The following is a 72089-nucleotide window of genomic DNA, read 5'->3' on the forward strand; positions in this document are numbered from 1 at the left end:
TCTTTGTTAACTTGTGATTTAGTGTGCCAATGCAATAATAAAGTATATTATGACTTCCAGACATGTAAATTTAAATTCAGCAAAGTTGATAAAACAGCAATAAATGGTTGGTTTTTGTCCCAAATTGGTAGAACTTGGTTTACCCTAAATCATGCTGAGTATATTGAGACTGATCGATCATAGGATTCAGCAAGACATTTTGCTAATGAAGTTGGAAATATGTACCAAAATGTGTACCAAAATCACTGCTCGACAAGAAACCTAGCACTGCTGCTTTTTAAACACTTGCAATAAAGTAAGGCTATTACTATCTTTCACCATGGAAAAAGTGCTTGCGGGTAACTGAAATGTCCATTACTAAACATGACATGGGCAGGTTAGAGAATTTTACACATTGTATCCAACTGACCTTCAGGGCATTAGTTACTAAATCAAGAGTTGGGCCAACCGCAAGGAGCCTCTTTTGGCAAGAAGAGCTTGGTTAACCCTGCATGGTGCACATTATTGTGAGGAGGTATCTTGAAAGCCACCCTATTTTATAATGCATAATTAAAGTTTGCACCTCTTGGAATCAATGTAATTAAGCACTCTTAGCAGATGTGTAGTTAGCCAAAGAAAGGAAAAAAACATCTACATACCTCTGTCATTGGTAATTTATTGCTTATGTTTAGATGCAGTATAATAAAATCTACTTTAAAGTACTAAGAAATATCAAAACATTTATAACCAATAACATTTCTATATAATTGGGACATTATGATATCTTTTAAGCGGCATACATATTGAAATGAAATTAAATATTATGGTAAAAGAGCATGTTTTTTCTTACCTGTGTCACTGGGATATGATGTAATATGTAAGTGGGCATTGTGCAAGCAATCACTTGAAAGGGAGTTTGCAAAAGTCAAATAACCAACTTAATTTTATGAGCTTCAAAACAATGTTATATATATAAGTTAATTAAGCTCAGCTTGTGTCTTCTATTTCTTGAAGTAATTTATCATTCAGAATTCATTTGTTCACGATATGATGCGTGTTGGTGAAATGTATGCAGTAATCTGAGTGAAGTTTAAAGAAATCATAGTAACACACTTTCATCTTTGAACAAATATTCATGAGCCCGAGGTGTCTGGAATCCACAAACCTCATTGCAGAATGTGGCTCTGTGCTTCAGACTGGGTAAATGTTTCACTTGTTTCAGAGCTGGGGCTGTGAAGGGAAAACCGACTGATTATTCAGCATACGGTTAACAGAAACAAGAGCCAAAGAAAGCTTGAAATGCTAGTCTTATACCCGCTTTATAAATACAAAAACATACCTAGTATTGCTGAGGGAGAGATCTTATAGGAAGCAAACGAGTGACATGGTTATAGGAAGATGTTGGTACAAAGAACATGTTATAATTAGGGGATCTTATAATAGCAGCCACTCCTATGTGTATGATATATGTTATTTCCACACACATCATGTATTCTAGGTTAGTAGTGGATAATAAAGATAAAAAAGGCAATTAATTTCTTTTAAAAAAATAAATAATAATAATAATTTTTCCTTTCTATATTTCAACCCCAGGCCCACAAATCCCTTTATCAAGAATAGTTAGCAAAATATCTACATTAGCAGACAGCTGTCTGCTATATACAGCAATCTTTATAGATGCAGAGATCCATTACTGATGTGGTGCATGTGGTTCACATATACTTTTGCAAATGGCGCATGTATGTAGGTAGTGTGTATCGTGCATTGTAAACCCAAAACCAGTTTAACCCACCAAATAACGACACGGAGACCGAAATTGGATAAAGCAGGCCACAGCACAATTTTATTATAAAACCATAAAACACTGTGTTGGCCCAAAACACCATAAACCAATAAGAATAATATACAATAACCGATAAATAATAAATACAAATATACAAATATACATAACACATTACCGTAACATATTCAAAACATAACCAACACAGGAACCGAATTAACCCCGTCCTTGCCGGCCTCTCACACTGCACAATCCAGACCACAGGTACTCACCTCCCCCCTCGTCCAAACAAAATTGACAGCTACCTTTCGCTGCCCCACCACCAATGCTAACCACCAGCCGTCCAACAAGCTCGGTGGGCACGTCCAATAAAACACCAGAGGTTAGGGGAGGATTGAGCCTTCCATTACACCAGCATCCAAACTCCATCACTTACCAAAACCAGACCGGCAAGGACACACAAACCGCCAGCTGTGACAAAAGAAAGAAAGGTAGTACACAAGAAATAGGGAGGGAGGGTGGGAAGCAGGTAAGACTGTTGGCCGTGCCTGTAAAAAAGGACAGTGACCGGGGTCACCCAGAGGGCACCTTATATCACCTAGGGTCTCCCACCCCTCAATTAACATACCCCAATCAAAACACGGACATGCCCTGAGCATGCACTAACCCACACACATACATGCTCCCTGTCCATTTAGCTACGCTGATTCCCAGGGGCCTTGTATGTAGGTAGTGTGTATCGTGCATTGTAAACCCAAAACCAGTTTAACCCACCAAATAACGACACGGAGACCGAAATTGGATAAAGCAGGCCACAGCACAATTTTATTATAAAACCATAAAACACTGTGTTGGCCCAAAACACCATAAACCAATAAGAATAATATACAATAACCGATAAATAATAAATACAAATATACAAATATACATAACACATTACCGTAACATATTCAAAACATAACCAACACAGGAACCGAATTAACCCCGTCCTTGCCGGCCTCTCACACTGCACAATCCAGACCACAGGTACTCACCTCCCCCCTCGTCCAAACAAAATTGACAGCTACCTTTCGCTGCCCCACCACCAATGCTAACCACCAGCCGTCCAACAAGCTCGGTGGGCACGTCCAATAAAACACCAGAGGTTAGGGGAGGATTGAGCCTTCCATTACACCAGCATCCAAACTCCATCACTTACCAAAACCAGACCGGCAAGGACACACAAACCGCCACTAACCCCGCTGTTTAACCCCTTAAATCAGCGGGGGCCCCCACCAACACACGCCATGGCCTGACTGATAGCCTCCTGCAGAGCCAAATTGAAAAGATCCAAACCGATGTCATTCAAATGAACGCCATCACTCCGAAACAAATTAGCCGCGTCCCTCTCAAACACCCTATGCCGAACCGTCACGCCATTAACGCTAGCCACAAACTTGGAAATCCAACGATTAAACTTAACCCGCGACCGCTCCAGGGCCCGCTGGTTAGTCACCACCCGCCAAAAATTCCGAGACACCACCTCGGACCATACCAAGCGGACATCAGGAAACAAAACAAGAACCCTAGCAAGGTCCCGAAGAACCGTGTCACCCAGAGACCTGACCGGGACTACCCCAAGATCATTCGCCCCGAGGTGAATCACCAGGACAGAGGGAGGACCCAATAACCGAGACAACCGGACCAGCTCAGGGAGGAGATGAACCCACCGCATCCCCCGCTTCCCGAACCACCGCACCTCAACCGCAAGAGGAGAGAACCCCAACTGCTCCCCGTTCGGGCGGACTGCCGCCCGCCTCCTGGCCCAGAAGATGAAGGAATGTCCAACGAGCCAGACTTGAGGGAGAACCACACCTACAAAAAACAGAGAACATTAAACAGGCATATCCAAACGAACATACGACCTAAAACGACCCGATCGCCAGCGCCCAATACGTTGCACAGAGGAATCAGGCAAACCAACCCGGGTAGCCTCCGTGGCTGCACCAATCCGAAAGGAATGACCCCCAAAAGACCCGGCAGGAACACCCAAGACCGACAGCGACTTCCGAAAAACGCTGACAAACTGGAAATGGGATAAAAACGACCCGTCCTGATGCACCAACAGCGGACCCCCCACCGCCGGGCGAACCAAGAGAAACTCGTGAACTGACGACACCGGGCAAATAGGTGAGCCCGCAATGGCACCCAAACGAACACAAGACCCCCGACCCAGGACATCCGTTTTGGAGCGCCGAATGCGAAAGCACAGACCACCATCCCCCAAATCCACATCCTCCGCCAAAACACCGCCAGGCACACGCTTACTAGGGCTAACCAACTCCCCTATCCGCATAGCCCCGAAAAAGGCTAAGCTAAAAGCCGCCCTAAACAACCGAACCTCGAAGTCTGAAACACAAACAGAACCCAACACCCCACACAACCGAACCAGCAACGCAGCCGAAACCGGCCGCCGAGTATCCCTCGCAACAACCCCCTTGCGCCATCCCCTCAAGGCCTGGCGAACAAGGAAATCCTTGGTAAAATCGACGATGCCCATCAACTTACACAAAAAACTAAGACCCGACAGGCGAGCAGAAGCCGCGGACGGGGACACCCCGGTCGAGTCCCACTGACACAGGAGGGAAAGCAAGCCACGAACCCGAGCAGCGTGAGTCGGGAAACCCCCACAGCCATCCTCAAAGGCCGCCCACTCGTCCCACACCTTACCATACCTCCCCCAGGTGGACCTGGAAACCGAATTGCGAATCCACTCCGTCACTCGTCCAACCCAAGGGACCACAGGTCCACTGGACACGGGACCCCGTCGTCGTCCGCGAACGGTGCCGTAGCTCGAAACTCCGCCCACTGAAAGCGAGAAAGAGCATCAGCCGTCACGTTGTTGACACCGGGTATATGCACTGCCCTACAGGTCACATTCAGACCCAAACACCGCAACACCAGCCGACGCAAAAGGCGAACCACCGGAGGAGAGGAAGCCGTCAAAGTATTGATAGCCTGAACAACCCCCAAGTTGTCGCAATGAAACAGAACCCGCCGATCACGGAGAACATCACCCCATACCTCTACCGCCACCAAAATGGGAAAAAGCTCCAGGAACGCCAAGTTCCGGGTGAGCCCCGACTCCCTCCAGGAGACCGGCCATCTCTCAGCACACCAGTGCCCCCCCAGGATAGCCCCGAAACCCACCGACCCAGCCGCATCCGTGTAAAGATGCAACTGGGAATTAGAAACCTGGGGTGTCTGCCAATACGACCGACCATTGTAGGTATCCAAAAAGGAACCCCAGACAGCCAAGTCGTCCCGCAGCGGACGAGTGAGCCGAATAAAATGGCGGGGCCGGACAACACCCGCCGTCGCCGCAGCCAGCCGCCGGCTAAAAACCCGACCCATCGGCAAAATGCGACAAGCGAAGTTCAACTTCCCCAACAGCGATTGCAACTGACAAAGCTGAATCTTCCTCATCCCCCGCACCCTGGCAACAAACCCCTTCAGGTCAACCAGCTTATCAACAGGCAAGCGGCACTCCATCGCCACAGAATCGATCTCGATTCCAAGGAAACTCAGACAGGTCGAGGGACCCTCCGTCTTGTCGGCCGCAAGAGGAACTCCAAAACGACACATCACGGCCTGCACGGTGTGAAGGAGACGAAGACAATCCCCCGAATCCCCCGCCCCGATACACAAAAAATCGTCCAGATAATGCAGGATAGAAGCCAAACCCGCCTCCTCCCGAACAACCCACTCCAAAAACGTGCTAAAACATTCAAAATAGGAGCAAGATATAGAACAACCCATCGGGAGGCACATATCAACGTAAAAACAACCCTCAAACTGACAACCCAACAAATGATGGCAGGCCGGGTGAACCGGGAGAAGGCGAAACGCCGCCTCAATATCTGTCTTTGCCAACAGGGCCCCACGACCCGCCGACCGCACCATGTCAACCGCCTTATCAAATGACGCGTAAACAACCCGAACCATGTCAGCCGAAATGCCGTCATTAACCGAACTACCACGGGGGTACGATAAGTGATGAATCAAACGAAACTTACCAGGATCCTTCTTAGGAACCACCCCGAGCGGGGACACCCGCAAATTTGCCAAAGGCTGCACGGCGAAAGGGCCCGCCATGCGCCCTAACTCAACCTCCTTACGCAACTTGTCCCTAACAACATCAGGAAATTCCGCAACAGAGCGCAAATTCCGAAAATTAACCGAACCAGGGGCATCCACAAAGGGAATCCAAAACCCCTCCGAAAACCCCCGCAACAAAATGTCAGCAGCCCGCCGGTCCCTATATTGGCTTAGCCACGGGCGCATCGCGGCGACGTCCACTGGTGTCGTCGCCCTTCGATCCCACATCTGTGCGCTCACCCCCCTTTGCCCGCTTGAAGCAGCGGGAATGGGGATGGGCTCCGCCACAGCCGGAGCACTCATGCTTGAACCGACAGGACGCACCAAACTTGCACTGCCCGTCGTTGAACTGGTAACAGCACCCCGGCCGCCGCTGACCGGCCGGAGAGGGCGTGGCACCAGATACCCCCCGGCCCCCCCAAGAAACGACGAGAAACCACCCTGGTGCGTGGCCGGCCGAGTCATAATGGCCAGCCACAGACCAATGTCCATCTGATCCCAACCGATAGACGGCCGGACCGCCAAGCGTTGGCGGAACTGCTCATCGTACCGCCACCAGCCCAGACCCCCATAAGTCCGACACGCACTCCAGATGAGATCTTGATACGCAAAAAGTGCCGAACATTTCTCAGGGCACTTTTCGCCTATCACACTAGCCAAAATAGAAAAGGCGCGAATCCAATTCCCAAAGGTCTTTGGAATCCGCCGATACCGATACTTCTCTTTTTCCTTCTCCTTTTCCTTATCCTTCTCCTCCGCCGCAGGGGGAGGTGCCTCCTCCAGCGGCAGAAGGGAGAAAATCTCCAAAAACTCCCCTTTCCAGATCTTGTCTTTAACCTCCTGTTTCAAATGCAGGCCAAGCGGGCCAGACCAACACATGTAGGCCGCCCCGCGAGCCACGTCCGCCACCCCTAAAGCTGCATCCACAACTGGCACCGAGCCAATCACCGCAGCAGCCCCGCCAGCCGGCGGGGCCACCGCCACCGGAACCCCGGGTGCCACCGGGCCAGACGTCCCGGCATCAGCAGACCCCGCCACAGCAGGCACAGAAAAGGAAACCGAACCTAAAGACCCCGCGCCACCACCAGGTTGCTCCCACACGGACCTAACCTGACTATCCAGCCCCGACCCCGATGGACCAGCACCCCTGTCGCGCTCCCACGCATCCAAAAAACCCCGCAGACCTGACAGAAAAGCACCCATAGAAGAGCCCGAGCGACCCTCCACCCCGGCTCCCAAGAGGCCCACAGAATGAGAAGGCAACTCACCACCAAGCGACCGGCAGACCTCCTGCGGCGCCGTAGCCGAAGCCGTATTGCTAGAAGGTCCCTGAAGTCCCGGTCCCAGCAGCGGCGAAGCATCCTGCAGCAGCCCACCAGACACAGCCTGTGAAGAGGAAGGGGGTGAGAGCATAGGTCCTGGAACAGTACCTGCAGTACCAGAAACCGCCACCAGGGGGCCGAAACTTGGCAAGCCACCAGCAGGCGCCGTAATGAAAGGGGGGAGGGGGGTAGCGAAAGCCTCCTCATCAGAGGAGCCGTACTGCAGCCTGGAAGACCCCACCATCCCCCCACCCTGAGGAGGTAAGCGGGCCGAGGGCCCTGGAGAGAGGGCCGGGTCGTCCCCGGAGGACCCCCCTGCCTCCTCCGAGACATCCCCCCCAGCAGGTCCCCCAGCCGCCCCCCGTGCAGCCCCGCCGGGCCTACTCACCCCCCCCGCGGCTTGCCTGACCCCTGATGGGGCTGCCGCAACCGCCCGCGACGTCCTCTTCGGGCGGGCAGCGGAAACGCCGCCCGCCGCTTCCCGCGCTCCCGCGCGGCCTCCAGCCGGCTCCACCGATCGGCCGCGGCCACCGGAGCGGCCGCGGCGAAGTGCCGCATCCCGCGGCACCTGTGCAGGCGCCGGGGCCTCCGTTGCCGGCCCCGGCAAGGGAGCAGCAGGCCTCGCGAGCCGTGAGGCAGCCTCGCGAGACCGCCGCGAGGACGCACGCCGCCGCCATCGCGGGGACGACGGCGGCGAAGACGGCCGCCCGCCCCGAGGAGACGCCTCCCGGGGCGCGCGCGGCCCGGGATCCGGACTCCTGCTCCGGTACCGAGCCCCCCCACCCGACACGGGGCTCAGCCGAGCAGGAGGGCGGGCGCGCCGGCGACCCGAAACGCGCCCGCGAGACGGTGCCTCCGCGGCCCCACCAGACCCGGCAGGCACCACAGGCACCGCAGCCTGGGGAAGCAGGTGAGCAAACTGCTCACGCAGCGCCCTACCACCGTCCTGGTCCGCACCAGCCCTGAGAGCAGCGAGGATCGCCTCCACGTCCATACTCCAGGCCGTCACACCGAAGCTCAAGCAGGTAAGACTGTTGGCCGTGCCTGTAAAAAAGGACAGTGACCGGGGTCACCCAGAGGGCACCTTATATCACCTAGGGTCTCCCACCCCTCAATTAACATACCCCAATCAAAACACGGACATGCCCTGAGCATGCACTAACCCACACACATACATGCTCCCTGTCCATTTAGCTACGCTGATTCCCAGGGGCCTGCTTGGTAGTTTTCTGCATCCCTATCAGTCTCTGCCCTATTCTATTTTCGTTTTTTCTTGCTATATCCGCTTCTCATAATTGGCTCAGGTGCCTCATGTCTTTCTACACTTCCCTACACTAGCAAAGAATATTCTTAGTTTTCTGTGGCCTGGTTTGCAGGAACATTCTGTAATCTGCAATATTGTCAGGAAGAGGAGGAGCAGAACATGTCAAGGGCACTTCCATAGCTGCTTTGCCTACGAGATCAATGGTGTTAGTGATACTGAACAGGAATCGGTAGCAGGGTCGGACTGGCCCACCGAGATACCGGGAAATTTCCTGGTGGGCCGGGCGGGATTGAAAGCGGCAGCCGGGCCGCCTTCTTCTGCTGCCGGTGCCTAATGATGTTAAAGGGGCCGACGTGCCACGTCCCATGTCTTAAAAGGGGTAGGACAAAGATCTGAGGCATGGCCATTGGGCGGCACGGTGCGTGCACACCGGCCCCTTCAACTTCATGAATGCCGGCCTCCAACCGCTGCCCTCACAGGACACCATGGAGTCAGAAGCAGTGGTAAGTCAGGGGGGGTGTTAAATGGGGGGCATAAGGCTTTTCTGGAGGCAGAATGCCCCATGATTTTAACCCCTTTATGCCACTCTGCCTCTAAAAATGCCTTTTAACCACCTATATGCCACTCTGCCTCCACTCTGCCTTTAGAAATGCCGTTTAACCCCCTATATGCCACTCTGCCTCCATGATGTGCCTTTTAACCCCCTATATGCCACTATGTCCCATAATATGCCCCTGGCATATAGGGGTATAAGGCATTTCTGGAGGCATATAGGGGGTTAAAATGCATATCATGGGGTAGAGTGGCATATAGAGGGTTAAAAGGCATATCATGGGGCAGAGTGGCATATAGGGGGGGTATAAGGCATTTCTGGAGGCAGAGTGGCAAGCCTGGGGGCAGATGTTCATAACTGGGGGAGGGGCAGGTTGGCAAATAAAAGGAAATGAAAACCAAAAAATATTTTTCTCAATTATACCTTTTCTTAAATATGAAAAAAAAGTTTACATGAATTAATAAAGAATAAAAGTTTCTCACAAGAATATCGTGAAAAATTATGTGATCGCTGTTCATCTAAAAATGTTTGCAGTAGCAAATGTTTTGATTAATTTATGTCTAATGTATTTAATTAATTAGGGCCTTTTAACACTTTTGCTTTCTGGTATTTTAATACAAATAATGTGATAAAAAGAACGTTTTATAGTTATTTGTATGGCAAATAGTGTGACTCGGGTATGTATAAGGGGTGCGTGTGGGTATAAGAGCTTGACCGCGAGATAAACTATATGGGGCTGGTCTCCAAATGTTTCCAGGGCTGCTTTTCATTCCCAGTCCGGCCCTGATCAGTAGAGGTCAAGTCTGTGTCATACTGGTGCAAAGCCAGGGGAAGATCATCCTTTTTGGCAATCAGAATCCCCCAGTGGGCCACTGCACAATGGGCTGGATCTCTGATCTCCCCAAACACCTCCATCGCATGCAGATCTTTGGTATGAGCAGTCAGTATATTACTCATATTGAGTAGTAACAATTATTACAGGTTCAATACAAGCCAGTTTTAGACCTTTTAATCATGAATCTTCCCAAGAAAATAAGTGTTTTTTATCTTTGTGTGAAACTGCAGGACAGATGATGTATCAGATGATATTCTGCCAGACAATCTGTGTGTGTCCTGCAATTATTTGGCCTACGCTGGAGCCTGAGAGAGATTAATGTTGGAGATGCCCCAGTGCACACAGATAAGAGTCCTGCTTACACTGAGCTACTATGTACAGCAAGGAATGATGCCTGGATCACTAAGTTTCAAGGCAGGGACAAACCTTTTCTGTTCTTTAATGATTCCCCAGAATGTTGACTGGTGCATGCTGGGTAAAATACAAAGACTGATTTTACTGTAGGTCTAATCATCCAAAGTTTAGGACATCCAAATTCCTATGAGCTACTTGTTACCCAAGTATAGTACCAGGTTTGTATTAAAAAGTAAATAAGAATGGAAATTTCCCTGGAATGCTTTAAAAAATGTAATCAGCTTTTTGTAACATTATCATCTACTGTATTTGAAAGGTCCAAAATGTATATACCTGCCAACAATCTCAAATTTCCAAGGATATTCCCGACAACTGGACTGATGTCGCAGATGTCGCCGGTCCCAGCAAATGTAGTTCTTACCGGCATGGCTGGCAGCATTCACATGCTCATTGCCAGCTATGGAAAAGGATAGAATCCAGGTGGGGATTCTATGGGTGAATAACTTGTTTTCATCCTGGTGTTACCTACATAATTTGGAGCCTAAAAGTCATTAAGTACTAGAACTCACAGCTGGCCACACATACCTGCACTCATTTTCAGGGATCAGAAATAAGAGAACATGCATTCATTAGTTTATCTACTCCTACCAGATGTCCCCATATAATAGATAAACTTGGTGGAGTTCATAATGCATAGTTAGTGACGTTAAATTTTGCATCTGACCGTTTGTACCTACAACCCTCTGTTTAGTGAATACATTCAGGCTGCCGGCTGTAAAATGAAACACAACGATGCATGCAAAATGAACTCCAATGTACATTTGACATGAAAGTGGAGCTGGAATGTTCCTTTAACAGCTAGTGCAAAATACTATACAGGCATACCTGGCTTTAAGGACATTCACTTTAAGGACACATGCAGGTAGGCACAACCATTCCCTTACCTGAGAACGCACTCATAGCATAATGCCAGCACGTCAAATCAACATTTGCATATCTTTTGAGCTTTCAAAAAAAGTATTCTGCAGAATTGCATTTGCCTGTTTCCCCATCCACCCGCTCCTAGGCCTGCAGGAGCATACGTGGGAGCTTCTGCGCTCCGGCTACCCGGGGCCTGCCCTTGCAGGACAGAGTCAAGACTGCCCGCTGACGTCTTCTCCGGGAGTGTGGGACTGCATGGGGAAACTAGTATGCCCCCTTAAAAAAACAATAAGGAAGTCCACAGTGAGCAAGAATTATTTCATTTTATGCAATAAGTGACATGTTACAAGAATGACTAAGATATTTTGAAGTGGGAAATATCTGATAAGGTTCTGAGGTTATTTACTCTTCTATTTCCTCATCTTCTCGATGACAACCTTGAAAACGAGATTGCATTTGTATGAGTAATACAGGTTGTACTGGATATAAGAAACCTGGTAGGGTCATGCTGCGCTGTTTCCTCCTCTTCACAATTTCCTTCTTGAGAACTAGGCACAGATTTCATATGATAATTAACCACCGGCTGCATTTACAAAACAGTTCATTAATTTGCTCATGTCTGTACCCATATGAAATGATTATATATGTAGAACTCACACCCAATGTTTTGGAAAAAAAAAAAAAAATAAAGCTGCCTCTGCATTGAGATAGTAGTGAAATTCCCTTTTTATGTTGCCTTTTTTTCTTTATTTCCATATTCATTCCATGGTTTGAACATTTAGAAAAATAAAAATAAAAAAATGTATTCTAAGAAGGGTCTCCAAAAATGAAATAAAATACCACCACTAGGTCCCAGTGGCAAGCAAAATAGCACCCCTAAACATATGGCTGACATTACATGACATTTATATTCTGTAGCGCTGTTACAAAAGTGAAAATTGACGTGTTTAATGAACCTCACCCAGTTATCACCAAGACATAAAGCACTTAAAGTATATAAAGAAAATGGAAAGTCCTTAAAATGAACATATAAAGGAAATATTCATGGTGTAAATGCTGCCTAAAGCCTTCATTACTGCATTGTGACTACAAAGCAGATAGGCCTCCCCTCAATCACCTTGTTAGCTCTCCCCGATTACATTAAATAATATAGGAATTTTTTTTTTAAAGTTAGATATATATTTTTTTTTTATTTATATATTAAGTAATATATTTTTTTAAAATAAAGTAAAATAGACTATAGCTCTTGTGTCCAATTTTCCCAAATTCAAAAGAAGAACTGCATTTTAAAGGGGGCAACCTTTGGCTTGACTGAAGGTACTTTGGTGTCCCTGCATCAAGAATCAGGATGTTGATAATTGTGGATGTGCATGATCCTTTAATAGGCACCAGGGAACATGCACCGGTATATACCGGTACTTTCTAAAGAAGCAGGTGCATGTCCTCCAATAGCATTATGTGAGCATATCTATCAAGCAAGAATGTTGAATAGAATGTACTCCTATGAAAGATGGCAAGTAATGAATTATTTTTAGGGTTAATATACTGTCCTGCACAGTGTGTGGCTTTTCTAGAGGTTAAGTGTCAGCTCTGTTGGTTAAACAGTTCAATCTATTGAACAAATAGTATCAGCAAACAGTGAAATCATGCCACCCTGCATCCTCATGGTCTTCATCCCATCTGGACGTGCTGGTCTCACCAAACAGTACCGTCGTGCACAGACATTTCTCAAGCTGGATTGTGAATCAGAGAGACTCCCTCCATGTGCTCCCCATTAGCCAAGTCAAACATAACACTACAATGTGGAGTAAACAAAATTCATTAAAGTACATGTGTCATTTGTTATCAGAATACTTTCTGGCAAGTTAGAACACATTTTGTTGATGTTTTTTTTTTTTCTTTTGATGCATTTCGCCAGCCTGGCCCATGCAATTTATACTTACATGATACTCATAGATAAAAAGAAAAAACACAGAGGAATTATGTCTAAGGAGCTTACACGAGGAATCCATGACATCCAGATTCTAGGTTAAACGGTACGGAAACATTTAATGTTCATTTGGGGTTTTTTTGTCTTTTTTTGTGTCTTTTATTCTTGGGGGAAGGCAGAACAAACAGTCTGTTATGGTATATTAAAAAGGGGCAGGGAGGTTCGCGTACACTTTTGTGTTTATTCACTTTGTGTCCTGTTTTTGTCTTGCAACATAACGTGTTTTTGAATAAGCGCAGCATTATTAGCCTGGGTTGGGTATATGGCTATCTGGAATCTGGAAGATAACAAGAGTTTGCACTGATTAAGGTTTACATCAGAGAAAAAAAAAACAGTCAGACTAGATGTGCCTAATGGTTGCTATATGCTATCAAATTCTATGTTTCTATCATGTATTGAATACAATGTGAAAAAGGTTATTAGAAACTCTCAACTGGTCCCACAAAAGCCAACCTATTGTTCAAGAACCAGCAACCAAAGCTGGTAGCAGTAGAAACATTGACTTCATCACATTAATGTGATTTATGCTTTTTCAAGTTGCTTAAAAGTTGCTTTCAAAAATGTATGAATAGCTTGAATAGCTTGTTCATATATTTATACAATGACGCAAAAGTGTATGCATCAATGGTGCAGAAGATATTACACAAAGAAGCGCATATATAACATACTCATAGGAAAGAAAACCTATACATCTATGTATTTACATATGCTTGTCTTTTAGCACAATGTGAAGATTAAAAATAACTTTACGTACAGCAGCTCAGTCAGCGGATGATGGCACAGTGGTGATGTGAATATATATATATTATATAATATATTGCAATGTCTTAATAGACATATACTAATGCATGATTTTTTAAACACAATAAGTCATTTTTTGCGTTTATCATAAGGTACCTTATATGTTGGAATTTTTTCATAAAAATCATTAACTCTGCCTGGTTGGGTGAAGAGTATATTTTTGAAAGTTATACACTAAATGATTCTGAAAATTATACTTCACTGCATAAGGCTGTATTTCGGGTAGGATTGTATGTAATGTATGATTACACAAAATGTTGATGATATATTCTATGTAAAGCAGCACTCTATTATTATGTATAAACGGGATCTGTATTTAAGACGCCTCAAATATAGCATTTTCACTCAAAAGCTTTCTAAAAAAGAATATGCATCAGCTACAAAAAGCTAGGGAAGAAGCAGAATTTTAAAAACTCCATGTTTTAAAATTCCCCAAAAAATAAACATTTGGCAACGCTAGCGGGGCATAAGGCTGCATTTGTTAAGCAGAGTTCCAGGTAAAACATTACATTTACAAAAAACATTTTAATAGCATCATGATTTCTTATGATTTAAAAGACAGTTTGAGCTGTTTATTAGCTAGTTACAGTGCTGTAAAAAATATTTGCCCCTTCATGATTTCTTCTTTTTTGGCATACTTGTCACACTTAAATGTTTGAGATCATCAGACTTATTTTAACCCTTTAAGGACCAAGGTTATTTTACAATATTTTTTGAAAAAGCAAAAAGAGAATTTTTCATGTGTTTGCTATATCTTTATTTAACTGTGATTTCCCTGTAACTCGTTTTGGGCACCCGCACAAAATGTATATATTTTTTTCAGGATAAGTAGGGCTTTCTTTGCATATTTATATACAAACACATAAAGCATCATTTAGTAGGAAGAAAAATCTAAAAAAAATGAAAAAATCAGGAAAAAGGCCACATTTTTCACAGTTTTGCCTATAAAAATTACATATAGCCAGTGCAAATAAAAAAAAATACAAACAAAATGTATTTAGGTATTTGTCCTGATTTTGGAAAATGTGGTATACTGGCCCCCTAATAGCATCTATCTATCCATTTATACAAAAGTATCGTTTTTGAAAGTTGGCAACCCAAATGTACAGAGCATTATGGGGGGCAGGTTGGCAAATAAAAGGAAATAAAAACAAGAAAATATATTTTTCTCAATCATAGCACTTTTTTTATTATTGAAGCCTCAAGGCCAGTGGCTCTGCTGTGAATAAAACAAAAAAGTGCTCTGTGCCAGAAATTGTCATGGAATTGAAAAATGTCATAGGGCTTCCAACTTATTGTTAGTGATTACCGCAAAGTAATGCCCATAGGCAAAAGCTTTACAATCAGTCGAATGTACCCACATACCCATGCAAACATTTTTTCCATGGAACTTGCTTAACTTGCCCCACAAAAGAAGAATGTTTATTAAGGTACAGTTTGGGGTTCTTTACTTTAGAAAAACTTTGCCATCATGGCTATAGTGTTACCACATAAAAGTATATTTCAAAGCATGTCTGGGGATCTTTTTATTTATAGAATCTTACAGAAAACACAGTGACGTAGAAAACAGATTTTATATTAAGCAAAAGATTTTTTTCATACAAGCCAGTTCCGATTTGGATCTGGAACATATTGCCAAGTGAAATGTTTTCTGGTATTCAGGGTGGCAACCATTACCTTTTGCTTAGGTAATATTGATCAAGATGGATTATGTTTTCAGCAATATGTGCTAAAAAACCCCAGTGGTTTGCTTTCTTGATCAATTTGATGGACTTTGGGCTCTGTTTAAGGTAGACCTGACGAGAGGTTGCCAGAAAGCTGTGGTTTTAACTCCTTGACTTTACTTAACCTTATGAAGGTCCTAAACATGTGAGCTTCTGCTGCAGGAAGAGCTTGGCTGGTCATTAGTAATGTATAGTTATAACAGTGAGATTTCTTCCGTGCCCTCACCTATTAAATTATACTATATGGAGGGCCTGTATTGCTGGAGAATCCTGCCACTGTTGGCCCTTCGTAATGAATAGTAAAGTGAGGAATTTGAAATTCTCCTCTCAGCTCACCGTGTAGTGAATAAAACAATGTTTCTTTTTTGGTCCCAAGTAACTACGTTACTATATATTGCTTATACAAGCAAACTATTAACACAAGTTTATTTACTGTATAAAAATGGAAGATGTGGAACAAAAGTGACAGAGCCCCTTCAAGAGCAATTCAAAGCAAGCCTTTATTTTGAAGTTTCCTTGTGTTGACATGTCAGCAGTATTTGTTCGCACATAGATACTAGTGATGTCCGGTTCAGGAACGAATCGTTCTTTTGATCCGATTCTTTTCAATGATCCGGATGAATCAGTTCAGTAGACTGAACGACTAATTTGTAACAGTTCAGTCCGTGAATCGTGAACTGCAGTTAATCCTCACTGCCCCCAGGATTTAGATTCCCCTCACTTTGCCCCCCCTTTACCACTAACTGCACCTTAAGTTAACCTTATTAAATTAATTAAATTAACCCTAAAGACCCCATCAACCGTAACTGCCCCTAAATAAACCCTAAACACCCCATCAACCATAACTGCCCCTAAATTAACCCTAAAAATCCCATCAACCATAACTGCCCCTAAATTAACCCTAAACACCCCATTAACCATAACTGCCCCTAAATTAACCCCACCTCCCCTAACTTTCAGCAGCCCAATTATTAATTTTATACTTACTGTTAGATGAGTTGCTGAGCAGTGTGGACGTTATATGGAAAGGGGCGGGGCCAATCATTAGTGTGACTGCAGGGAGGGAATGGGAAGCAAAAAGGGGCAGGGCCAATTGTCAGTGTGATTGCAGGGAGGGACTGGTAAGTAGAAACTCCTGTGAGTCACACTGAGTGATCCGAAGAATCGGGTCATGAATCAGATCATTTCGACTCGAAATGAACCGATTCACTTTACTGATCCTAACTTCCCATCACTAATAGAAACAACAAAAAACTAAAAAGAAATCATTGCATGTTGCTATGCAAGTGTATATTTGAGGAGGGTGTTTAAACAAGATAGCCTTACAAAGACAGTTTCCATATTGATTTCAAATGTTTTAGCCGAAAGCAATCGATACACTGTGCTTGTTTTTACTGTTGTCATTGTCTTCTCAGTATATCCCATTATCAGAGTTTGCTTAAAGGCTTTATCTCACTTGATTTTTTTTACTTTTTAAAGTTGTACTTTTTTTTTGCTTCAGTAAACTCTCTGCAAACCTGGAAACTGTCATTCTTGTCGGTTATAACAAAACAACCAAGGAGCGCATATACATGAGGAGAAAAACAAAAACAACACAAATAGTGTCGGTTAGGTCATATTTTAGATATCTATTGTATTCCACAAGGTGAGATAGCAAAGTCAAGACACATAACATTATAAATATACAGTTTAAAAACATTATACAGAAATGTAGAACTATTTGAAGAAGAAAACACCACTATACTTTGAAAAATGTATTTTTATCTAATTAAGCTCCTCTTTAAGTAATTAATACACTTTCACCACCTGTTTTTATTTGTTTATTCATTGTAATTATTGCCATTGGCTATTTGTAGGTGAGATGAAAATGCCAACTTTCTGACTTCATTATGCATTATACAGGGCAAACCCAGGTCAGCTCTCTATTCTTTTTTGGCCCTTCCCAGTCAGGTTAAACATTCCAACTCACCTAAAGAGACTCCAGACTTAGACAAAATAATTGTAAACAGTAGGTTTTGTTTTAAGAAAATGGATACAATAATCTTGCAATGTACCTTTTCAATGCTCTGTAATTTTGTAGGTATGTAGCGATCAAGGATATTTATTATCAATAAACATTTAGATCACTGATCTGCACTAGGTGGTGCATCACAGAATACAAGAAAAAGTTGGTTTGTCTCATAAAAAAATACAATTTATACATTTTAATAATAGAGTTCAGCTCATTATCATAGTCATGGTACAATGATAATTTCTGATTCCCTAAAATAACTATTCCAGTGGAATGTGACAGTGGGGCTGGCAAACTAAGATGTATCTTGTTGAATTGTTTTTTGATGCTGTATGAATACAAATATTTAAAAACTTTCCCCTGAGTTCATTCAGCTGCATGTTCCATTCCTGAATTCCTGCCAGGATTTTTTCCAAAGTTAATATGTAATCAATTAATTTATAATAGTGTGATATACCAACCATTATCCTATAAACCATTATCCTATCAAATGAAACTCTTATAGGTTGTTGTTGTACAGTAGAAATGGCAATATTTGATTCAATGTTGAAAATAGTACTAAATGATCCTCCCACCTATAGATTACCATATGAATTTGTGAATTTGTTTTAAAACAATGATAACATATTAATTTAAAATTTCCTTTTATAAATTAAAACAATATACAATTTTCAAGAAAACATTTTCAAAACAAACCAATCATGGTTAAAGTCAGAATTAAAACATAATGCCGTTAGATTTGGAGGTTCAACGTAAAATGAAATGATTTGAAGTCATGTCTTCAGAGTCCTTGACATAACTCCCAGGCACTAAATCCACAGAGATCTTGATGTGTCTGCGGGTTGCCACATAACTGCATAGCACAGTTCCATGCGGTGTAAATAGCATTCCCAATGAAAAGGCTTACGGACTTGTGTTGTATAAGGCTCCATTCAGAAGAGTCTGATAGAAATATATTATATCTGTAGCCTTTCCAACACAAGATACAACATTATTAAGACCCAGTACTTGAAAAATGTGCTTTATAACTTCAGTCCATTTCGTACCCTGGATAGGCATCTTTGAGGAACCTCACTTCACATAAATTCCTCAAACCCAGAGGCCATATAAAGATCTTTTTTACAAAAGCTTTTCCCTAAACCTGCCAGGGAACACAAAGCTTAATTAATATACAATAACTCACAGGTGTTCATCATTACCCATCATAGGTCCTATAGCAAAAGCACTAGAGTATGTTAATCCTCCGTGAACACGTCAAGTTACTGTGGACAAGTTTCCACATGTTCATAAGGTCAACAGGGAGAAGTTTGTGTACCACTAACATGCTCCTGAAAAAGCATGGCTCTTTGTTCATCTTGCTATTTTTATTTTTAACAATGCCAAATGTTTTAAACCCTTCATGCATGATAGGGTTGACGTGGATCACCTCCAAGCACATCCCAAGGAAGACATCATCAATGGGGTATAACTCCAAGGTCTCTGATGCTTTGTACAACTTTTTGACCAAGGGACCTGCCATAACGAATCCTCCACCACCAGCATATGGAGGGTACTGGCTCTTGTTGTAAAGAGAGGTGGGTATGTAGTACTTGTTTTCTTTCCTACGGATGGGTCGTGCTTTGAACAGGACATCTCCCACAAACAGGTCAGGATTGCGATTGCCATCCAGGTAGTCTAGAATGTTAGTTGGGCTAACAAACACATCATCATCTCCCTTAAAAACATAGCTTGCTCCCTGGCAGTAGATGTTCATCCATTTTAGAAAATGCACTTCTTTAAGGGTCAGGTTAAAGAAGGAATCTAGGAAGTCCCATTGAAGAATGTCTCCATATATCTGATTCTCAAACTCAAGGAGCTTTTGGTAATTGTCTCGTTCTTCTTCTTTCATTGCTGTCCCCAAAAGAAACAAAGTCTGGATTTTTTTACCATTCACTTCTGTTTCCTTTCCCCAGGTTTTACGGATCACATCTCTACGGTCATGCTGTGTGATTATTGATTTAACCACGATAAGAAGTTTGATGTCCCCGATGCATTTCTGCGGATTGTTAATAATCATTGGGAAATAACGACAGTGTCGGTACAGCAGGAATTGCTGGAAATTTGGTTCCAGTGTCTTAAACCAGTCCAGCTTGGTGAGGTTCCAGTTGGCTGTGCAGTTGATTGAATTTACATCCCACTCGGAAGGGTGTTCATGGGTAGGAGGGACCTCTGTGAAGTGTTTGCTTGTTTTGGGTGCCCAGAAGCCATTGTTGCTAGGATAAGCATCTCTTTTGTGAGTATTTAAGAGTTGATTTGATCCCTTCTGGGTGAAGAGTCCAGGTGGTGATCCTCTTTGTAAGACAGTTAATGTTATGACTACGCAGAAAGTGAGGCACACTCCCTTATATATTTTCTTCTTCCTGGTGGTAGAAAATACACAGTTGTTATTTTGTTTGTCCAAGCGTATTTTGTGTCAGATTTAAATATGTAGGAACCTGGAGAGATTAAGCCCCAGAAATGAAACCCTACAGATCCTGTCTTCACAGATGTCCAAAGTATTCCAAGTGCACCATTCTTTAGGGAGATTTAACTCCATCCAGACTATGGATGCGTATATTGCTAACAAATGTTGACATTGAATTACATATTTTTATATGGTTTTTTTGCTCATATTTAAAGACTAGCTATTGCTAAATAGACATTCCCCGACCCCATACAAAACAAAACAAACTGGTTTTATCTCAGTAACGATGTGATACTCATTATAATGAGTATATATTTCATTATTTATTTTATACATTCAAGGATGTGTAACATGATATAAGGACATAACATATGCTACTGCTACACTATTTGCCTTTATTATGAGGTCATTATGACTTCACTACTGGTATGCGTCAGTGTTAATAACTTGAACCATGCTGTTATCATATCAGATTAGTCTTTATTGTTGGGGATAATGCGTAGTATGTATAGTTTTTTCTAATGGACCTACTGGACACATACTGTTATCCCATTTACAAATACATATAGATAGAGAGATATCTAGAAATTAAAGAGTTTTATCATTTATTCTTAGGTTATTATAAGTAGCTCACAGGGACTGTCCCAACTTCATCAAGACTTCATCAAGACTCAATAAATGTGTTGTTTTTATTACTTGGAAACAGAGATGGGGATGACAGTGAAAAAGCTTGGTGTATTCCATCAAACAGTTCTAATATTACATGGGGGCTCTAAAGAGAACTAGAGAGGTTAACGATGCTGATTCTGAACAGCTCCTAGGTGCCCCCTCGCACACCCCGCATGACAAGTTTACATTACAGAGAAGCCTCTTCAGTTTCCAGGTAATTAAATGGGACTTTGCTATGAATGGGGTCTTTCTCCCCAGTAAGCAGTAAAAGCTGGCTAACAGGGAGGGAAGGGACATGTGAATCAAACTCTGCATTGTGAGGACTGCCTGGCAGCCTGGATGCATGTAAAACAGACCATGGATACACAGATATATGTGTAAACCCGATCAACACACTAACGCACAGGCAATCACAATTTCACATTCATAGTTCCAAGCACTGTGTATGAATATATATATTTATACATATATATATTTATGTATATAATTTTTTTAAGCTATGCCCTAACATACACAATGATTATACACATGATCAAACATATCCCCAGTTAATACGCTTTAATTGTAAAGACAGCATATTTAAAATACACTTTCTCAATGCACATAGCACACATTTCTCTGCTCTATGTGAAATACCCTTTACAAAATAAGATCCAACAGAAAACCTTGCTGAAAACATAAAAAACTAACTAGTGAATGTCTAGGACTGATGTCACGCCACACACAATACATCATTTTACACTGCATCCTGTTAAACTTTGCCATATACCCATATCAAATATATACAAAACAACTCATTTATAGTATTCACCTGTCCCTTTTCATGGAACATTTATCATACACATTTCAATTAAAAAACACCATTAACTTTATATGGAAAGTTTTCCCCACCAAAAAAATAGTTTTAAATTAAGCATGTGTATGTATCTTATCTTAGTTTTACCATAGATTTAAAATAACCAAAAATACTCTATTCTTTAACAAAATAAATAATTAAACACTGCCAAAAGATAGACGGACAGGAAGGATTCCCTGGTCTTCCAGCATCACAATACTCTGGACATCTCTACTCATTTCCTCTTCTCCCCCAGCAAATTCCTGCCACATTCCCCACATAGAAATGAAAGGTACAGATATCCGAACGGCCAGGATACAGCGGAATTAGAAAATATTTGCGTCCACTTTCAGTCCTTTTACTTTAGAATTACTTTTACCAGAATGCAAGATTTCACATAATATAAATCAGTGGCGCTCGTTAAATTCATTATCAACAATTCCATATCATTAAAAAAACATCGGATTTGGGAAAGTTGACTATGATATCATAACATTCAGTTGGTGGTAATGTCAAGATAAAGTTGGAGACACCGTATGATTAAGATCTTTATATAGTATATACTTTATATACTATATTATATATATTTGGGGTTATTCCCCGTAAATACCCGAGTATGTGGAATTTTTACTAGTCTTTTATGTATATATGTCTGTTTTGTTCCTTTTTTGTATTGTTTTTTCTACAAAATTTAATAAAGAATATAAGAAAAAAAAAATCATTATCAACAAAACACTGAAAGAAAACTTACAAAAAGGGGATAAATCTACCACGTGCCATTAAACGTTCCATAGATTGTAGTTTGAAAAATTATGTTTATTGGCCAAGATTCATTAACTAAAACATATTTTTATCTTTTTTTCCCCCCCATTACAATCTGTAAAGAGACTTTTATTCGGTCAACTTATTTCTGAGGTTGAATATGTAGATATGTATTTTAATAACTGCCAAGTGTCTAAAGACTGTCACTGCTTCAGCTTTTTTGCTTGGGTTTTTATCCTGTGCACTTTTATATACACATATATATATATATATATTTACAAATATATTTGTTCACTAGTGCTACACTAGACTCAGCCCCTACAAATAAAGTTATACTACATTTTTTATTCCTCTAAATTTCTTCAGGCATGTATTTTAATGTGATTTTTGGTTTTTACACAACACCAATTCCAAGTCCGTTTAAACAAATTTCCTGTTTACTTCCTGCTGCGGAGAACTGAGCGGCGAATTCCCAGATGAAATGTGTCCTTTAAAGGGTTATTTACTCTATTGACAAAGCAAAAGGCAACCCACGGTTTAAATGTTTTAGCATGTTTTCATTATAGCATTCGAGGGGCTACGGAATGCCATTTGGGCCACGACAGTTACAAGTTGGGTTTCACCATCCCTGGCCGTGAAGGTAATAAGGAATAGGGAAGGTGACGCCATTGGGAAGGCGAACGGGTGGTTGATGTGGAAAACTTTAATTACACCATTGTATTGTTTTGCAACAACATTTTCTGGAATGAAACAGTCACTCGCAAAAAGTAGATCTGTGGATGACAAGAGGCATAATCATGCAATAAAAACTAGTACATCTCATCAATGAAAATATTTGGACTTGTCAGCTCAAGTCTTGTGTTGTATGAGGGTCGCAATTTGTGTTCTGACTAAGTGAGGGTTATTTTTAAATGGCGGATTTTAATTTTTTCAGTTAAAAGGGACACTCCAGTCATTACATGCATTATAGGTCCCTTCATATTTTTATGGTATCCCTGTCACAAGTACTTGGGGGGGTTCTGTTGGATGTGCATTCACCCCTTTGCCTGCCCCAGCTAAAGACAGAAACAAGACAAGCGGTGTAGCTATGGAATAGGAGATGGGGACATGGAAAAGGTTGGAGAAGAAGGTAGGGAGACATTAAAAGAAAGAGTGAGGGAGAGCATGAGAGAGATCATTAGTGATAGCATAAGCGAGAGTGTGTGAGGGTGACAGCAAATTTCAGTTCTGATTAGAAAAAACCCTTTAAATTTTCTCTGAAATGAAAGTGCAGGAAACCACAGTCCCAAAACAAATGGCCAAAAACCACACAAAAAATGTGTCCATATGCAGAAATCTACTTCCCAGCGATGTCCAAAGCTCTTCTACTCACTATAGGTGACTGGAAGAGGGTATGTTCACATTAAAGGGATAGGGGTAGCCTTGCTCCATGTAATATTAATCTGCTGTATTTAAACAGACCTGAAGAACAAGCGCCTAACTTGTCAACATGAAAAAATGTGAAACTCATATCTTGCCAGCTGATTTTCAAACAAACAAAATAGCAATTTCGTGGAAGTTTCTTTGGAATTATTTGCAGCAGTCCGTGGTTCTGTCATAACCCTGTGTGTAGCCTTCAATGTCTTTTAATGAGAACGTTGATGGGGGTCTGAAGAGATCCCCATCTCTAGCGTTCACCGAGCCAGCCCTGGAGATGACTGGAGGTCAGCCGAAAACATGTCACACAAGGAAAATAGCAGGCGGAGGGAGAAAGGGTGAATGCATATGGGGGCGTTCTGCAGAATCCCCCCATGCACTTGCAAAAGGAACAGTGAAAACTTTAAGGGACTGCACAGCTATCATATGTATTGAGGTGCATATTGGTGTTGGAACTAGTAAATTGAAGACTGTAGTTGTGACCTTTTCATGTTTTCTATATTATCTTTGGGCCAGTTAGTAATATCAGTTACAACTACAATATCACATAAAACTGTTGGAGTGACCTTTAAAACGATATGGAGAGCATATTATATTTCACCAGGAAAGTGGTAAAAAATACCGTGACTTACAATTCGTATGTCTTTGAACTAACAGAGAAAACTACGTGTAACCTTCACAAAATATCATAACAAGCATTAGGAAAGCCAGTGAATGCATGCAGCATCCTTTATACATGCACTACGACAATAGGCAGGTACAATAATCAAGTGAACATAAAACACCATATCTTTAACTAAAAGACAGGTATGTGCGAGAATAAATGATATTTCTGCTCATTAAAAAGACAAAATTAATTAATTGCACTCTCTGGCATGTTGTACAAATAGATCTTAGCAGATATTTAAATCCCATAAAACCAATACAGAAACTTTTTAAGCGCTTTTAATGTAGAATTTGAGAAAAACATGAATTTAAGGGACCACTCAGACATAATACGCATTAAAGTGCATATGATGGCTGGAGTATCCCTTTAATTAAAAAAGGGGTTCAGCAAAGTATGTGATCCCTTTAGTTCACCCAAGATGTCATATAAGTGAATACAAGGATCGTGGCCAAACATGGTCAACATCAGAAGTTTTGCAAAACATAGAATAGAAATAGTTTAGAAACGATCCATATTATGGGCAATGCAAAAGCTTGCATCACAATAGCTATACCTATTTACTGCAGGACAGTACAGCAACTTCTTTCTCCTTCTTTTTGCAATGGGGTGAGTTACTGTAGGATGTGATTACTGCTGCTTCTTGGTATTCTGTAATACCGTCTGTTTCAGGTGTACTGTTGTACTGTTGTGTTCTCTGCTGCATTGCCGTTAGTCTAGTGTATAATGTATGTTTGGTACTTAAATAAACACAATCAAACCTGGAGTCAGCATACTAGTGGCGGCGACGGATAAGATCAAAGTCCTTGTATACTCAATCAAAAAATTGCTTTGACATGCCCATGTTGACCATTTGGTTGCTATAATCAACAACAAAAAAAGTGCATTACACAACATTTAATGCCATTTTAGTATTGCGAAACTGATGGATCAAGTGTCACTATATATAAGAAACACTCATATTATCAGTAGCTAGTTGCTTGTAGATAAAGTTAATCCCTGTGATACATAACAAGCGGAAGAAGATGGCTTATGGTCGACTCATCAAATCTATCAAGGTATGGCTTTTTATACCAAGGTCGGGAATACAAGGCTATCCTAAAGATAGGATGACTACTTTTACCATGTGGCTGTGACTACGCGACACTGATCACGTGACTTAAAATGAATCAATAGAACATAAAAAAAAGATTAAGTATGCTACTAAAATAATTAAAAGTATCTCACTTTGCACAGGAATATAACAAGTGATTAGTAATTTCTGTTACATAGCGCTGTGCCCTGTCCTGTAAATAACACATTCTGCTTTTAAGTTGGCTATTATGTTAAGTTGTAACACTTCTGTAACTCAATACAGCATTGGAAACAATGGCCTCGATTCAACGGACCTGGCCAAATCTAAAAGCAAACGAACTATCGCTCTCAGCCAAAATACACGCAAACGACCTTATCACCTAATCACACCACAGTGCGTGCCGTGAAAACGGTCAAACCACTTAACCACCAATTAGATCAAAGGAAAATGTACGACGCAACGCTGGAGCACACTGACTGCCACAGGAAATGCTGGTTACAGCAAAAGGGGAAAACTTGCAACAATGTTTCCATCTAACTAACAGAAACTCATCTGAAATTTGCCGGCTCTTTTACTCGCTCTCGGAGTCTCCCTACTTTCTCTGCCGACCACTTCTGCTTCCACGTCTCGCATCTTCTTGTTCTTCATCTTCTCATTTCTCTTTTCTTTCTACGTCCGCATCTCCACAGTCATAACCTCGTGGCGAACTTCTGCCAAAATAGGGGAGCTTCTGGTGATGTCCTCTCCCCCTGATTCGAGGTAGAAGACGTCACTGGGAGCTCCGCCATTCTGCCCTTACACTACCTGAGTAAACTTCTGCCAAAATGGTGGGGCTTTCCATGACGTCTACTCCCCCTGATTGGAGGATCTGGGGGGGGTCACCAGAAGCTCTGCCATTTTGGCGGGAGTTCATTAGGAGGTTATGTCTACGAAGACACGGATGAAGAAGACAGAGAGAAGAAAGAAGAGAGAATATGGAAAGCAAGAACATATGAGATATTGAAATGGTTAAACAAACTCTGTGACGTTTATTTCTCCTCGCCTGTGCAGTGTCATTAACCGGTGCTGTGCATTTAGTTTAGTCAGGTTTAACGGAGATTAGATGAAAGATTTGATGGTCTGAAATGTACCGGTGGGGGGAATAGTTGTTTGGACACACAGTGCCCCTCACTGAAGTGCTTTGTTTTCAATGGTTTCAGTGCAGCATTTTTTACACTATTGCGGCCAATTAAGGTTTGATGATGTCATTGAATCGAACCCATTATTCCTGGAACTGAAATGTATTTTTTAGTTATTTATTACTCTCCAGTTCTCTAAAACATGAAATAATGATCTAAAGATCCCTTATATATCGGAGGCTTTTACACAGGAAACAGGTGGATGTCTCGTTATAGAGATAATTAAGAAACAATAAAAATTAATTTGATTGCTATGTGACACTGCAGCTTTCAATGGCATTTGGCTTAGAGTCATGTGATTTGTAGTCACAATAACTGGATTATAGGGAGTAGATACTGAATTTGATTTGAGGATTTACTTTAGATTTCAATTACAATTATTCATGTTAACCTTTTTATGGTTTTAAGTTATTTATACCTTGTGTAAACCCAAGAGTCCGAATCCAAATAATAAGGGCCAGTGCTAGGGGACTAGACAATAAATAAAATGTACATATAACTATTTACATTGTATGTAAATGTACGCACAAGAACGTTATAATATATACATTAATCCTTCCACAAATAGACTGTATGATATCTTCCCCAAACCATGTCCATTTACTAGGAACTATTGGTTTCATTTACTAAAGGGAGAGTGTGCATGAGGGTTGTGGTTTCAATTGCCTCATTGCACAGTATGAGGGGACTGGAGAGTTCTCACTGATTTATGTATACATTACACAGGGCCAGCTAATCTCTTCCTCCAGCAGCAGCAGCTCACTGGGGTTGACCACTTTAAGTGTGTAGAGAAGAATAGATGCCACAGTCTTTCAGAAACTCGCTTTCCGTCAAAAGGCAGCAGCCGGTAATGCATTTCTACATCAGCTGCTAGTGACTCACATGCACCTGCATGGAGGGAAACTTCTGGGTTAGTCTATTGTGTGGGCTTGGTTTTGGGTACACGATCCTCCTGCCCGGGGAAGGGACGCGAGTGCCGCTGGTTAGCGCTCCCCGGTCAGTGATCGCTGGCAGCCCGAACTAACAGACGGCGCAATTCCACGGACTGCCAGAGCAGAGGGTCTGAGCTTCCACGCGTGTCATATGCTTTACTAAACGGAACTAGCGACCGATCACATATTCACTCCGCACAGAACACGCCACGGAGGGTGCATCAGACACACGGCACACCTGCCGTACACACAGGCTGACAGACAAACCCATACAGCCCCTAACACACCCCAAATACATATACATGCATATATGACATCAGCACGTGTATATAGTGTATACATGGTATAATAATGTGTATATATATATATACATATATATATAGTACATGTATGTATAATGTGTATATGGTATACTAATACGTATATATAAAGTACATATATGTTATATTAATGTGTATATAGTGTATATATATAGTATACTAATGGATATAGTACATATACAGTATAATTGTATATATATAATGGCATAATACTGTATATATATATATATAGAACTTATGTGGTATAATACTGTGTATATAGTACATATATATGGTATAATACTGTGTATATATAGTACATATATGGTATAATACTGTGTTTCTTACGTCTCCTTTGGCCGTTACCCCGGAGATTCGCATAGCTTCGGATAGCGGAGAGACTATTGCGCTCTCCTTGGTTCAGTCACTGGTGACCGTGGACTGTTTCTATAACACGCGCCTCTCATTATTTTAGAACGTGGGCTCGTTTCTGGATATTTTACACAGATCCACAATCTTACTAAAGTGTAAAGCAGTACGAGCTCCCCGTATAGAGAGCGGGTGTCGGGACGGTAAAGGCAGATATAGATGACATGTCCAAGTTCCCGGATAACAGCATAATACTAATATTAATAATAATAATAATTATAGCCGTGTTCTCAGACTCCCAGCGGGAGAGCACTCACCACTGAAACATCCTGATCCTCGGCAGCGATTACTCCGATCGGGGACGCGAGCAGCCACTGTGTGAGTGAGAGAGAGAGGGACTGACACAGAGGGAATGCAGGAGAGGGGGGAGGTGTAGGACACGTCCTGCCTACTTTTCCTTTCGGTAGCTACCTAGGCAGAGTCCCAGATCGTTCTTTTACACAGGTGTCTTCACCTACCGGCTCCAGGCGCTGAGATTTAACGAATTCCTGTCAGACCTGTGTGGCGATCCAGGTGAAAACCACAAACACTCATAACAGGCACATCGGAATGACTGATTCTGTTTTAAACCTTAAATGACCGCATTAAGCTGGTCTGAGCAGGACCCTCCTCACCTGTTGTCTCTGTAAGTCAAATTGCAATGTTACATGCTACTGGTTATGTCCTGTCTACCCATTGTAGACGCGCTACGGAATTTGGTGGCGCTATATAAAACAATAAAAATAATAATAAAGGGTTTAAAACATAAACCACAAAACCAAACACAGTATGCATACACTATGCAGTGCATGACGAGCCAGAGAAAGAAATACACGTTCTTTCTCTTAAGTAATTGCACAATCCACTCTCACAGTTCCTACTAAAATAACCTTTTACATTTAATAACTACTAATCTGAAACATTAACCAACAAATTGATATCCCCAATTACTTTGAGGGGGAGTCTGATTAGAAAACAAATTTATTTCATTTTTGTTTTATTCAATCTGGAAAACAAATTTCTTTCCTGCCCTTTCAGTTCAGACGAAAATCAGAGGGTATGTTACATTCGGAAACGAAATCCGTTGCCTCTTTATTATCATTACTATTATTGTTATCTTTTTTTTATATAGCGCCAACATACTGACGGACTAAGACAAACCGATACATTAGGTGGAGAGAGCCCTGCTCGCAAGCTTACGATCTTGAGGTAATGGGGTGACAAACATAAGGCACAGAGACGGGTGAGAGGTAGTGTGGGGTTGTATCAGTGACAAGGAAGTTCACTTGGTCTTATTCACTCTTTCATGCTCTTTTGCACACTCATTCATGTTCTCTTACACCCTCATTCACTCTCTCATGCTCTTTCACACTCTCACTCACCGTCTCTCAAATACTCTGAATGTCTCTTTCCCTTGTCTCTTTGCCAAAAAGCTCTGCCTCCTCTCTTGCCTCTGTATATGTGTATATATATATCTAGTACATATATGGTATAATACTGTGTATTTATCACGACTCCTTTGGCTGTTTAACGGACACACCGATACACCCCGTTTATCTACCCCAGATATTTGCATACCCAGGCACTCTACAAGAGGCTGCATTGTAATAATGACAAATAGTATTAGTGGTGGAGCTGTGTAGTGGACGTTCATATGTTGGATCGTTCCGGCGGTCCCCAATCACTGTTGATTGCATCCCCAATATAGGCCACAGCGGCCACAGCTAACATAAATCATTACAATGGCTTTTGTGGGAGGGAGCATGTGGATAAAACGGAACGGAAATAGGCATGGAAAGTAACATAAATTGGTCAAAATAGAAGAAGCTTGGTGCAAGTAGGTGTGGCTACCATTCAGCCCTGCCCATCATGTTCACCAATGAAACGCCTGAAGCATGATGCTCTTGGCACATAGCTGGTGTAACTAATAGCAAATTAGGCCTTGTCTTCAAAGAACCTTCATATATTTTTGTTCTTGTAGGGGAGGTCGTTCTAACTTGGGGGGCTGAGGCTTGCTAAGGAAACATTAAAAGCACCAACACTGAGTTCTTACTGTGTTCATTTCATGAGATTTAGCTACCGAAGTACCGTACAACAAAACAAATAGACTGCCAAACACTTGTGACGTTTTCATTTTATTAAAATATGGGGTACATATGATCCATTGAAGGACATGCAGTTGTACATTTTTTAATATTTTCTGTGGTTAAATGTATAGAATGTCTGTTGGTCACATGGAGCCCAATCAGAGTTATCTTAGAAACGTTGTAGTACATATGAATTCAGCTTGTAGAGTGGGGGGGTGATTTTTTTTACATCATACCATTCAAATTCCTGCAAAGAAAGAAAGAACAGGAAAAAAAACAAAATGTCACTATAAATAATTTAACCTTTGTACTTAAACAAAAAAAAGCCATGTTTACCAAATCTTTAAAAGCTAGATAAAAAAATAGAACAGGATTAAGCAGAATGTGTAAAAAATGTATTGTAATTTCAGGGTCTACCATCTTATCCTTATCTTTTTAGTAAATAATCGACCTTATGTGTAATTAAAAATACTTAAGAAAAACAATTTAAGATGACACAAAACAAAGCATGCCCAGTGAATACCATTCAAAAAACACCTATATGGCCATATATTGCTTAGACCCCATTGCATCAAACATACCGGTGCGGGAGGAAAAGAGGGAGCAGCTGCTCTAAGCTTACAATTCCTTGCTCATTTACTAAACACCAAGATAAAGTGTAAGTGAATTATCTTTTTTACATAAAACATGTTTCTACTTATGGACTTTTTTTTTTAAAATACATTTTCTAATACTTTTTTACAACTCCAGTTAGAAACTAGAGTTCTACATGCGGAGAGTTTATTGATGTGGAAATAAACCTTATAAAAATATAAAACCTATTATATAACCTGTTAATTCTGGACTGGCCTTGGATGAATTGCACCATCTATGATACTGTTGGCTGCCAGGTTGACTTATATTGATATGGGTAGAGCATCTTTATGGTCAGAACACAAGCCCAGCCTAGCAATGATCACACCCGTCCCGCAGCATTCAGTTTCTCAGTAGCCAGCCCTGCTTGGGTTGTGAAAGGGAGTAAACTACAATCTTGGAGATAACACAGTTTGTTCAATAATAAAATAAAAATGTTTGATCATGAAAGCTACAGAGGCCAAGTCTTTTCATAGGATAGATTGCAGGACTTGGTAGCCATTGAAACGGGAAACAAACAAAACAGCTTTTTTGTGTCTTGATCTCTAATCATGCTTGGGTCAATCATGTCCTCCTAATTTTGTGGAAAATCCTGTCTTGCTACTTGCTTCTTGGATCAGGGTGTCATATTGTTAACCTTCCAGTAAATCCTGTATATTGTGTTTTTTGGTTGTTTGAAACATAATTTGGCCAATACAGAAAAAGGTGTAAAGTTACATAAGCTAATGGTCATTTTCTATGTTTGCCCAATAAAAGGTATCAACGTCAACTAATTATTACATTTTCTCTTAAGCTTTTATTTATCCTTTTATTTTAGAACACAAATCTAGAGGAAAATCTAGCATCCAAAAATCCAGTTTGTGCCTTATTTTAAAAATATAAGTGATACAATTGTTGACATGAATGTTAAAGTTTTGCAGTTCTTGTCTCGTCTGTGATAAATCTATTTAAAGGATTAAGTTACCGTATTCGAAATTGTTAAACATTTCCAATGTTCAGATTTAGTTCAGTGTGTCCGATTGCCAGATACACTATATGGACAAAAGTATTGGGACACCTGACCATTACACCAACAGGGACTTTTATGACATCACATTCTGAATACATAGACATTAATATGGAAGTTGAAGGGAAAATACCAAGACATTTTGTACAATGTTATGCTTCCAACTTCCAACAGTAACTAGACATCACTTCCCCAGTCAGACCGCTTACGTTTTTCTTTTATCTCCAACTTGTTCTAATTTCCCTCATACTTACACTATGCCAACTGAGTTTATCCCTTTTAAATCCTTGTGCATGCAGACAACCCCCCAGGTATCTCCTCTCCATTCTTTACACAACTATTCTACCCCCAGCATAGTCTCTCATATATCCTCAGACCTCAGGGAAGGGGACCTGGGCATGTCACTGTCTCAGGGCCAATGGAACAAGATTTTATTAACCAAAAATGTTCTGTTTGCATCCCACATACAGGAAACCCAATGCAAAATACTCACCAGATGGTACACAGTACCTGCTGACCTTCATAGCTTCTTTCCTGAAATCTCAGAGATATGTTAGCAATGCCAGTCCTATAGGGGTGACTTCTTCCACATCTGGTGGTCATGTCCCTCTCTGTCCAAATTTTGGGACAAAATAGAGCTGACCATCAGATAGGTATCAAACCAGCAATTCACCATGTCCCCCCCGTCGCAGCAAACCACAGCATATCTAACCAACACATACTACCTGGTGCAAGAGAGTTAACTTCATCTAATGCAGGGGTCGGCAACTCATGGAACACGGGGTGCAAATGAGCGCCACGCGGGCTGCCGACTGCTCACAGTGGCGTCAGCAAGGGGAGGGGCAGAGGGGGCCATGCCCCTCCTACATCATTCTGTGCCCCCCCAATTGAACCGCCGTTTTTTTTTTTGCAGCCAAGAGGAAGCGCTAGATGCAGAGGAGAGAGAGGGGCGCCATGAGGTCGCTCAAGTTTTCAGCAACCGCTCGGTACCCCTCACTCTCCTCTGTGAGGTTTCTGTCTTCAGTGTCTTCGTTGCGGTGCCAGTGTTTCATGCTGAGCGCCGGAATATGACGTCATATTCCGGCGCTCAGCAGTGAAGCAGCACGCACCGCGACAAAGACATTGAAGACAGAAGCCTCGCGCTCCCACCACAGGAAGTCTGAAGGTAAGTGAACTACAAAAGGGGGAGAGGGAGAGGGTAGATAGTAAGAAGGAGGGGGAGAGGGGGGTAGATAGTAAGAAGAAGGGGGAGAGGGGGTAGATAGTGAGAAAAGGGGAGAGAGGGTTTGATAGTGAGAGGGGGTAGATAGTGAAAAGGGGGAGAGGGGGTAGATAGTGAGAAAAGAGGGTAATGAGAATATTGAAATAAAGTCAGAGTCAGAATGAGTGAGAGAATGAACAAATAAATTTGTGTATGAATTGTGTAAATGAGTTAGAGAATAAATGAATTAATGTGTGGAAGAATTGTGTGAATGAGTGAAAGAATTAATGAATTTGTGATAATGCATTAATAAATGTGTAACTAAATTGTGTGAAAGGGTGAGAAAATTAATGATTGTGTAAATTAGTGAGTGACTGTAAAAGTGTCTTTGTGTATTATGTAATAATAATTGATTTTTGGAAAGGCAAAGATGGCACTGGCAGGGTGTTCATGGGATAAAAGGTGGCACAGGTAGCATGTTTATGGGACAAAGATGGCACAGGATGTGCGGTTTGGGGACAAAGATGGCACAGGGTGTGCGGTTTGGGGACACAGATGGCACAGGGTGTGCGGTTTGGGGACAAAAATGTCATATGTTGGGCTGTTTGGGCACAAAGATTGGAAATCATATGTGTGTTATCTGCGTGCTGGTTAGTTTCTATGTGGAGAGTGTGGACTCCAGGGCTGGCTTTGGGGTGTGCAACCTGTGATCTATGCCTCAAATTTATGGGATTTTATCTATACCTTTAATGCAGAGATTTTGTGTGAATTCCTAATGATCTATACCTGCAAAGCTGTTTTTTTGTGTTAATCTGTTGATCTATATCTGCTATGCTATGTTTCCATACATTATTTATGCATACCTGCAAATACGGGGCTTGTTTGTCTTATTCATATTTTTTTTCAGGGGGTAGGTAGGAGGTTGGGTTCCAAACAAACAACATTTTCACCTCTGCAGTGCGGCGGTTTTCTTTGAAAGAAAAGCAGTTTTCATGATGTTCCTTTTTGTTTAAGGAATATAATTTTTCTCAACCAGTTGCTCCTCTTTGAAATTATTGCCGGCACACCAAGGGACTTGAAGGTTTTACTCTGGCACACCACTACCAAAAGGTTGCCTACCCCTAATGTACGGAGGAATTGATGTCTCTTTCCAACAGCCCCTTACATTGTAGTCGATGGTTTCACTGGCAGAGCTGCACAACCCACTGAGGTCAATGCGAAATGCCCCTTGTCTATACCCACCCATTATACCCATTAGTGGTCACGACTACACCTCTAGCAAGTATACACTTAAACATTATTTCTGTTTGGAAATCAAAATTGAATAACATCTTGACATTGTACGTCATACTATGATTCTCTGTCCCCCCCTTTTATTTGGATCGTGTGCCCAGTCAATTGCTTTTCCATTCAACATCGTACTGCGGTGCATTTTGCCTTTTTACAGGTACACTCAGTCTTGCTACATAATGTTCTTGTTATTGTACGCTATTTTGCTGTTTGTTATGCACAATAAACTCTTTAATTAAACAAAAAGTCCCTGTTGGTGTAATGCTCAGGTGTCCCAATGCTTTTGTCCATAAAGTGTATTTACTTACACAGCAGTGCAAATTTAAAGATATCCCTGCATCAACACCAGGGCCATTTGTATTAATACACATTCTGGTGGACCTTGATCATGGAAAATACAACTTTAAAGGGACAGCTCAATGCCCCTGAAGACCCCATTAAAGGGAGAATCCAGCCATCATAATCACTTTGAAGCACAAGATAGTCGGTGGGGTTCCTTTTACATTTTCGTGGTGTTGCTTTTGTAAATATATGGGGAGATTCTGCCACATCCAAAAAACATGACATACCGTAGCATATCATCAAAATCAGGAAAAACACCTAAATATATCTACATTCATTCATTTTTAAGGTAAATCCTTAAGAACATTTTCTAAAAAAACAACATACTAAATGGTTTATCTATAAGCCTAAGGGTTTGTTAAAGAAAATAAAAAAGCTCTACAATATATTATTTGTTAGCTTAAACTAAACGGGAGTGGGGCAGAATATGCTTGAAAACAAGATGGCATGCCTAAAACCTTTTAGTCCCTAAAGGGGTTAAAATGAATATGTTCATGTAAGACTAGGATGTATGTATGTATGTATGTATGTATGTGTGTGTATACGTGTCCTTAGTGTACAGATACACCCAGGGCCGGCCCGACAATGGAGCCAAGTGGGGCAACCGCTCCAGGCGGCACTTTTGAAGGGACGGCACTTTGCCGCCCCAAGCCCCTTTTTTTTTTTTTTTTTTTTTTTTTTAAAGCGAAAGAGAGAGAAAGGGGCCCCTCTCTCTCTCCTCTGCGGCGAGTCTCCCTGTTCGGTCTCAGTGCCGGCATGTAATGCTGAGCGCCGGAAGATTTCCGGCGCTCAGCATTACAAGCCGGCACCGAGACCGAACAGGGAGACTCTCCGCAGGACTGCTGAAAGGTAAGCACAAGGGGGGGGGGCAGGGACGGAGGGAGAGGAAGGGTAGATAATGGGGGGGGGCGGCAGGGACGGAGGGAGAGGAAGGGTAGATAATGGGGGGGGCGGCATTTTAAAATTCGCCCCAGGCGGAATTTTGCCTTGGGCCGGCCCTGGATACACCACAGCTCTGTCAGGAAGACATTTGTACTGGGAAAAAACCAGTCCATCAATTATACAAAAATGCTGCCTGTCTCGAGCCAGATGACCTGCCCCAACCTTTTGCCCACTGACTAGGGTTTGTTTGCTCATTACATCATTGTCACATTGAAGAGGATATGTCCTGGTCTCTCAAAGCCAGACTGGGAAGTGACCATATCTGGGATTTCTCCAAGAGTGACTGGAAATCAGTCCAGGTCAATCCCAGCTTCCAATGGTCTCCACTTCAATGTATTATTATTATTTATTTATTTATTTATTAATTGTCTTTTATAGGGCTATCATATTCCGCAGTGCTGTACAACGGGTAGACAGGACATAACAATCTAGAATTTCTGCTAGAATGGCCTGTGGCCATGCCCTCCCCCTGCCCACATTCAGCCATTTATTTGGACATCTGTCACTCCAATGCGCCAGCCTGTCACAACTATTTCTGCTTTCCATTTTTTGTCACTGTAACTGGAACAATTTGGTTTTACCTCGAGGAAACTCTGATCTATGGAAAAAGAAGCATAACAATTAAGTCCTGTTTGGCGCTCCTCTCCCATCTCCTTAACTCACCTTTATAAACTATGCAAGAACAAATAAGCTTCCACTAAACGGGAAGAATAGTTAAGGGGTATCCCTTCCATATAGACAATCAGGGGGTCTCTGGGGAACCCACCTATTTCAGGTGCAGACTGCCAGGGGCACTTTTTTCAGCTCAGTTATTCTGGGTTTTTTGGTGATTTCAGAAGTGGATGTTCTTTGTCTCTGTTAGTCCTATAGGCACGCAATAAAGGATTTATCAGATGACCCACTTGGTCCTGTCCAAATCACTTAAAGAATTAAATGTTTGTTGAGCATTTCTGTTGTGATAGAATGTAGACCACTTTTCAGGAGCAACATTTTGTATACATTAACTGTGAAGTAAAGCTGTTTCAAAGCATTGGTAACAAGACACATACTGTATACCAGATCCAATATAAATATATCAACGCAGCCACTTGGGACTTTGAATCGTTTACCTTTAAATACTTAAGTCGTTTAGTCATCGGTGACCATTACAAGACTTGCAGAGATCTTTGGTGCATATGGGACGTGAATATTGCTATATACTCCTTTAGTTATAACAGATCCCAAACAGAGAATATTGTGACGAGGATCCCTTGACATGCATATGAAATTTATTACATTTGCAGTCTGGTGCACTCATCATTTATTTTTCTAATAAGGAATGAGATACTGATATACTCTCTTGTAACATTATCTATTTTATATTACTATAAAAATGAAATGTGTAAGATGCATATGCCCCACTTAGATACCCCTGGCCATGGTTCTTACTTGCCACCCCACCCCCCCCAGCTTCTATCATGGAGGATCGTAGGGGCATTATCAAAATAGCTCTTTGGCATTATCTGGCAAAAGCCCCATTTAACCCTTAGTAGTTGTTTGACCCCATACTGGAAACTCCTGTGACTCTGGCTAGGGAACAGACTCTGGAATTTATTATCCTGACAGTAACCGACTCCTTTTTTATCTCTCTATCTCCCTGTTCCTGTTTACGCCACAATTCATTAGTCGTTAGCACATTTCTGTTGCACTCCATATTCAATTACATTGGGATTTAAAAAATGTGCACATTGGGTAAATTAATAGTGTCATGCTATTATTTATGTGCAGGGCAGTGGCTCAAACATCTATATTTGTCTTTCACAACAATTCCTTTCCAGGATCACCAACAGCATAATGTTTCAGGACAGGCATCAATAGCTGCGTAAGACCTTGGCATGCGAAATCCCAAAGAACAAAAATGAGTAGTCTAAAAGATCACGTTAAACACTTGGCTTCACAGGATCACTCACTTTGTCATCCCTACAAGGTTCCTTGCTGTTTTTCAATCAAAAATGATAATGGTTAAAAATGGTTATAAAGGATATAACACACACAAAAAAAAAACAGTATCTGGTTTTTCAAAGCTGTGGAGATGCAGCATTATCAGCTGCTTAGTGGGGTTTTTTAATCAATCAAAAAAAATACACACTAATGTACTAATACAGGTTTGGTTAGGCTATTTGGGGCAGTAGACTGCCAAAAAAAAACAAACACCCATATTACATATGTATTGGTAAGCACCTGTCTGGCAAGTATGCCAGGATGTATATTCTCCCTATTTTGTGACTTTTTTCAGAATGTTTTGGGGAGAAATGCTGCTTCGAATGCTTGGGTTTTTAGGATGATGAGTCTTGCAAACGAGCAGATTCACATTAGTTGATCATAAGTGCTTCCTGTATAAAATCTAAGAAGGAAATCCTTGCTTTCCCGCATATCATGATATAAAAGAAAAGAATGGGTTGCTCTATTACTCGTGTGAGTTTTTAGCGAGCAAGTCATGGTGCCCTGGCTTTTGTTCCTGGTCAACTCTAACTTATCTAACCATGACCGCCATGCTTACAATAAAACAGCTGAGAACAAGGCCTTTTATTTCAGCAGAAATACATGTATAAAAGGGCCACAGAGTCCCTAGCATTATAAAGCAGATCCGGAGACTCAGCTGTCACCACGATGATCATGTTCTCAGGGTACCTGCATAGAGTAGCACAGCTCCAAGCTCACTGGCATATGCACACACGCACGTCTTCCTCTCTTTTCCGCTGTAGACAGATGGACAGTTAAACTGAGCTTGTCTTACAGGAGCCAGATTTTGTCCGTAACCGAGGAAACAGAGCTAGTTATTATGGGCCAGGTTTCACTCGGCATCTTGTCTCTTCTGTACATCTGGCCAGGAAGAGCCAGCATACCTCGGTTGTATTCCCATTCACTACAGGGCCTGCTTTCTCTGTGCGGTTGTCGGCTCTCCGTTCTTTAGTCTCAGGCTACTGAAACTTTGTTGCTGAATTCCTCTACATCTATCTCTGAGGTGGGGAGCAGGTACCAAAAATGCTATTATAGTGACAAAGGCCACCGTTTAGAGTTATACTACACTGTGGTCCTTGGTTCCATTCCGCTGTTTTTAGCTTTTCATTCCAGCACTAAGTAACCAGAAAGAATGAACAGAATACTTTTCATTTTGTAACAGGGATCAGCATTATATTGATTCTTCACTCAGCAGTTAGTTACACAAACATTCACAAAGTTCTGGCATTGAGGTAGTCATGAGATCCAAGTACTACTGCAGCTTGAGCATAACATGAAACCTTTAGTCATGCTAAATGTGTAAGGCATGGCACCCAATTTATTATACAAAACAGTATTAATAACAGTACTATACATTCATGGGCATGTTCATCTATAGCGGCCCAAAAACTTTTTATGTAATGTAATATTTTCTTTGTTCATAGGTTTTAAAATAACCGTTTTTGATCCCTGAGCATGACAGCAACTACTTTAAAGCTTACCTGGCTACACGTTAATCCGTGTAAAGCTGATCATTGCTACCTATCATTACATTCATTCATTTTTACACCAGTGATTGGAAATTTCAGAATAAACATACAAAATAAGGGTGAAATTATAAAGCTCTTTATTAAATATTAATACAAAATCACTATATACACTGACCCTTAACCCTCCTACATTACAAAACAACACATCAAATAAATAAATAAATGTATGATCACACATGGTTGTTACAGGTGGGTCTATTTACTAAAGGGGGAGTTGTGGTTTCAACTTCCTCAGTTCACTTTCTATTACGAAGGGCTAGACCCAGTGCGGGATGAACTTGGCTGGCCCTGTATAATGTATCATTGAATCGCTGAAGAAACATGCCCGTCTTGAGCCTTTGCAATGGTCAGTGGTAAGGGAGCTGAAACTATAGCTCTCCAGACAAATCTTCCTTTAGTGAATAAACCTCAGTGATACCAGAAAGAAAAACATTGGCTGGAATATTACAAAGTGTGTACGGAGTGAGCCCAAAAAAGCCCAGAGGTATGGCTAAAGTTATACGACAGGCCTGGATACAAATTCAGACCCGTGACTTCACAATCACTATAGGGCACAAGTACAAACTATGTGGTAGTCATATTTTAGGTCACACACACATCGCATCACAACAATCCCATTCTGCAATTCTTAGTCAGCACAGCAGCATTTTGTTAACTCATAATAGGGTATTGGTTTGCTAAAGTAAATTATGGTCGACAAATGACATAAAATATACAGACTTATGATCATTCATTTAATTGTGTAAGTACAAAAGGTGGATTGGACACTATACAAAAAAACTGCCCTTCAACGTGTTAATCTGGTGTTTTAAAAGTGACAGTTTAAGAAGAGGAGTAGCATTACAATCAATTATTAAACCGATACATTTCAATACAGTTAGATAATGAAATAGTAAGAATACAAGAAAGAGCTTTCTCTAATATTATGAATTTCCCAGATACTATATGTCTATGGCTCCACTCACTAATCCTGGTGGAAACCCCTGGGGGGTCTTAACAAGCATTTCAAAGTTTCTGTAACTTACCCTGATTCGAGAAGAACTACACTGAGATGCTCCAGTTAGCCAACAAAAGGTTAGAAAATACTGAACGATAAAATATTTAGTGTGTCGTTTTCACTTAATTAGCAGGCCACCATAAAGAGCAGTCGCGTATTGGCCAACAGTTCCACCGAGGATAAGTGGCCATGACTTTGGTGTGTGCGGGGGTCCCATAGGAACACATGTGCACTTCCACCAGTGGAAAGAAAACATGCAATATGTCATTGTACGCTATAAAACAGTATTATAGAGCATGTACAAGGCTGCTGCAATTTCTTCTGTTCTCCCAAGAAAGTGAACACAGGCAATTGGGATTGATTGATTCAGTCCTTCAGGATCCGGAACGTTAGACAGATATACAGTAGGAATTACTAGGAGCTGTTGTACAGAAACTGGATGGAGGGATTAGGATGGGTTATATCAAAAGGTCATGAAATGCAAGAGAAACATTACAGAGAGGGTGATACATTGAGCATTAGGAGTGTTAAATAAATCTGTAGGAAGCACGTATAGACTAATCCAAGGACATGGGGCAAGGAGAGGGGTGAGGGGAGAGGGTAAAGAGCAGTTCAATTCCGTTCCTATATTCAGTGATTTGAAGTGGCTATACAGTTCAGGATTTGTATATGACATGCTTACAAAAAAAGGATATAGACACTGTCTTTTAAATACTAATAAAACGCACTTGGGAATTATAAATTGTTTAAAAACTAAGACACTCCGACACTTCAAAACAACATATCATGTTAGGCTGGGCTTAGAATGAAGGTGACAGGGACTTTGGTTTAGTTAACTGGTACATAGAAAACACCGGCTCTAATTGCAATAGGCTTCCAAGACAGACAATTCCAAGAAGAGGACTTGTTCTCATTTTCTATATGACTGGCTGCCTGTAAGATAAAGAGGACAGAAGGGTGCTTAGAAATACCGTTCATGAGCCGTCTTAGTGAACACACATCTCAATGTGTTAACATCTAGTGATCTTAGTTGCATAACGTCATAAAACAGTGTCAAAACGTGTTTAATCACCTTACCCAAGAAAACAAACATTTACTCAGTATACAAACAGTAGTTAATCTCATCTGACCCCGCTGCTGCTGGAATTATGAATACAAGACTTCAGTGAGTCATCTACGGAATCCATACATCGCATTGCATGGCTTCTTGCAATGACCACTTCAAACTATAAATCAGAGAGCAGCTTATATAGCTAAATTCATTCTTAAATAAAAAAAAATGTGTAGAAGAGACTCTTGCGTTCTATAACTAATTCTAGTGTTTTGTAAGAGTATATCTTTAAGAGTGCTGGTGCACTCATGTGCTGAATTTACACATCGCTAAATGCAACATTGGAAACATCATCCTTCCTACTGTTGAATTACTGTCCACCTATCGCAACAGCGCTACAGAATTTGCCGGTGTTGTATAAATAAATCTATTGTTACTGTCAGGTGACACAAAAGCAGGCAATTACAGGACATTGCAATAAAATCTGAAAGTGTTTTTTTCATAAATAAAAAGAGAAGATTGTGCTGTTTTCTTGCAGAGGGAAAAAAAGGTCTATTTGCTTAACATGCACACAACTCACACTAGCGGTTTGGGTGGCATGTACAGATTTCTATAGTTTAAATGACTACAATAGAGCTGTCTCATCACTATGAGACATAGTCAAGCGAACAAAGCTACATACGCTGCAAAGTTACTGTACCAAACACATTTCAAGCTGTCTAATCATTTTTTTTGTATTATATGCACATTTGTGCCAATATCCAGAGCACAAGGTGAATCGAGAAAGTGACTGGATGAGTGGCATCAGATGAACAGCTATGAACATTTTGCCAGTCTGGAATCTTAAAGATTTTTAGGTAAATGATCCAAAATCCAAATCATGGAATGAGTGCAAACAGCTATGAAACCCATCTGCATTTATTTAGATTTATTTGGATTATCTCAGCCCCTATTCTTACTTTGTCGGCTTCGGGTGGAGGATCCCGCAGAGCTGGGACGGCTTGTTTGCTGTGGGCCAGACTGAGAAAACTGGGGAGCAATGGTTGGGGTCTTGGCTTTGCGAGGGCTTGTAGTTTGCGTTTCGGGACTAAGAGGCTGCCACGTTCTGCTACTGCAGGATGAGAAAGAGATGAACGTTACTTAAACCTTAAACGGCCGCATAAACCGTGTTGCTTCACTGACTAATATCTAATCCGCATACACATTTTCCTACCAATAATAGACAAAACTTGGCAGATGTATAGCGGGTCATTTGTACTTCAATTATGTGATTTAAACCACAAGCTATGTGACGAGTGCTCTATGCACGATTACATTACCGGCTGCTGTATCCATTGGTTTTTTCCATGGCCAAGTCCAGCATGCGAGGTGAAGGAGGAGATAGCGCTCCATGCTGGTCTGACCGACTGGCTGGAGCAAAGAGCTGAGACGACTCTGAATCCATGGCTACAATAAGAAAGAGAAGCAAACCATCATCGCTATATCATCTCCAGTAAAACACCCTGCAATCTACATACATCAACACGTAAATCGCTCATAGAAACGAATAAGTTAACTATAGTTAACGCCGGCTTTAGGAAGTGTGATTTCATTTCTACTCCACACATGCAGAGCTAGTCAACTGTATGTATTGCTATAGGATTGTACACAAACAACTTGACTTGCAGGAAGGATTTACACAAATTGAAACAATTTGTCATTTATTAGCATGTATTCTCCCGTTTGTGTGATATACTAAAGGGTAAGGTTGCCTTTTTCCCAGGCCTGTGCAGCTCTAAGATTTCTTTCGCGTTCGTGGAAATACTGTAGAGCATCCATGCGCAGTTTCCTGTGAAAGATACAGGAAGAGGGATTTCCTGCATGCTCTTCAGCAGATTTTGGTCAGAGGAAATTCATCTGAACGTCTGCCTAGAAGTGCCACCTGTTCAGGGTCACAGCGCGGACAAATGACGTGACAACCGAATCTCAGAGCGTTAAAGACCGCAACACAAAAGTAGAGATGCTAAATCTCCCAACGCACACAGACCTCCAAGATTTCAGATTTGACATCCTCTCCCCAGAAATAGAATCCTATTTTATCATGACCATTCCCATTTTTAAGGCGACAATGTACAAGTATGTCCTCATAGAAGTGGTCTTGCCTAAACATGGGGTGAATTAGAGTACATTTATGCTTAACAGAGTATTTCTAAAGCATGCCTACATTTTGTGCCTGACTTTATCATTGCAGAGCATCGGCCAACACAAAAGGCTCCTTTTGGGCTCACTCAATGATGTAACATTTCTCACATGCTACGCCAAACTGTAGATTAACATTTGAGAAAGTCTAGGGTCACCTACATATTTTTCTCCTTTAGAGGAAAAGAATTGCCCAGTGGCCCACCGAGTATCACATTTCGCTATCCAAGACATTGGACACATTCCATCATATGCTTTTTTGTTCATCCAACCACAAGTACAGAAGAATTCTGAATGTAAGCTTCAGATTGGACCCATGTTTCTATGTGCGACGTGGCACCATGCAGTTTAAACAGTGTTAGAGGGTTCCTTAAAACAGTACAGCCAAAAGAAAGTGTCCATATGGTGACACCCGGTAAAATTCCACCCTTACTCACAAGCTGATGAGACACAGTAATCCGCAGTGCTAGAGCGACTACCACTGCGAGTGGGTGGCCTTGAGTTGGAAAAGGAAGACATTTTGCTGATTCTCACACAGCTTGAGGTGCGTGAAGATAGGACAGTGTTCTCTGGCCTGGAAAAAAAAAAGAAATCAATAGTGAAATATCCCACTCATGCTGTCAGACGCAGCCATTTTTGTATAATACACCATGGGAATATTAGCGATTTCACAGAAAGAGATAATGGCCAAAAGAGAATGAAGATCTCACATATGGCTTTTTGCCATTTTTGTCACGTGGGCAAGATACTTACAGCTGGGGCAAGATCCAACCAAACCATAGAAAATAAAAAATATTTTTGGTATACCACCATAGTAGGCAACATTTTGTTTTCATGCCTAGAATAGTGGTATAATAAAAGTTGCATTAAGGCACCAATCATACTGCCTTGTGGGATACAACAGCATGGTTCAGTCTTAAAGGGACACTCCAGCTATTTTATTCACTTTAATGCATATGATAGGTGTGCGGTCGCTTTATATTTTTAGTCCGTTTAGTAAATGTATGGTGACACTTTGCAGATATAAATGCTCCTTTCCCAAGTCCCCACCTAAATGCTCCGCAGGAGATGCATTCGGCAGAACAGAGTGCTTTAATATACATATAGTAGGGGTGTCTGGGACCCTATTTAGACCACCAAGACTCACAGACTAATGACATTCCATAGAGGAGCAGACTTCATACGCATTGCCATAAATAATCACCCGAGTGCGGTGTTTATTCAGGGAATCACCAAAAATACCACGACTTACAATGGCAGCAGATAAAGGAAGTTTATCGGAACAAAATGAAATGACACAATTACTTTACACCGCACTCTAATGCTCAAAGAAAAATATCTGTATTTCCATGGGACTTCCCTTTAAAAGTGTCAGACAAAACATTAATGTGGTTGTGGCTCCAACAGCTGAGTCTAAATAGTTTTGTTATCCTTCCAAGTTATTGTTGGACAACAAATCTGATTACTCTTTGCCTGTGTCAGAATTACCGAACACAGCACAGAGCTCAAATTCAAAAACAGTTACAGAATGGTATTCATTTTCTTTTTAGGATTCATTAAACTGATCGTTAAATGCCAAGTTAAAGGCATCACCTACATGCGCAGATCCTGCAGGTGGGCACATCTTCCTTGGTAGCTCCACTGCTATACGTAAATGGCACCCAAAGGGTTAAAGGAACAATCAAATAAAAAAAATTCTTAATATCTTTTCAATTTAAACCAAATAACCTCAAGTATGTATTAATCAATCATACAGTCTGTGCGCACATAGTCACTGTATGGCTGATGATAGTATGTAGTATGTACTCACATTGTAAGCACGGCGCGCTGAGTGCCGGGAGTTACAGGCCTCTGTAACGGTTCATCAATGCTCTGCAAGATGTTAGGAAACATTCTCTTCTTTGCCTTTAGTGTATGCGTCATAATCTGCAAGGAAAGTAAAACGTAGCATGTGTGTCCTCACGTGGCATTGTATGCATTTGGTACTCACATCATGACCTATCTAAATCAGAAGACCACAGAGGACAACATAACTATAGATAGGGTAAATTGTTTTGAACACGGCAACAACACATAACTGAAGTAAGTCATCTCAAATTTGAATATATCCTCCTTGACCTAACATAACCCCAACATTTTCAGTATACTCGGCACCCCAACTATCCCGTATTTAAATGCAATCACCATTTACATGGGTTCACTTGCTCACTCCTAACTTCTCCTTGGAAGCGAGATGCTACGGCTTCTAGCCACATGAAGCTACCCTGTGTGATCAGTCTGACACCAGCCTATGTTTTATTCTCTAAAAACAGTATTTTACACCTATGAACAATCTGCTCAAAAACAGCAGGAGACCGACTGTATGGGGATTACCGAGCGGAAGACACTATGGTATGGAATGTCTGGCAAAGGTGTGAAGGTTTGGAAATAGCGATCCACATCCTTGCCAAAATTAGGTATTTTATTTTTATTTATTCTATTTTCCTCTGATTCCCAGCAACCCTCTGACTGCCCCAGAGGAATAGCAAAACCGGGAAAGTGAAAGCAGCTGATCCAGTAATGCTCCCAAGGCTTTGGGGTATGGGAATATGGCTCTATCTATATGAAGACAGAAAGCAAGTGTGGCATTACAGTGGTGGTAGCAGACTTTCAAAGATTGATAATAAATAGAGATAGATCATTTCATATTAAAGCAAGCTAAATGAAGCTATCTATCCAGCATTAAACATACCCCCAGGTATTCTGTAGTTAAGAGCTTTTCTCCAGCCAGCTCCCCAGTCTGAGGCTGAATAACTTCATCTTTGTCTAGATCAGCTTCCAGGATATCTTGGTCCTCCTGCACGCAAAGAAACATTAATATAAGCAAAATCATTTGCACATTAATAGTCTGAATTGTCACACAAGTGTCTGAATACATTGACTACATTCAACGTGAACTGATTACTAAAGCATTAAACCTCTGCCCACGTTTTTTGCGGATGTAAAAAAATGAAATTAAGATATGAGTTTAGTTTCTGTTTTTTAACACATGGCTCATACGAAGAGAGAATGACAGGTGGGAAAACACAAAACAATTAAAGTGTATATTTATCATATATAAAAAGATGATTTATAGATACAGTCTTATTGTTTTGGTGGTCAAGCCATGCACAGAGGAACTGTCATGGTGAAACAGAAAAGGCCTTCTCCAAATTTCTGCCACAAAGTTGGAAGCATACAACTGTCCCAGGCCATCATCTCTCCTCCAACAAACTTTATAGGCACTATGGCACCGTTGCGTGGCTGAGCTGTTCTCAGACGGCCGAGGCAGATCTTGCAGGGCAGAAATTTCACAAAGTGACTTTTGAAAAGGTGGCATCATCTAACAAACATTATATATATATATATATATATATATATATATATATATATATATATATATATATATATATTCCAAAAATAGTTGCCGGCACTCATGGGACTTGGTTTCAATAAATCTCAAGAAGCTCTGTGTTACAAGTCAACGTTTCAGTCTTATTATTTTCAGACTTTCATCAGGAGATATATATATATATATATATATATATATATATATATGCCACACAATCTTACAATGTATCGATCAGGCATAAATCTCCTTATACATACAAATAGGTGTATCCATTTAGCACTATTTATTATAGAGGTACATGTACTGCTCACAATGCTTAAAGAATTCTACATAATCAATAAACCACGGAAACAAAATAAAATTCATAGCAGCCGAAGAACAATCAACGATAACACATAATATATCCAGCCTGCTTATAGACATCAATACTCCTTCAGGTGATCTCATTAGGATCCAACAAAGAGCAGTATGGATGAAAGGTATGTGCCCCCACCCCCCAAGTCCGAATGTAAGGGGCATCTATAATCTTTCCAGCTCTGGTATGCGCGGTCCACAGGAGATGCTTTGTTCCAAACAAATAATCTCCAAAAGCAATACCCCACTCAGGTGCAGTGCAATGCAATGGGGGGGGGGAGTTGTATGATCATAATAAACAAAGGTTTATTATGTATCTATAGACACCGTGGATATGGACGGGCGACTTTGCACTTAATATTAATGAAGAAACCTGGAAAATGTAGTCTTAAAATGGGGGTACTCGAATAAGCACATGATAATAAACACAAACACCTTCAGCTTAGAGGTCAGTAAAGGAGCTCTTTATTAATGTACAAGAACCAAATGTAACCCCTGTGCTGTACTAAGCAAGGTCTTAGAAATACAGTCTCTTGAATTAACGCTCTATTGTCCCAGAGAGCCACTAAAACACTGACCGCACATGAAAGTACTCAGTAAGTACTTTCATATACATTGCTTAAAGCTGCAGAAAATGTACTTACCTTATGGAGAAGCTGCAGCTTCCTCCGTTGTCCCATGTTTCACACAAGTGATTAGCTACTTGAAGAGGCAGGAGAGTGTTCCCATTGGAATCACAGAGCAGAGCCCGCTAGGGGTAAACACATCACCAGTCGGGAGTTGTGTTTGGCCGAACAGCTGTTGGGGTTGCGAAAGGGGCAAATGCACATGGTGGGATTCTGCATTTCTAAGGTGGGACACCGTGAAAAGGGATCTCTCAACTACCATATGCATTAAAGTGAATATGATGGCTGGAAAGTCCCTTTAAGAAGATGGCCAACGTGATGCATAAAGTGCATCACAAAAAGAAATAGCAAGAGCTGAACTCTCAGTTTGTTTATCAGAACATTCACCGTGTCAGTTACTAACACAGCAATTATAATACTTTTGTTTGTTCTGAGTGGGAGGCAGGATGGGGAAATTCCCTGTGCCAAGATAGCTTTGCAACTCCGGCATTGTGTTGCAGTGTGATGAAATTCCATTGTCAATGGTGAACAGGGAACAGATGTATGCAATAAAGAATCCCAAACAGGTTATTTCAGGTTGCCAGTCCAGTTTCTCTAAATGCCAGCCTGGTCTGAATTACAGCTGAAAGATACATGTGTAAAGAGTCAAGAGTGCGACAGGCCATCGCGCACATGGAACGCCCATGAGCAAGCAGGGAAACTAAACGTTCACAGTGATCTGGTACCAGACAGCCTTTGCATGACTCCCCCAAAACCGGCACAGTGAATGGGAAATCAGTAGCACAATGCCCCCCCCCAACAGGCTTTTAGGGGGAACTCCAAATGTTGGTTTAGACCTCTGAGGAAGACATCTGTGCGACACACAAGCAGCACAGATAAAGCAGGCTGGAGTTATGGAATATCAGTGCAGTAAAATTACGCAACCTGCATCTGGTGCTAACCGGAATATAGTGAGCAATAACTGTTGTTGAATAGGTATTTTTGAGGCATAGCTTGACTCTCTTTGAGATAAAATGCCTTGGGTATTTTTGGGTTTGCACGTGCTGTTCTATAGGAAGAAGTATTCGCATAACGAGAATGAACTCTGACACAAAATAACCCAACTGTGACTATTCTGTGCCACTGGTGTGTTGCCCGGTTGAACAGGCTAGCATTGTCCTAGATCGTGGAACGGGCACGGCCAAGCACCTCTACCGAACTTTTCATGCAGAAATATTTGAGTGGGCGAGGGCTTTCATTTCCACTAAGAAGGAACAGGTGTGTCATATTTTTCAAGAATGTTCCTTTAAACCAAAGTACCGTATTTGCTCGATTATAAGACGACCCTGATTATAAGACGACCCCCCAAAATCTGAATATTAACTTAGGAAAAAAAGAAAAAGCCTGAATATAAGACGACCCTAAAGGAAAAAAGTTTTACCAGTAAATGTTAATTCATGTAAACTATTTTTTTAAATAAAAGCTATGATTGAGAAAAATATTTTTTTTGTTTTTATTTCCTTGTATTTTCCAACCTGTCCCCCAGTTACGCACATCTGCCCCCAGGCTTGCCACACCAATATGGCACTGTGGCCCATGATATGCCTTTTAACCCTCTATATGCCACTGTGCCCCATGGTATGCCTTTTGACCCCCTATGTGCCACTCTGCCTCCAGAAATGCCTTATACCCCTATATCCCATTCTGGCATTTAGGGGGTTAAAATGCATATTATGGGGCAGAGTGGCATATAGGGAGGTATAAGGCATTCCAGGAGGCAGAGTGGCATTAAGGGAGTTAAAAGGCATTGTATAGAGCACTCTGCCTCCAGAAATGCCTTATACCCCTATATGCCACTCTGGCATTTAGGGGGTTAAAAGGCATATTATGGGGCAGAGTGGCATATAGGGAGGTATAAGGCATTTCAGGAGGCAGAGTGCTCTATTAAATGCCCCCTTAACGCCACTCCAGAAATGCCCTATGCCCCCATTTAACACACACACACACCCTATACCCCCATTTAACTAACACACACACACACACCCTATACCCCCATTTAACTAACACACACACACACACACTCTCCCCCCCCCCCCTCTCACCCCTCTCACCCCTCTCTTCCCTCTCTCCCCTCTCAGCCCTCTCTTACCGGTGCTTCCAGCCGGGGCAGCAGGTTGACGTCGCCTTCCGCTGCAGCCGGAAGGAGGTGGAGTTGGCAGGGGGGGTTTGTATGCGTCCGTCGCATATGCTTTCCCCGGCTGTCAGAGATCAGAGTTCCCCGCACCGGAACCGCACCGGTGCGGGGAACTCTGATCTCTGACAGTCGGGGAAGGTCTACGCGACGGACGCAGACAACCCCCGCTGCTAGCCACACCTCCTTCCGGCTGCAGCGGACGTTGTCTACGCGAATCGCGTAGACGTCAACCCGCTGCCCCGGCAGTACAGCAGGAAGCACCGGTAAGTGTGTGTATGATGGGGGGGGGGTGAGACAGGAGGATCCAGGTCCCCTGCAGCGGTGGGGGGATCTGGATCTTAGTCTCCTAATCAGACCTCTATTTGAGGTCTGATTAGAAGACGACCCCGATTAGAAGACGAGGGGTATTTTTCAGAGCATTTGCTCTGAAAAAAACCTCGTCTTATAATCGAGCAAATACGGTACATTCTAAGATGTATAAACATGCATATGCAAATATTATTCCTAGATACATTTGTTATAGTGTTTTATGAACAGGAGGAAGGATTTGCCAAAGACAAAATTGTATCCAAATAAATGGCATGCTTGGGAGAATGCTCACCTCATCATCCTCTGCTTCATCTTCATCGTCAGACTCTGCTACTTCATCAAGCTTCTCTTCTGTAAGAGGAAGTGGAACAGGTCTTGGAATTAGTGTCCTAGCCTTCACAAAAATGTTTGTTCAATATAGTACATCAGTGGGTTGTAATGATCAGATTTACTAGAGAAATGCCTGACATCATCCAAAAAATGTGCACTTTATTTAAAGCGAGTACAGAGACCTAGTATTTATGAAGTCTTGATGAAGAGTGCTTCTGAACCAGACAAGACTCCAGGACCAACACGGCACATGTAGGAATAAAAAGTTTCATGTGTAAGTACTAAACTAAGTCATTTCTACTCATGGATACTGACCTGAGTTAAGTTGCCGTATGATGAACTCAAGCTGGCGATTCATATCTGCGTTCCCTTCTTTAAAGAAACATCTCAGAACTTCCTGCATTCCCTGAGGACAATGCATGCACATTTCAGCAAGGCAGAAACGAAAGCCCAACAAGCTCCATACTCGTATTACTTTTTTCTCTTGGAAGGTAAGGAAATGAGAAGCTTGGACTTTCTATTTTACAGAACACACAACAACTCCAGGTATGGATGGTCTTTCCCTTGTTTTGTGATATCAGACCCAACAACACGAAGTTTCTCTAATCGAGCTCAAGTGGTATTGTTATAGTGGTATCTCACCATGGCTCTGGCTTCTTCACGTATGGGAGGCACAGAAAGGATGCTGTAGAGAGCTCCGTTCACATAGGGGCGAATCTGTTGGGGATGAAGACATACACATATAGCTTTTTACTGACTAGGTCATAGGAGCTGACTATTTTAGTCATGCATGTATATATTGCATGGTCATTGATGGCCACTATATATAACTTATTTTTACTGCTTAGAGGTATGACAAATTAAGATCAACACAGATACATAAAGGCCCAATTCACTGATACATATTCTCTATGGACATCTCTGCGTCTCTTTGCCAATGTAAATATATCTGGACAAATCCCACATAGCCATGGCATCAAAACTATTTGCACTTCCTATCTTATCGTGATCCTCTTGGGCACATACATCCCAGGACCTTTAAAAAAAACGTTGGCTACTTAAATAGAAAACTCAAAAATAAATAGTTATTTTACAGATTAGAAAATCAATGCAGTGTCTGTAACCGGATTTTTAACAAACATATGCACCCCAATGTATATGTGTGACCTATAATCAGGCCAATACGGGTGTAATTGTACTTTTGCTATCACATAATGATACAGACAGATTAGCAAGGTACAAACCTCATGATTCTCATGGCCAAGCAAGTCAGACAGAACTCTTAGCACATGGCTTGCAGCTTTGGCACACATTTTCTTTCCTGTTTATGACAAAACACAGACTCCTTATTATGCTATATAAGGTTGCTTACTGCAAGTGTAATAGTTTATAGAGTGTAATAATACGATGTCGACATCAAGCTATGTAAAACGATACTAGTATTGATAGCAGCCTAAACAGATGAAATATATGCTCCGATCATGAAATTGTTAAATTGTAATTAGATGACGGATAATAGGTAGTAGCATATCATTAAAAATTGTGATACATCATTTATTTGGGTCAGTATTCCTAAAATAGCACAAAGAATCGCTACATGTTGAATTTAGAATGTTTAAATATTTTGAGGACCGAAAAAATCTATTACTGAAAACAGATATATCAAATATATATTAGGTGTTTGAAAGACTGTACCACTTAGCTAGGGATGCAAAAAAACAGAATGTTGCAGACTCTTGTAATACCTTTTTTATATACTGGACTAATACGGCTACCCCAAACTACAGTACTTAGCTAGGGGGAACAGTATGCATGTACACATACCGTATTTGCTCGATTATAAGACGACCCTGATTATAAGACGACCCCCCAAATCTGAATATTAATTTAGGAAAAAAGCCTGAATATATATATATATAGTTCCTATAGGAAAAAAGTTTTACCGGTAAATGTTAATTCATCTAAACTATTTTTTTTTTATAAAAGCTATGATTGAGAAAAATATTTTGGTTTTATTTCCTTCTATTTTCCAACCTGCCCCCCAGTTATGCACATCTGTCCCAGAAATGCCTTATACCCCCTATATGCCACTGTGCCCCATGATATGCCTTTTAACCCTATATGCCACTGTGCCCCATGATATGCCTTTTGACCCCCTATGTGCCACTCTGCCTCCTGAAATGCCTTATACCCATATATATGCCACTCTGGCATTTAGAGGGTTAAAAGGCATATTATGGGGAAAAGTGGCATATAGGGAGGTTTAAGGCATTCAGGAGGCAGAGTGGCATATAGAGGGTTAAAAGGCATTTCTGGAGGCAGAGTGGCATTAAGGGGGTTAAAAGGCATTTCACAGAGCACTCTGCCTCCAGAAATGCCTTATGCCCCCATTTAACACTCAATCGCCCCCCCAAAAAAAACTTACCGGTGCTTCTGACTTCCCTGTCATGTAGCCGGGGCAGCGTGTAGATCCCACTCACTTACGCTGCAGCCGGAAGGAGGCGTGGCTAGCAGCGGGGGTTGTCTGCGTCCATCGCGCAGACCTTCCCCGACTGTCAGAGATCAGAGTTTCCCGCAACTCTGATCTCTGACAGCCGGGGAAGGTCTGCGCGATGGACGCAGACAACCCCCGCTGCTAGCTACACCTCCTTCTTGCTGCAGCGGAAGTTGTCTATGCGAATCGCGTAGACATCTACACGCTGCCCCAGCTACACACCAGGGACTCAGAAGTACCAGTAAGTGGGGCGTGGGGGGGAGACAGGAGGATCCAGGTCCCCTGCAGCTGCGGGGGATCTGGATCTTAGTCGTCTCATAGTCAGACATATTTGAGGTCTGATTATAAGACGACCCCGATTATAAGACGAGGGGTATTTTTCAGAGCATTTGCTCTGGGAAAAAACCTTGTCTTATAATCGAGCAAATACGGAATATAATTAAAATACTGTATAATGTTTAAATATAATATACAGATTCACCCTGGAATATTTAACTGTTGCAGATGATCGAGTCAAAAACAAATTCTCAGTAAAGTTCTCCCCCTAGACCATTCCTCGAATCACATCTCATAAAACAAAACAAGTTTCACTATCTCAAATTAGGAGATAAGCATACCTGCACTCCGAAGACAGAGGTTCATGAGCAGTGCTACAGAATACTCCACAGTGTAGTCTGAAAGTTGGTCCGTGTCTTCTAACTCCTGCACCAGCCAGAAGATGAGACCATCCTGGATCATGGCAGACTGCATAGAGCGCCTGGAAAAAGAAAAATCATACTACTCAGCACCGATATCTTCAAGATCACTATAGAATAAGATGATGGAATGGGGGGAAAACACATTCTCGAGATCTAGAATTTTAAATAAGTAAATTGGATTGCACACACATACTCAAGTCTGTCAAACAATGCTGACTCCAGACCAAGGGGACATTCCTGAGGGCCACAGTTTTAAGGAATGGTGATCGGAATGAGGGCAAAAGACATTCTCAAGCCAGAGGACCTCTCTTCCATGCACTTGAGCCATTGACACAGCCTCAGATTTTAGTGCCACTGGACTACTTGCACTAACCAGTCTGCCATATTCATATGGCTGTTCCTTTTTCTTAATCTCATCATAACCATAATATTCTGGGTCTTCTATGGTCCCACAGGAACCACAGAATATAATTTTGTAGTTCAGCAATGTCAGAGGTGCATATCAAGATTGAGAGGGATCTCAAGAATAGATGGACTCTGAGCAATGTGATCATTTAGGACAGTATGAAGAATTCTTTGTATACTTCATTAAAACTACCCTTGAAAGCAGCATGTGTCTTCACTTTTCAATATTAAATGTTAATATTATTGGCGGCTACTAGGCTGGTTTCTATAGCTTTAATTAAATATCAATTCTATTTGCTAACAGTTTGACCAGTACAGGGAGTCATCACGTTGAGAGAAGAGAGCCAAGTCCCACACCTTTATTAGATTGTGTAACAATGTACTGCAATTCATAATACTGAGCTTAAAAAGTAAGCTGTTAAAGCAAACATTTAGACATAGGACAAACATCCATATAAAGCGAATAGTTATATATAGATATATATAGATATATATAAAATGGCTTATCTCGCTATTATGTCACGGATTCTTTGGTGTGTGGACATAGCTCGGCAAAGAAGAATTTGAAAATAAAACACACTAATCAAACAAACAAATCACAAAGCTATATCTAGTTTCTGTTGAAATAAATGTATTCACGGTTATGAGCGGTTATAGGGTGCGTCCTACCTGAGGCTAAGTTTTTGTAGAGCACCCAGAACATTCTCTCTTGAGACTGAATCCTTTTCTTCTGACTTCAGTGTTTCCTCAAGGGTATGAAGCAGGCGAGGATTCTGGGAGAGATAAACCCGGCCTAAAGAAGCATAAAGTAGAATTAGAAAGAGAAAGTTGCTAATTCTTCTTTAAGAATATGTTGATAAGTCAAATGTTACGCAACAGTGTATCCCACTGTCCACATTGTTTCTCGACTGCTTTACTAGATGTGGCTTTACCAGGTATTAGTAAGCAGTCTGAGTTTCAAATAATGTATTTTAATTGATAATCTGATCATCTCAGTCATTTGACCTGCATTGCATGAGCTTATCGGTTTAGCAAATGCCCAGTCATGTATTTACAACTCCATTACATATGACTATTATTAATAGCTCCCCATTAAACATTAATGAATACGCCACACCAGGGAAAGAACTGTAAAGTACATAATGTAGTTGCTGTATAGTTTTGATGACGTACAGTTTGAGAAATAGTTGTGTTTACTTTGGTGTGAGTTTGAGTTAGTTAAGAGTTGATATCAGAACTATGCGCTCTCTCTACAGAGATTGGCAACAGTGAGAGCCCTACATTGCATTGGTAATAAATATTCATACCCAAACATTGATGACACTGCAAGACCATTTTTTTTAAAGCAGAATCATGACAAATTTGACTTGGATTTGCTTTTACATCTACCTACAAGTATACTCTATTGAGAAGATAATGGGTCTTGCACCAGCCTCAATATTGTTGAGGCAAGTGGTATTCAGACTTGTGTGCAGTTGGCTCCTGATTTCAGGATACTGATGAAAAGGCCTATTTTGGGGTTTTTTTTGTTAAATCAAATGTCCTGTCGGAATAAGAGTGTCAGTAGCTACTGTGGCTGAACATGGTGAACCAAGTCACTAGGTTCCAAAGTATGGGAATATAGGATATACAAGGAATACTGCAGTTTAAAGTTGGACATATATCAATACATATAATAAAATATACACACTAGTTGAAAACTGGATTGCGGATGCTAGTAAAATATAATGAGGTAGCATTATGATTTGGTATTTTATCTGTGTTAGTATGATTTGCTTCCGTTTATCATCTATACTTGCTTTCTCTATGACTGATTGTATATATAAGTTATGAAACAACGTAACATATCTACTTAGATGAATTCAAACCAGTAGAATTGTACTTTGATGAGTGTAAACAACTCGAGAGAAATATGAAGAATGGATATCATGCCTTTTGTTTACGATCAACATGAAATTCGTTAATACAACGATTAATTTTACACATGTTTAATAAACTGTTACATGTATATGTATGTTTAATGGACGTATATATGCATATATAACACGGTTGATTTGAGTTTATGTAGGCTTAATGAATTTACATACATAATATTCATTCAAAAAACCACTGGCAGATGGTTTCCTTGCTGGTCTGCTATGTGCGTGCCACTAAGTGGGTGACGTAATGAGGCCACTTCCTTAATAATTTTGAATTCTTTGGAATACAGGGAGCAGTGGCGTCGCTACAGGGGGGCAAGGGGGGGCAATTGCCCCCCCTAGGTTAATCTTTGCCCCCCCTGTTGCCCCCCTGCTAAATTTGGATCCCGTCTTTCTTTCTTTTTTTTTATTTATTTTTAAACGCCGAGGAGAGAGAGGGTGCGGCCCGAGTAAGATCGGCAGCCAAGGCAACCGATCTTACGTGGGCCGCACCTCGAGCCCGGCTACTTACCTGTGGGAGGGTCTTCTGTACTGCAAAGAGGAAGCGGAACCTAGCAGAGTTCACGTGACATCACATGACTCTGCTCCAGTCCCGCTTCCTCTGTGCTTTACCAGAGAACGCAGAGGGAGGCCGCGCCCTCTGCTGAAGTCTGTGAGCGGCATCAAGGAGCTGCAGTGCAGGTAAGGGGGTGGGGAGGGAGTTTGAATGAGAATGTATGATTGAGGGAATGAATCTGAATGAAGTGTGTGATAGCATGGATGTGTAAGTGCTGGAACCTAGGCATGATGGGACTGTGATTGCTGTTAGCAATCACACTCCTATCATGCCAAGTCAGCCAGTACATGCTGAAACCTAGCTAGCTGCCCCCCTTGTCTATGGATGCTGCCAGCAGTATGGGGTCTGCACATCACTTACAGCCATCCTGTACCAGCATGTACTGGCTGACTTGGCATGATAGGAGTGTGATTGCTAACAGCAATCACAGTCCCATCATCCCTAGGTTTCAGCATTTACTGGTTGGATGTGTAAGTGCTGGAACCTAGGCATGATGGGACTTTGATTGCTGTTAGCAATCAAACTCCTATCATGCCAAGTCAGCCAGTACATGCTGAAACCTAGCTAGCTGCCCCCCTTGTCTATGGATGCTGCCAGCAGTATGGGGTCTGCACATCACTTACAGCCATCCTGTACCAGCATGTACTGGCTGACTTGGCATGATATGAGTGTGATTGCTAACAGCAATCACAGTCCCATCATGCCCAGGTTTCAGCATTTACTGGTTGGATGTGTAAGTGCTGGAACCTAGGCATGATGGGACTTTGATTGCTGTTAGCAATCACACTCCTATCATGCCAAGTCAGCCAGTACATGCTAAAACCTAGCTAGCTGCCCCCCTTGTGTATTGATGCTGCCAGCAGTATGGGGTCTGCACATCACTTACAGCCACCCTGTACCAGCATGTACTGGCTGACCTGGCATGATAGGAGTGTGATTGCTAACAGCAATCACAGTCCCATCATGCCTAGGTACCAGCATTTACTGGTTGCCTGGGTATGATAGGAGTGTGATTGCTGTGTGGGCAGTGTGGACGGCAGGGCCGGCTTTGGGGTGCGCAACCTGTGATCTATGCATGTAATTTAGGGGGTTTTAAATATACCTTTTAATGCCGTGTTTTTATGTGAATTCCAATTGATCTTTACCTGCAAAGCTGGGTTTTTGCGTTATTCTGTAGATCCATATCTATATATTTCCATACATTATTTATGTATACCTGCAAATACAGTGTTTGTATGTCTTATTCAGTTGATTAATACCTGCAATGCTGTTTCCATGTATTTATTTGATCTATACCTGCAATGCTACGTTTTATATACTACTGTATACCTGCAAATACAGGATTTGTATGTCTGATTCTGTTTATTTGATATATATCTTCAGTGCTGAGATCACAGGTGAATTTCATTTGATCTATCCATGCAAAGCTTCGTTTGTGTGTTAATGTGTTGATCTATACCTGCTATCGGCAACTGGGGCTAATATTAATATATATGGGCAGCAGGGGCAAAAACACTAAGGGGGGTATAAACGACAATGCAGTGTGAAAAATCCATCCTGATGCAGACGTCTGTGACGTGGATTGTGTCCTGCTGTTTGTGTGTTTTTGGTTATCAGTGTAGCAGAGCCTGTCCTCGGGTGTGTGTGTATAGGTGTTGGTGTGGCAGAGCCTGTCCTGGTGTGTGTTTAGTTGTCAGCGTGGCAGAGCCTGTCCTAGGGTGTGTGTTTGGGTGTCAGTGTGTCAGAGCCTGTCTGTGTGTGTGTGTGTTTGGATGTGGGTGTGGAAGAGCCTGCCCTGATGTGTGTGTTCAGTTGTCAGTGTGGCAGAGCCTGTCCTGGTGTGTGTGGGTGTCTGTGTGGCAGAGCCTGTCCTGGTGTGTGTGTTTGGATGTGGCAAAGCCTGTCCTGATGTGTGTGGGTGTCTGTGTGGCAGAGCCTGTCCTGGTGTGTGTGTGTTTTTGGATGTGGGTGTGGCAGAGCCTGTCCTGATGTGTGTGGGTGTCTGTGTGGCAGAGCCTGTCCTGGTGTGTGTGTGTATGTTTGGTTGTCGGTGTCGCAGAGCCTGTCCTGGTATGTGTGTGTCTGAGTGTTGGTGTGACAGAGCCTGTGTTGGTGTGTGTGTCTGAGTGTTGGTGTGACAGAGCCTGTGTTGGTGTGTGTGTCTGGGTGTCAGTGTGTCAGAGCCTGTCCTGGTGTGTGTGTGTGTTTGGATGTGGGTGTGGCAGAGCCTGTCCTGATGTGTGTGTGTGTGTGTTTTTGGTTGTCGGTGTGGCAGAGCCTGTCTTGGTGTGTGTGTCTGGGTGTCGGTGTGGCAGAGCCTGTCCTGGTGTGTGTGTCTGGGTGTTGGTGTGACAGAGCCTGTCCTGGTGTGTGTGTCTGGGTGTTGGTGTGACAGAGCCTGTGTTGGTGTGTGTGTTTGGTCATCTGTTCCTGGCACTTAACTTACAGTAGGAATTATTTAATTTATATTTATCCAGAGATAAAATGCCCTCCTGAAGTTGTAGTGACTTCAGGGGACAAAACGTTCAAGGCCCTGAAATCATTTAGTGGAAAAGTTATTTATTGTGTTATAATATTTATTTCAAGGATTAGTTGCACTCAATTGTGGCTTCAGGCTTCCCATGTTGAATGATCAAGTATTATTTTAGCCCAATAACAAAAGTATAATTCCATAGCACATTATTTTTGGAAATTATGAATGCCCCCCCAGTTTGAATGTGATATCTTGTGTGCCCCCCCTATATATTGTTTCTAGAGTCGCCACTGACAGGGAGTTATATAAACTTCAAAAAGGCTTTAGTTAGATAGATCAAACCCTTGAGGAAAACCATTAATGAGAACGGTACCAAAATGTTTGGGGGGGCCTTGCATTGGATTTCATAATACATTGCAGCAAGCACATAAGTATATTTCTTACGGCGGCGTGCAGCTCACATATTCATTGTATATGCCGGTATGTGTAGGCAAACATCGCTTGTACTGTATGAGGTTTGCACCCTATTAACCTATAGTGCCTTGAGCTTTCGACATATGTGCATATGTGAGTGCCCTATTGTTTCCCATCACTAACACCATGTATCTTATTGGTTACAAGTGCCCTTTGGGATTGTTTCTGTTTCACAAGAAAATTGTTAAAATGTTAGAGGTTTTAGACTTGATGTATAATAATGTAAAGATTGCAATAGGAACAATACCAGGAAAAGACATGGGGGAAAATGGTCTGTTCTTATAAGGAGATCTTATCTCTCTTGCACTTACCTTCAGACAAAGATGCAAATGCATTGATCAGACGCGCTGTATATTGCCTGACGACCTCATTACTAGAATGGAGAAGTTTCAGAACGTTTCTCTTTAAAAGACAAACAAAGAGAAAAGTGGTGAAACAAAATAGCAGGATAACATCAAAATAAAACATAGAGAAAAACAACGAGAATAGGACTGGTGCTTTTATTTGTTCTGTCCTTTATATCACAAATTACCCCAAAGAACAACGTTTCCTCACCTGCTCATTATTATGACAGGCCAGTAGGTCATTGCTAATATAAGCCTGAAGAACAGTGTCTCTTTGCTCTCCAGGTTGGGAACGTGTAAAGCGCTGAGGTAGAAGAAACAAAAAATTATGATTCAAATGGGATCTGAGAACTAATTACAGTGCAATTTGGTATTGCTATATTTAGGAAAAAAATCAATATACACAATTTCCAAAACAGAAAAATTAAATGACATTGAAAGGGGGCAATAAACCAGACTCACTAGTGCTTATAGAACATTTAAAGCTTTTGTAGGCAGACTGGTTCATACTGTATTGTTAGTGCTATAACATTGTATTTGTATTTAGGTTTACCCAGATTTATAAATGTTTCAATGCTTCCACACAGAGTAGTATAATAAAGCAGCAACGCAGGACCTTACATTACTGGAGCAAGACAGAGATAAAGATACAGACAGACAAATATATCAGAAAAACCACCTTGTTTACGTGCAGAATATGTCAGGAAGCACCGATATGTCTATATGATTGTAATGGCTTGAACGATTCACATACCACTGAAACAAGATCATTTCCCAAATGGCTGAGCAGGAAAGTGGTTTTAGATACCGTACAACCACAAATCACTGTGTGATTCTGGTTGTTTTTGGAAACAAGAACAGAAAAGGCCTCACAGTTATAGGAGCTGGAATTAATACCACAAAAATATTACTATAACAAAGAAATTTAATTTGTATTGAACCATTAAAATCAGCTTATTAATACCCCATATATATATATACTGATAACAGGTTTTTCTGTACCTTGGAATAAATTTATTTTTGAAGTTTGAAAAAGTGTAGAGTGTTAATAAGTTGATCCCTCTCATTTGAGTGTTGACTATTTGTATAAACATTATTCCTAAATGATTTCTCCACTTTGTTTTTTCTGGTTTGGTTACCCCCAATTTTAATAGTTCAATAAAAATGACATTTTATTTGTTATAGTAATATTCACATATACCAATAAGTTGTCCATATTGAAACATGTCATTACTAAAAAGTCTCTTCTTGTTCTTACCATGCATGATTTTTTATTTTTTTTTAAAGTGGAAAAGATCTTTTACAATCAGAAAATACTAGTTTACCTGTTTCAAGATGGGATTGCAAAATGGTTATATTGGGTTTCATTATGGCAGTCCCCTGGTTTCCAATTCCATCAATACAAGTTTGTGCTGAGAGACAGACTCATTAGATAAAATAGATCACATCGCTCCGATCCCACTAACAATGATGTATTAGCTTGGTTGTTGTCTACATGCGCATTAAGCTTCACAATCTAATCTTCAGACCCAGCAGTAGTGGGGTAACCAATAGTATAAAGGGTTATTGACTATAGTTTCCCAGAAACCATTTCCTTTTCTGAACCCAATTATCAACTAAAAGTCAAAGGTATTCTATGTAGTCATACTGCCTTTCACATACCCTCAAGGATGAAAGACTACCCCCTCACCTTTGGTGTCATTGCCTCCATAGCTCAAAACAATGACAAACACTGTGTAGACAATTTACCAATTGGATTGTTACATTCCATTGCTGCAGCGAATCACACACACCCAACACATCTTGAGAAATAGACATTTTTTACTTGCCACTAAAATATTTTCTCCACCTTACTAGAACTTCCTTGTGCCTGTGTATTCTACCCTGGTTATGTCATACCAAGTGTACTAAGAAATCTCCAGGTGCTTACAAAAAAAGATGGCATTTTATTTAACAAAGTGAGGAACCATGAAAATGTTATGAAACCATATACAGGGGAAGAGAAATTAAAAACTGATCAAAAAGAACAAATGGACCATGTAATGATCAACAGAAAGGGTCATATAAAGCACTGGTCTGAAAATAGGAAGGATAAAGGTAAGGGAGGATGAGCACCTTACCCAACGCAAGGCTTGAAGGATAAAGGCTTTCAGACGATCATTTCCAAACACCAGGTCTTTCTTCAGCTTCTCATAATCCAACGAAGGTAATAGAGGAATCTCCTGCAGTTTACTGAACCACAAAGAAAAGAAATGAGAATAAAGAGAAAAGAGATAAATGAGAATAAAGAACAAAGCTTATATTCCAATGTAAGCATAAAGAAAAGTTTGCAAAAAACATTTTTATACGTAATATCGTTTGCATAATTCTAATGTTTTATAATAAGAGCATGGTTAGCTAAGTTGGTTAGCTATGGCTAAATGTCAATTTAAAACAACAAGGTAGATGAAAAAACCAAAAAGTAACTGATGGATCTTACTTAGATAACTAAGACAATTAACGAAACTACAACACAACTAATATATTATTATCATCATTATTATCCCCATAGCTGAAACAGGGATGTTTCCTGAAAACAATGCTTCTATTTCAGTGGGGGAAAAAACAAATTGCATTTTTGCCTAAAAGTCATGGATCTGAAGTTAAATCCATACTATTTGGCCTTTTACATATTCATTAAGGGTATCTTAAGTAGGCTTATACTTTGGTCCTACATCTAGTAGGCCTAAGAGGGCAGGTCCAGGGTGGGCGTCAGTAGGGATTTCCCACGCTGCTGGTGGCATGCTGGACACAATGCCGGTATTATCCATGCTGCCGGAAATACGTGAAGCAAGTACAGGTGGCTGCATGCTGGATTTGATCCTCTGCCCTCGGGTCGCTGCCCTATGTTAGGCGGAACCCCTCATATAATTATAAATTGTCTCCACAATGGAACGAAGCCTGTATCAACAGCAGAAAAGCTCTGTTTGAGTAGCAGGCAGCAATTAAGGCACATAAAATAATAACCATGTTTCAGTCTATTAACTTTACTTTGGTTGTATTGTTCAGCAGGTCCTAGGTCTGCATGCCTTTGTAGTGATGCATTTCATTTGTTTGCTTTTAGCTCCATTCTTTTTTTGTAATGGAAAATTATTTTTGGATAGGAACTAGAATTAAGCACAATTTATTTCCTGACAGCTCTCTGGTAAAATAAGTAGCCATCAAACCACATGAATGATCATTACAATTTTTATTTTTTTTTCCTAAATAGCAAACTAATTGAAATAACTTGCAACAAAAGAGTAAAGTGATATGAAATAGGTGTGGAAATTAGGTGCAGTAATCTACAGTTAAATGCATTCCTTAGCATTTTATTTCTCCTTATCTCACTCAGCCGGTATGATAAATTCTTTATAAACGTACATGGGTGCTATAGACGCTCTGAGCATGGAAGAGGCCTGCAAAATAAGAGAAAAGTGGGAACATAATTAAAACATTTACTAGTTAACCATTACAGTAAAATATATCAGCAACGCACGGGAGTGATAGGCTTACAGAACATCTGACTGTGGTTAGCAAGCGTGGATGAGCATGAACACAAAAGCTCACATTGTTACCATGCAAGTACAGGCCAATTTTTAGGTTTATATGGGTAGGAATTCAGCATTAAAATAGACACCATTTCCTTACAGAGAAAACAAGTAAAGCATACTAGTGATAAGTGCCAGTCATCTCCAATACAGGCTCTTCAACTTAAAGCTAATAACCCAGAAACCCAGTGAATTTAGCAAAAAATGGCTTCTGGTGATATGCTCTCTTCCAGTTGGAGGATTGGGGAGACGGTATGCCCGGAAGATCCACTATTTTGCCCGGAGATAACCTCCAGGGAACTTCTGCAAAAATGGTGGAGCCTCTGGTGACATCCTCTCCTAGACTGGAGGGTGTGACGGGAAGCGCCGCCCATCTTGGGGAAAGATCATTGGGAGGTTATGTCGGCGGAGATGCGCACAAACAAAAGAGACAGAAGAGAGAAGAACAAGATGATGGACAGGATGCTAGAGAAGAAGCGGAGCTGTGAGACACAGAAGCGGAAGCAGTCGGTGGAGAAGTAGGGAGACATTCAGGGAGTGCGAGAGAGCGAGTGAGAGTGACTGTGGGTGTCGGCCAACAAATTTAATTTCCAAATTTAAAAAGCACCCCGTTTTTCACCCAAAACTAATGGTCATGAAACGGACTGCTCTTCACTCACTTTGCATTTTGTCAAATGACAAAAATAAACTATTAACTTGTCTATTTTGAAAGAACATTTTTTTCCACACTTGTTTAAAACCTATATGTAAGTTACTTTGAGAAATGACCATAAATATTTAATCAGCTGCTTTAATAGTATATACAGTATATTATAAAATTATGGTGATTTACATAAAATGTATAATTATGGCAAAACTGTGTATTTTAAACTGTTTATTTTATTTTTAGATTTTATTTTTAGATTCAGCAGGGTCCTCCTCACCTAATGTTTCTGTGAAATTGTTATGTTATATACTACTTGTTATGTCCTGTCTACCCACTGTACAGCGCTACCGAATAAGACAGCGCTATATAAAACAATAAATAATAATAATAAACAGAACACTATTAATGTAGCCTTGTCATATGGTTTAACTGGAAAGGAGTGTGCTATAGGGTTTGTGACCATAAACCACCATGTAAATCAAGACTAAATCCTAGATTGGAGTCACAATGTAACTCTGCATTTGTTGGAACACTTCCTTAAAAGAAATACACCTTGATTCCTAAATAAATTAATTTTGTGATAAAGCAAAACAAAGAAAACAAAAAACGTGACCTTAATTTAAAGCCAGAGAAGAATTTCTAATAATGACAGATTAAAAAGATCATTTTATTTGGCGTTATATTTGTTTGCTTTGTTCTTATAAGAAAGATAACTTCCGACTTTAGAATGTGTTAGAAACTTGATTTAAGAAACTCATCCTGAAAGTTAATCTTTAAGCAGGATGTGTAAGACAGACACACCTATACGCAATACTTTGTCAATAAGAGCGGAATTAGTCTTATCTTAATGTTAGTTCTTGTCGACTTTAAATATACCGGCTGTTGCACAAGATTCCAAAAGAGTAACAATTGCGATATTATAAACAGCATCATTTATATAGCTGTCATCCAAAATGTTTCATGATATTGTAATCCAAAACGCTTGGGGTCACATTAAAAAAACGAGGAAGACAAACACTTTCCTATTATGTCTCAACAAATGAATCAAATTAATCAACTGACTAATTAATCCAAGTCACGAACCGAGCAATCTATTCGTCATCAGTGTATATTGCTTATGTTTTAGTCCTGCCGCTAAAACACACGTTTATTTCATATTTATTACATTCATTTAATACACATTTTCGGTCATCAATTTTACCCGGAGTGACTATAACTGGAAATTTGGTTTTCTCGTTAGTTTACATATCTCATCTAGAAGACAAATAGATAAGATATAACAGCGAAGAGAAGCTTTAAAAAAAGCCATGTGGAAGTGAAGGGAAGCCAGGATGGCAAAAACAAGTCGGAAAGCTGGAAGTGAATGGATGGTAACGAGACAAGAAAGAGAAAGACAGAAAAGGATGTAATGGAGAAAGAGATTGTGGGGGTATTAGGGAAGGAGAACGTAAAGGGTAAAAGTGCGTTGGGGGAGCACATAAAAATCTCCACAATCATTTTCAGACTAATATGGTATGCCTTGTGAACGATGGGCTTCAATGCCTTTTTCAAACTAAAATCATATTTTGATCTGTTTGTAGGCTTCTGATAAAGCGTTTTGCTACATATCCACTAGATTGATATTGATAAATATTTAGAAATATTAAAGTAACAACATGTTAATTGCTCAGTCTTATCTTTCCTAACTAGTTTTCGTATTTAGATAAATGACCGCCCTGTTAAGGTCCATTTAAAATGGAGTAGCTGTGTTTGCTACCAATTTATTTACTTAGAAATTTATTTACTAGGCTATTTGGTTATAATCTTCGGTATTAAATGAAATGTCCTTATTGGACGTTTAACACATATACCGATGAAATAAAGGTCCCGACTACCGGAAGTGCTGTACTCCCGGCTACGGTGAGTTTTAGGTCGTGGTAAAATAATAGGAACGAGCGATACCTGGTTATTGCGCAATCTGAAGCAATAGTGATAGACTGTTTATGAAAGAAGAACACGGTTAAAGTACGTTTCCCCAGAGAGTTAAATAGGAGAAGGAAGGGAGGTGAATTCATCAGCTTCTAAGTATTAAAGCAAAGGGTAAAGGGGCATAAATGGCCACATTAGCTCCTATTACTTGGTGGTTTTATGTTAAGGGTGGGGTGAGTGTACATAAAATAAATGTTAGTGGAATGCTTTTGTATCAGTAATTGTTGAATTACTGCCAAACATAAACTGGGCAGGTGAACTGGTTAGTAAAGGCAGTATCGAATTTAGTGAATAATCACATGTGACCCAAAGACTGGTTATATTGTCTTGAATTGAACATTAAACAAAGATTTGTATGGTGCGATTCAGAAAGTGGTTTTGGCTTTTATGGTTTTCAGGTATCACCGTGTAATTAGCTTTTGACTACAAGGTATGAAAAAGATATTTAGCTGAGGGGCCTATCCCAACTTACATCATTGCCAAATAGGACAGAAGTTAGGGGCAAAGCTTGACCATGGTTAGCTGGCCTAAACAAAACCTGGTCATATACATAAGATTTTAGGTCCACGGAAGTCTGGTGATCAACATTCACTGTCAAGTAGTATAAGTAAGAGGATATTTGATGTTAATAGCAACTATTTCTATTCACTGATTGGCTGTTTCATGAAGCCATATCTGGTACAAATTACGGACAATTAATTAATGGCATTCTTTGATGCTGGTGCTTTACAGGCATATGACTTCCTCTTTATATATATGTCTGAATTTCATGACTCAGTTTATAACATTGGTATTTATAAAATATTAATCATACTGAAATAGTTGAAGACATAAACAGAATAGTTTATTTAAAAAAAAAAAAAAAAAAAAAGGAACGAGTTTCATTTAATTATCCAATTGCTCATCACAAGTATAACCGCACAATCAGGTTCTGCTTGGGGCTGTTACAATTTGTAAATTCGCCTAACAGTCACTAACAAAGTCATTACCTTTCACGTGCAGGCCCATAAACAGTGTATTTGAAGGAAAATGTCACCACTGCTTTAAGAATCAGGGTTATCCGGGGAATTTGATGGTCGTGGAAAAAGGTAGCAGGACTTGTTGATTTAAGTTATCTCCTATACCTCACCCTAACAAAAGGCTGTCTAAACCAGTCAATCATCTTAATTGGGAGGATTATTAATGTGCGTAATTCGAACAGGAAATTAAGGCGACTGCTCCCATGGTAAATACATGAGGTGGGTTTCTAACACACAGAATATTTGAATGTGTCAATTCTATTATGTCGATTTACTTATTAAATTGTAAAATACAGGATTTGCCAAGTGGCAGATTCTCTCTAATTATTACCATGAACACCTATGCTTATGTGTAATTGTTAGAAAAATGCTTATGTTATCGTAAATATTATTGCTGACAAAGACATAAGAAAGCAGGGAATGTCTAGTCTATGATATATGCACGACTTCACGCCAACACGTCTACTCTATGTTGTTCTATATATATGTGGGTCAAGTCTAGGCCATTCTTAATTATGCAGTTTAAAGAGGCGTAACCTGCTTGAAAAGTAACCAATCATAATGATGCATGCTATTAGAAGTAGATAAGGGGTTATATAAACCATGTAATTCAAACATGTAATCAGACAACGCTTCGACTTTTGTGTGTTGTGTGCCTTGTCTCGATTATGCGCATAATCTAAAATAAAGGAAATTTGACCATTAATTCAACCAACATTAATCCTCTCGACAATACGGATAAACGAGTCCAGTAAAGCCCTAAGACAAGCTGTCATATCACCGGCTGTAAAAAAAACGCCAAACTTATAATATGCTTTAAGCATAAAGAGAACACGACATAAAAGAGCGGAGATCAGTGCTGGTCTCCTATGTCCTGGTACAGAGGATCACGCGGCCGGACGCTAATATCCTTTCTGTGAGTGGAATGCGCTGCCCGCAGGCAACAGCCGGGGAACAGAGACAAGCCGGCCCGAGTTTAGCTTCATCTGGGATGCAGGACTATGGCACAAGAAGAATCAATTGGTTTTAATAACAAAGACAATTCCGCAACCCAGCTAACCCTTGGCATATTAGTACTACTCTAACACTAACCTTACTGGTGGATAAAACAAGAATTAAATTAGAACGAATTCTACACAGATTGAGTATAATGAATATTATAAAGGAATAGTCCCTCACAATACTTAGTGTGTCTGATTTGAACGTGTCAGGATAATGACAGGCGACTAAAGGTTATTTCTCAGCACAGCATTGCTTGGCTCTCAAACTTCACACACTTCTGGAAGAAATGTTGCAGAACTACCCATTTAAAAACATCTTGCCTACATTAGATTGACACAACTAATACTAGGGCTGAAAGTAAAACTGCAGTTCAATGTTCACTAAGGGTTGATGGGAAATTAAAGTGTGACATCAGAGGTGGATAATATAAATCTGAATTAAATCAACTTGAATCAAGTTTTTTTCTGTTGGATTGAATTATGAATCCATGTCACACGTGACAGCTCCCCTTTAATGAGAAATTAAGGACTTAAAACAAATTTACTGTATATTGAAAGGAGTTATTTTTCTCCTCTGAAGCCTGATGTGCTTAAAAGGACACTCCAGCTATAATATTTACTTTAATGCATATGCTAGCTGCATGGTCCCTTTTGCAAATACATGGTGGGGGATTCTGCAGAATCCCTCCATGTGTATTTGCCCTTTCCCCTGTCCCTTAGCCAACTGCTATGCAGAATATGTGTTCAGCCAAACAGGTGGAAGACAAGCCACGTGGACTAAGCTCCCAGTCCTCCCAACTCAAGCCAGTAAACCACAGATATTTCCATTCCTCCGTGGCCAAAGAGGGGCGTTGGAGCTTTCCTGGGGACTGCAGGGAAGCTTTGGAAGCCCATCGTTTTTAGTGGAAACCAAAACTGACAAAACTGTGCTCAACAGTACAAAAATGGCCCATGTAAGAAAAGAATAAGTAGCTAATTACAGCCCCAGCCTTGGCACAATAAAAAAAATCCTACCCTTTCAGCCAAACCGTTAGCCCAGGAGAAGTGAGGAGTAAAAAATGGCACCCACGGGTGAAGGCAAGATTTCACATGTATTTTTACACAAACATCAGCAGTGGATTGAGATAAGTGTTAAAAATTAAGGCAATTTTGGCAATGTATGTATTTACATAGATCCTTCCTACCCCCACCCTTCTGGTGTAAAAGTATTTATCAGCTGGTCCATTGAAGTATGCTTTTACTTTACTTTTTCATAGTGTCAAGGTCACTACATCTCTATAATCTAATACACTGATGTATTTCTATACTTTATGTATATTAATTTCAATACAATAAATGCTGAGTGTGACTCTTACATTTTAATAATGCAGTAGATGGGTGTGTTGCTGTGTACCTCAATGTGCATGCATACAGAAAAAAAGACATGCAAACACATAACATACAAGCAATCATGAATAAAGATATTAATATACAGTGTACATACAGCATATCCCACTTAGAGACGATGGCTTTAAGACAGGGGTATTTCAGGACGGGCATTGAATGCATATAATTAAATGCCATTGCACTGTGGAGGCTAGAGGAGAAGCCATAGCAAGACGGGATGCAGCAGGCAATGGATGCAGTAAAATAACTGCCACTTACATCTTCCTCGAGACACGGGCTCACATAGTAACATCCCTGCACCAGAAACAGTCAAATCATACATTAACAAAAAACCCACGAGAGATAGACAGAATAAAAGTATGCAAGGCACAGAAAATGGTGAGAAAAAATAAGCATACTTAATTACCCTTGTTGCTCATGGTAGCATTTTTAGTGTATCAACCCTACCCAAAAAAACATTTTAGGAAAAATTGTGTACAACACATTTCCAATGCCCACAGGTAATACTGAAAACAATAGGGAATACATTGAAAGATTCCATATATACTGAGAGGGAATGGGCCATCAGCAAGTACCTTCCACTGTTCAGATTTCCACAGGAGGTTACTTGGTCAAGAGTCCCAAGTTAATCAGTGGGATCTGAATAATCACAATATGTGCTCACGTCCTGAAATGATCACGTCATAATTGTGCAAATGTCCTCTATTGGTATGCAGGAGGTGACCCCAAACTTCTAGCGCAGGAGATCATACTATGGCCCGTTGAGCCATGGACTCCACCAGACCACTGAAGGTGCGCTGCGGGAACACCCCACAAGACGCTCTGACCAGTTGTCTAGCCATCACAATTTGGCCCTCGTCAAAGTTGCTCAGATCCTTTCACTTGCCCATTCTTCCTGCTTCTTACATATCAACTTTGAGGATGAAATGTTCACATTCTACCTAATATATCCCACCCACTGACAGGCGACATGATAACAAGATTATCAGTGTTACTCACTTCACCTGTCAGTGGTCATAATGTTATGGCTGATGGGGGGTGTATAGTTTGGGGTCACTTAGAAGTTTCCTTGTTTTTTTATAAAGAAAAGCAAATTGTGTCCTTTAAATGAACATGAAATGGATCAGGAATACAATGTAGAAGTTTTTATTTGTTGTTAATGACTATTGTAGCTGAAAACAATTGATTTTTAATGGCATTCCTTTATAGGCTACAGGCCCTAAATCGGCAACCATCACTTCTGCGTTCCAATGGCAAGTTGTGTTAGCCAATCCAAGTTTATGTTTAAAAGGCTAATGGATTATTAGAAAACCCTTCTAACACACGCAGAAATGTACTTGTTTTCATGCAAACAGCTAAGGGACCCCAGACTTTGGACAGTAGTGTATATATACAGTATATATATATATATATATATATATACACACACACCGTATTTTAGCCTGTTGGAGGGCATTATTAATTTCAGCTGAAATTACTGTAACGTTTTAAAGAAAATCCTGTTTTGTAAATATGCATCACAGAGACTGATTTGTGTACTACTACTTTCATGTTTGTATTCTGATTTAATCATTTAGTCTTTTATAAGTATAGTCGAACAAATATGCTGAATGACTTCTAGCCTGTGTATGCCACAATGAAAATGTATAAAAATGCTAATCTTTAGTTTTTAATCCAGGGCTGGATACAATCTGTCTGCCACGGCAAGTGGAAAAAGTCATCAGCACACAAGGCACGTGGCCATTTACCAATAGCAGAGTATTTGAAGCAGTGATATGAACTCCACAGGGTCACCATCACAGAAGTGTTGTATGAAGTGTTATAAGTACTTCTTGGTGGCACTTACTGCCACCGGGGGCTATTCCCGGTATAAGCATTTGTAATTTCTTTAGATATGAACCACCTCAAAATAATGTTCTCTTATTTCCAAAATGACTGGAAATCTTACATTACTGAGAAAAACTCACGCAACATAAAGCATTATCACCCACACCAGCCGACCGTAGTCCAGATGTGACAGTTCACACAGCAGGCTTTGTCTGTTTTACAAAGACAATTTGCATATTGTGGGCCCTGTAAAACAATTTCGGTTTAACACATATAGCAAATAGTCCCTGTAAGATTCTGAATATTGGTGGCTTAAAAAAAAAAAGCATGCTTCCTTTCTCCATCCGTAATATAACAATTTAATTACATAGGCTAAATGTGGTACAAAGCAGTGTCTTTGTTCATGTAGATTGCTATAAGGACATCAAGCACCATGTGCTACTAATTTACAAATTCAACTATTTCCTTATCATCTTACATGCTGTAGAGGCAAGGACCAGACTTCATGCTCCATCACGATGCATTGCTTATCCCTGTTA

General features: G+C 40.9%; 2 protein-coding genes across 3 annotated transcripts in view; both read right to left on the minus strand.

The window, feature by feature from the left end:
- Nucleotides 1–18896: 18896 nt before the first annotated feature.
- Nucleotides 18897–28641, minus strand: LOC149302282 (UDP-GlcNAc:betaGal beta-1,3-N-acetylglucosaminyltransferase 7-like). Of its 2 annotated transcripts, none has more exons than XM_089482659.1 (2): nt 28631–28641; nt 18897–20070 (listed from the first exon to the last, which is right to left on the minus strand). In XM_089482659.1, the coding sequence occupies exons 1-2, from the start codon at nt 28639–28641 to the stop codon at nt 18897–18899; spliced, it is 1185 nt and encodes a 394-aa protein (XP_089338785.1). The 2 variants fall into 2 exon arrangements, with proteins under 2 accessions (XP_089338785.1, XP_089338786.1); XM_089482660.1 differs by lacking the exon at nt 28631–28641 and adding an exon at nt 24780–24790.
- A 12649-nt stretch (nt 28642–41290) lies between these two features.
- Nucleotides 41291–72089, minus strand: part of LOC149302283 (lisH domain-containing protein ARMC9-like) — a 45454-nt gene continuing 14655 nt past the window's right edge. The window contains exons 9-24 of the mRNA XM_089482627.1: nt 63537–63571; nt 62255–62366; nt 60346–60438; nt 60102–60192; nt 55038–55161; nt 53883–54022; nt 52016–52092; nt 51414–51488; nt 51087–51177; nt 50734–50792; nt 46341–46445; nt 45420–45535; nt 44047–44183; nt 42751–42877; nt 42391–42539; nt 41291–41313 (exon numbers count right to left, since the gene is read on the minus strand). Of these exons, the coding sequence (XP_089338753.1) occupies nt 41291–41313; nt 42391–42539; nt 42751–42877; nt 44047–44183; nt 45420–45535; nt 46341–46445; nt 50734–50792; nt 51087–51177; nt 51414–51488; nt 52016–52092; nt 53883–54022; nt 55038–55161; nt 60102–60192; nt 60346–60438; nt 62255–62366; nt 63537–63571 (1554 nt within the window). The remainder of the gene's footprint in view (nt 41314–42390; nt 42540–42750; nt 42878–44046; nt 44184–45419; nt 45536–46340; nt 46446–50733; nt 50793–51086; nt 51178–51413; nt 51489–52015; nt 52093–53882; nt 54023–55037; nt 55162–60101; nt 60193–60345; nt 60439–62254; nt 62367–63536; nt 63572–72089) is intronic.

The sequence above is a fragment of the Sceloporus occidentalis genome, unplaced genomic scaffold, assembly GCF_023333645.1.
Source record: "Sceloporus occidentalis isolate IW3139 unplaced genomic scaffold, rSceOcc1.0.p SCAF_19, whole genome shotgun sequence".
Classification (NCBI taxonomy): Eukaryota; Metazoa; Chordata; class Lepidosauria; order Squamata; family Phrynosomatidae; genus Sceloporus; species Sceloporus occidentalis.